This window comes from Spermophilus citellus (assembly GCF_964194105.1).
Source record: "Spermophilus citellus genome assembly, chromosome: 3".
Lineage (NCBI taxonomy): Eukaryota > Metazoa > Chordata > Mammalia > Rodentia > Sciuridae > Spermophilus > Spermophilus citellus.
The window spans coordinates 7,168,267-7,240,355 of NC_138184.1; the positions used below are offsets into that span (position 1 = coordinate 7,168,267).

Consider the following 72,089-nt stretch of genomic DNA (forward strand, 5'->3'; position numbering starts at 1 on the left):
CCCATTGACTGTGGTATGACCTTGGAGGTCAAAAGCATAAAATTCCTTACTTGGAGGTTAAAAGCATAAAATTCCTTAGAGCCACAGGTGGACAAGCCTTTGTTCTTCACTTTCATGGCTCTACAGTGCCATGAAAGAAAGATGAATATCAACTAATGTTTTTCAGCAATTCTTAGTAAAAAAGAAGTTCATCTGTACTATTGATTTCTTTCAATTGTTTCCTTTTTTAACAGGAGCTTCTTAGATCGCTTTCATTATGGTAAATTTAAATTATAAAAACTTGTCACTATTATCATTGTCAAATGAATAGCTTAGTGGCATTAAAAATAGACATAGTTGTAAAACAATCACTATTATTTATCTCCATCATTCTTATCTTACCCAAGTAAAACCTTGTTCCCTTGTTCCCTTCCAAATATAAGATCCAACCATTCTACTATAAAAATTGATGAGAAAATAGCATACAGGGCATAATGACAGGTCCGGGCATCGACTTTTGCTGCATTTGCGGCATGCATTGACACCAGAGACCAAGGTCCTGAGGTCAGAGTGCCCTACTCTGCAGCCTCCTCAGGGCACTTTTAATGTCCCTGTTCCTCAGGCTGTAGGTGAAAGGGTCCAGCATGGGGGTGACCACAGTGAACATCACTGAGGCCATCACATCTTTTGGCGGGAATATGTGATGCAGCTGATGCAAGGTACACTGCAGAGGCTGTTCCTAAAAATAAGCCAACAACTGCCAGGTGAGACTCACAGGTGGAGAAGGCTTTGCACTTCCAACCTGAAGAAAGGATCCTCAGAATGGAGGAAATAATTTTATAGTAAGAGAAAAAGATCCCTGAGAGGAAACAGGCCATAGATGGCTACAAGATAATACTTGGCAATGTTATTAGAGAAGGTGTCAGAACAAGAGATTCAGGAGTTCAGAAGGGTCACAGAAGAAACTAGAAATTTCCACATGCTTGAAACTGGTAATTTGTAAGATCATCAAATTGTGCAGCTGAGAGTCCAAGAGACACAGCAAAATGACCCCAAAACTAAGAAGCCACAGAGGCGAGGGCTCATAATGACCTGATAATGCAGTGGGTGGCAGATGGCCACAAACCAGTCATAGGCCATCACAGTCAGAAGCATATAATCCATATTACCAAGAAGGAGAAAAAGAGACATCTGTGTCAGCCACCCCCATAGGAGATGACTCTTCTGTGAGTTTGGATGTTCACAATCATGTTTGGGACCGTGGTGGAGATGAAACCAATTTCAGTGAGGGACAGGTTGGAGAGGAAGAAGTAATGGGGGTGTGGAGATGGGGATCAGAGCTGACAACCAGGATGATGAGCAGGTTCCCAAGCACTGTGACCAGGTACATGGACAGGAACAGTCCAAAGAGGAGGGGCTGCAGGTCTGGATCCTCTGAGAGTCCCAGGAGATAGAATTTAGAGAGACATGTTAGTTTTTTTTGCTTGTATATTTCTTGGGCACCTTTTGAAACAAACAAAGAAGTTTTGAAACAGAAAAACATAAAACAGGTACCACACATTCTATAAACAATATAATTCAAATATGAATCAGCAAGATAGTCACAGTTTAGGTCCGTACATCTTCAATAATAATGTTTGGCAGTGAAATACCCAGTCTTCACCAAGTCTCCTTTATCATTACTTCCTCCATCATTCACCCTCTTTCTATACTCACCTTGGAGATACTGAACTGAGCAATATTAGAAATCCAGGAGCAAAGGAGAGAATAAGTTCATGATCACAATGAAATTTAGCTTACTGTTTAAGAAAAAATCAGATAATAAGTAATGACTGTTCTATAAGGAAAATTAAGAAGAAGTTTGATATACCTCATTTTGTTCTAAGGCTTTTGGACAAAAACCTTTGAGAATATATTGAATACTGTGTAAGGACTGCTTTTAATGGCCACTAAATTAAAGTTAATGCAGCATAACCGAATGCATTATGTTCCAATTTTCTGCAAGATTTCTCATCATTCTTGATCTTCTCATTTGCTTCTGTTGTGGATTTGTGTTTTCTCCAAAAATAATATAATATGAAATAAGTAGCTTATTTGTTCCCACTGGATAGTTTTCAGCACAGGTCGAGAGGGCTTAATACAAGTACATCTTACAAATATTTCCAGTTTCATGAGTAGGAATGAAAACAACACCTGACCTTAGGTTTGCTTTGAGAGTGAGAGGGCTGTTTTCAAGCATGGAGGAGCATGTGGTGAGCTCCAAGGAGGTCCTGGAGGGGACCCAAAGTATGACCTGTGCTGAATGATTCTGAGCCTCCCCTACTGTGACGTCTCCTGTGACATGTGACCATTGTTCCATGGTGCATGTAACAGGTGCCCCTATTTTTCTGCCCTTATCCCCAGGAATACCACAAGGAAGAACACCGTGGGCAAGGCTCTCTTTCTGCAATGACAGGGAGTGAAATGGCTGATTGGCTTGCCCATGCGACAGCCTGCCAGGATCCTCCTGGGATGCCCTGTATCCATGGTCAGACAGACCAGGCAAACAGGCTGCTCTCTTATCCCATCTCACATAAGTGAATTGCATAAATACAATGTTTTTTTTTGTTTACTGTAAAATACACTAAATTGGGTGTGCATAAGCAGAGCAGGATGCTGCACATGGAATGGAAGACAGGACAAGAACAGGCTGCTCAGCCCTCAGCCTGGACAGCCTCCACCTCAGTTCATGATCTCTGGTTTCTGTCATCACCTCACCATCCCATAACCACAGTCACAGCACTTTCATAGTAATTAGGAAATGATTTTAAGGATTGTTGTATTTTGTGCATTTGTGGTTGTTTCTATGGAAAATGGAACCAGTTGGGGTAAGAATAAATTTTTTAAAAGATATCCGATAACTTCATCTTAAATAAAAACCAAAACTTCATGAATTCATATAGAATTCTGTATGTCCTTCCATCTGGCTACTCAAACAGTGATGTTTGTCGTCAAGGTGAGAAAATGTTACTCCCAGTGATCCTTAGCACAACCCAGAGCCCGTGCTGCAATTATTGGGTTACTTGATTCTCGGCTGGGTCATGAAACAGAAGTGCCCATCCCAAGACCCACCCATACCTGGTGCCCAACAAAGGCTCAGGCTCTGTGCTCAGCATTCCCATGAATATGCTGTCAGCTGGGTGCCTCCTGATGCAGAACCACAACAGGGGACACAGCCACACAGCACACTGGACAAGAACAATCTGGTGAAATGCTACAGGCCCAGGCTGATTGTGGACTAACATAGGACTTTGGAAGCTCAATACACAGAGCTCACAATTAGACTAATTGGTCCATGCAATGCCCATCACTAAGGACTTCCTACTATTAATGAAGGAGGATGAAGAAAAGAAAACAAAGGTCCACTTAAGATTTGGACCCTAGCTATAATTGGGAGGCACCTTATGTTCTGTTTACTTTTTTCTCTTTATTAGTATTTAAAGATACATCTCCTTTTAATGTCTAATTCTTATTAGGTAAAAAATATAAATAACAAAAATCACTATATGAACCATAAGAAGCATACATTTCAGTGACAGGCATTTGGTCATTAAGTGTTTTTAATTAAAGCATTTAATTTTAATTAAGCATTCAGTCATTAAATTAATAGTGTTAATTAAGCATTCAGTCATTAAATTAATAGTGTTAAATTACTTAAGCATTCAGTCATTAAATTAATAATGTTAAATTAACTGCTCAAAGGACTCTGCAGCATTGGAATGATGTGAAACTCTAAAACATGCTTCAGACCACGCTCTAAGGGTCTGCTGTCACTTCCTCTTGTTCATACTCTGCTTTTCCTAGTCTCATGGACATCCCTGCCATTGTTCTTGAGTAATTGGAGGTTGTAAATGCTGTTAAGGAGAAGTCTGGGGCTCCTGTGTTCATGGCATAGACACAGACAAGATCTACTCAATCATGTGTCTGGCTCTGTGGGACATTCCTGCTGTGGAGGAAGGGACAGAGGACAGCACCAGTGTGCTGAAACCCCACTGAGCAAGGCCAGGACCTGAGCAAAGAGCAAGGGCTTAACACATTTTGCCCTATTTCATCTCCTATGTCTAACGTGGTCTATAGGCTCGGAGAAATCAGAAATGAAAGTGAGATGGTCATTTCACCCCAAATATTCAGCATACACCTACATAAGAGGAGTATGAAAATGTAACACTATAGAAATTGAAAACACTAACCTTAGATCCAAAGATATTTCAGTTGAATAGTATGAACATTTGCCTTTCCATTTTAATAATAACTATCTAATTTTTGCCCATATTTTACACCTTCATCACGTATCAACCACACAGAGAGCAAAGTTTTCTATTTAATCTGGATTCAATGACATAGGATGCACTGGAAACCACCATGGATCACATTGCTGTTTCAGAGACCCTAGCAAACAGCCAGGTGTTGGAGGGAAAAAAAATGAGTTCAGCCAACAGCAGCCAAAATTAAATTTTGACTCTCTAGGTTCTGATGAACTAAACTTTTTTGCTGTTTTTTTTTTTTAATATTTATTTTTTAGTTTTCGGCTGACACAACATCTTTGTATGTGATGCTGAGGATCGAACCATGCCAGGCAGTGCACTATTGAGCCACATCCCCAGAATATTTTAAGCTGAATCCAAGGGACTTAGCTGCAGGCACATTTTTCAAATTCCTGAGTAGTAATGCAGTCCAGACCTGCTTTGTCTCCTCTTCAGATGGAGAGGGCTGGCGACCAAATGCAGGAGGATGTGGCAGCTTCAAGGATATCTTGGAGTAGCAGAAAAAGGGAGGTCTGTGCTGGATTATTTGTGCCTACTTGACCTTAAATTATTGTCTCATCTCAGCCATTCGTTCAGAAGTGGATCAAGTGACAAACTAACTGCTCTGAATTAGGATCTACCAGAAATCTCAAAGGGAAGTACACATGAAAAGGAAGCCCATCTTGCAGAGGAAGGAAAGTACAACCCACTGCTGTTTTTGAAGGGGACAACCTGCCAGCACTGGCCTGACTAGATGCCATGTGTCTCAAACCCACACTACATTTCAAATGTGGCTTCAGTTGTTCTATCTGAACACCATCACAATTCATATAAACACCTGTACTCTTTCCTGCTGTCTAAAATAAAATCATGTTAGCCTTATGCTGTGGGAAGACTTTGCACATGAACAATCAACCTACAAATAACACATAGTTTAGCAGTGTCACTCAGTAATCCCCCCCCAAAAGATCATCCTCATCCTCATCATCTCCTTCATAAATCTTTTGAATTGCTTAGCACACATTTAAAGGGACACATTCTCTCCTCTTCTGGATGACAGTGTGTGACAGGAACAGTCCGTGTGGGAATAAGACAAGGATTTCCATGTGCTTTTTGTTGTTCACATCACAACCAAGCCTATGAACTCACAGAATCATCACTCATCATCTGGCCCTTGTTCTCCCATCTGGTAGACAAACTGCATGCTCCTCCTGAGGGTGAAGAAATAATGCTGTGAAATGCCCTTCCTCCACACTTTGCCTCTTACAGCAGTTACTGATTCACACTGGGGCTCTGTGGTAGCTCCAAAGCCCCAAGTTCCTGATGTCCAGTGGCCCCCACTTCAGCCTTCAGGTACCAACACAAGCTCAGCTAAGAGCTTCCTGATGCAGACATCCACAGCAGGAAGAGCAGGTATGGAGCCCACTGGACTGGAGTCCTCAAGCTGAAGGGCTAGAAGAGGCACAGACTGATTGTTGACTACTGTGTGAACTTGGTGGCTCAATGCCTAGGGCATCCAATTTACCAAGTAGTTTTGAAGCATATCAGGAAGAAGAGGAGGAGAAAATAGACATCAATAAATGTTCACAGTTTGTATCAACTACTAACGAGGTTCTTGTCTAATATCAATTTCTTTTTAAAGACTTTTTCATGTTAGTATTATTATGGTAAATTTAAGCTACAAAAAGTTACAATTTCACCTTTCTCAAGTATATAGATGCGCAGCATTAATCACATGTGTATTTTTATGACACTGTCACCGTGATCCAGCTCCAAAATTTTTCATTTTTCCAAAGTGATCATTGGTTCCAAATGTGAAAAATTCCCAAACATGCCTTCAAAGATTAGCTACAGGCATTGAACAAAGAATGTGAGAAACTAATTAGAAAAAATTTTAAAAAGGAAGGAAAGGCTCTGATTCTGTTGGCCTCACACATGTATGCTGAAGAGAGTTCACTCCACAGCCAATCAGAGTCCTGGAAGGGCACAGGCTCAGGAGTTTGGCTGTGGTTGCTTGGCAACGACTGTTTCCAGGAGGACCACTACCAAACCATGAGCTCTGCTGTGGATGGTGCTGTGGGGAGACTTGGCTCAACTCTAAGGGCTAGGTTGGGATTGCAGAGGCAGTTTTAGGCGAGGGGGAGGGAAGATGCCTCTGGGGCCCTGGCCTCTGCCAAGGAGAAGCCTTTTGGCTTGGGAACTCAGGACCAGGGGCCCTCGGGCTCCTCCACTGGCCTGAGGATGACGTGCCTGTGCTTTGGGCAGGGAGGTTTTAATGGATGTAGCTGGCCCAGGTACCAGGTAGGATACAACCAGTGAACAATGTGCAGAAGGCTGTAAGTGTGGGCAGCAGATGAGAAGAACAGGTGATAGGCTGGAACCTAGCAGCAAGAAGCCTGAGGCGCCGGAAGGAGGACATGTGTAAGAAGTAAGCAAAGTCCAGGTTGCGCAGCAGGGGGAAGACCAGGGAGGAAAGATCCCCCTCACTAAGACACCTGGTGGCACTGCCCCTAAGACACCTCAGCCCTGGGACCTGCAAACTTGGAGGGGCCTGATGCCTATTCCACCTTGATGAGTAGCCAAATAAAAACTGGGTTCCCATCCACTAAAAAATAAAAAATAAAAATAAAAAGGATGTGAAAAACTAAAAACTAAAGCTCTGAGTATTACTATAAGTGCAGATTAAAGGACTGAATGTTTGGCTTTGCTGAATTTTCTAACAAACAATGCAACTGGATTCTTCATGTGCTATATGAGACATTTCTACTGTTTCTGCCACCTCCTCAGGACACTTTTAATTTCACTGTTTCTCAGGCCATAGATGAAGGGGTTGAGCATGGGGGTGACCACAGTGTACATCACAGAGGCCACTGCACCCTTCCTGGGAGAATATGATGCAGCTGACCCAAGGTACACTCCAAAAGCTGTTCCTAAAAATAAGCCAACAACTGCCAGGTGAGACCCACAGGTAGAGAAGGCTTTGTACCTCCCCCCTGAGGATGGAATCCCCAGAATGGTGGAAACAATTTTATAGTAGGAGAAAAGGATCCCTGAGATGGGGAAAAGGCCATACACTGCTCCAAGAAAATACTTGACCAAGTTATTATAGAAGGTGTTGGAACAGGAGAGATTGAGAAGCTCAGAAGGGTCACAGAAGAAACTAGCGATTTCCATGTCCTTGAAGTTGGTGATTTGTAACATCATTAAAATGTGCAGTTGGCATTCCAAAAGGCTGAACAGAAAGGACAAAAAAGTTAAGAAGCCACAGAGGCGAGGGTTCATTATGACCAGATAATGCAGGGGATGACAAATGGCCACAAAACGATCATAGGCCATCACAGACAGGAGCATATAATCCATACATGCAAAGATGGTAAAAAGAGACATCTGAGTCAGGCAGCCCACATAGGAGATGGCTCTGCTGTGAGTTTGGATGTCCACAATCATCTTAGGGACTGTGGTGGAGATGAAGCAGATGTCAGCCAAGGACAGGTTGGAGAGGAAGAAGTACATGGGGGTGTGGAGGTGGGAGTCAGAGCTGATGGCCAGGATGATGAGCAGGTTCCCAAGCACTGTGACCAGGTACATGGACAGGAACAGTCCAAAGAGGAAGGGCTGCAGGTCTGGGTCCTCTGAGAGGCTCAGGAGTTGGAATTCAGAGACATCTGTTAGATTTTGTGCATCTATATAACTGAGACATCTTTTGATAAAAAGAGTAAGGGAAAAGAATCATATCAGCAATCACTCCTCACTCTGTGTACATTGGAATTCAAGTATTCACAAGGGTTGTTCTCACACTGGAGATCCACATGCCTTCAATGTAATTCTCAAAAGTGTACACCCTGTCTTGCATTCTCTTTACTCTCCGTCATTCACCCCTCTTTCCACACCCTATTTTCAGACATTGAACTGAGAAATATTAGAAGCCCAGGAGCAGAGGACAGAAGAAGTTCAGGATCACAATAAAATATAGCCTACTGTTTGAAGGAAATTTCAGGAAATAGTACTAACCTTCCTATTAAGCAAAAAATAATCTTCAAAGTTAATTAAGCACCAGTCCATTTTAACTTATTTTTTGCTAACAAGTTGAGACAAATTTCTTTGACTTATTCCACTTAAGACACCACCTAAACTCCTGACAGTAGGTGTGTAAGGTATCTTCAAAGGGTTTCATCATTCGTTGATTTCCTCATTTCCTTCCTCTGGGTTTTAAGCTTGCTGTTCAAAACATTTATATTATAAAACAAATATTCCTGTCTTTAGAGAACTTCAGATTTCAATTGACACGATTGAGTTGAATGCACATAATCAACAGTAACACAACCAATGTGATAAAAGTAGATGATATTGAAATCATAAATGAAGAGAAACATTTTGAATAGTTTAATTTTATAAAACCATATTTGTATCAACCCATACAATATCAGGAAATTATCTGCTGTACAAATAATTCTTTTGTTCTTTTTTTCCCCATCTGACCTGTTAAAACTGCTTCATGGTTTGTAATCTCAACCCATCAAGTTTGCAGTTGAAGATTTTAGCACCATTGAAAGCCCCAGACTCAGATCTCTTTTCTAACCATCCTATGGCCACATCATGGATGTCTGACCATTCCTGAGACATGCACTGCAGTTCTCTTCCCAAAGCCATATACGGTAACTTAAGTTTGTTATTTGCCAGTTCCCACTGTGACTGAATCGGAAAATAGCACAAAAAATTATAGGAAATAAAGCAAACACTTCTGGGTAATTTCCAAATTCTAAATATGGGGAAATAATCATGAGCTTAGTATGGTCAACATATGAAATTATGTTTTAAATCTTTCCAATTGCATACTAATGCTTGTGTCTCGTTATTATGTACACCTGTGGGTACTTTAGGATGTACTTTAAGACATTAGACCCACACCAATTTAATCAGCATATGTACATGTGAAGTCCTTTCTTACAACAGAAAAGAAAACCACAGTCTAACAATATCCTGGCACTTAGAACATGCTCTGAACTATTAGCTATTATTATAGTTAATAATACCTATGACCTATATTAAAACATACAATTTTGATGACACCTGACTCAGGAATAACATTAGAAAAATATTTGAACAATTATCTAAGAAATTTGTATTTCTGCATGATTCCATTTTCCTGAAAACCTGTCTCCCAAACACACCTACTGTCAGGAAGCGGGGTAACTTTCTGTTGTTATTCCTTTGTCAACATTATCTACCCAGACAGCTTTCTTATTAAATATTGCCTTAAAAGTAATTAGATCTCATCTAACTAGTGGGCAACACAATAGTAATTGCCCATAAATGTACTGCTTTACACTGACTTGTGGTGTGAAGTCTCCCTGTGAAGCACATTTATCTACTTTAAAGGCTTTATCAGATGCAAAGTATTGGAGAAAGGACCTCCTTAAATTAGAAAATTAATATGGCAATCATTTCAAAGCCCTTCTGCCTCCCTCCAAGTCACACAAATAAGAATGTCTGGATAACATGTTGGCAGGGGATAGTGGTTTGATTTCCAATGAAAAAGGCATGTCCAAATTTACTATAAATGACCTGCATTTCTGTCCCTACAAGAACAGTCAAAATCGCCTTCATCTTCTAAATTCCTTATATGTATCAGGAAAAAGCAGCTCCATGCCCAAGTAGTAATGTGCTGTCCTTGAAGACTCCTGAGGAAATTTCAACTTGTGCAGGGAATACTGTTTCCCTCTGGCAGCAGCAGAAGAGCTGGTGCCCTGGGCTGGAGTCGGGAAGGCTGCATTTCAGACCCACATCCCACCTGCCAGTGTGTGCACAGTGTGCAAATCTCTCCTCCTCTCCCTGCTTAACGGAAACACAGAAAATAACACCATCTCCACAACATGTGCAGCATCAAAGGGAAATCTGAAACTCAACAAATATTTGGTCACTATGATTTCAATAAACAAATTCCATGATTAGGTAACTATTTGCACTGTGGAGGAAAGCCATGGTCAAGGGAAGTAGAGGCTGGAATGAGGTGAAACTCTGACCTGGGCCTCGTGGAAGGCTGAGGTGTTAAGTGCCCTTCAGCTTCTGCCTCCTTGCCTTTCTTCAAAACCATGCAAATCTCTGCTATGATTTCTAAAACTCTATCTACTGGGCATGATATTACATAAAATTTAAGCGTTCCAATTTCCAAAACATGGACACAGAAGGACACTGTTTTAGCATGTCTCTGTTCCCGTGGGCACTGCTGGAAGGAAGGAAAGTTCAGCCAGGAGGCCACAGTCTGTTCATCCAAATTGATTGTGACCAATTTAGGAAAGGAAAGGTGGGTAGGTTCAACAGACTTGCTCTAGGTGACCCCCTGTGTGAAGCAGGGCACAGGCCTCAGGGGGTCAGAAATAGAAAAAGTGACACATTCTTCTGAATACACAGCACATCTGTAAGGTCAAAAATAAAACATGCCATCTAGAAATTGGAAAATTGTCACTACTGACCACTTAACAAACTAGTTGAGTGCCATTAAGCTTTACCTAGGTATGACTAACAATAATGATAATATTCAGGTTTTATTTGACCAGATTTTATTCACATATCTCATATTCTGTCATCACTCAGTGCAGTTGCATCACTGGAAATCAACTCAGGTGAATGGCTGAATCTAGACACCAGTGAATCTAGTGACTGCTTCACAGACATAGTGATTGGGACTGACAGACTGCAAAACGGATCCACAAAATATTTTTATTCTTTCCCACCTGACAGTTTTCAGCATAAATCCCCAGATCTTAACCACTGGTAAATCTCAGGCACATTTAAAAAATCTTTCCATTTGTATAAGTAATAATGAAATTAAATCTTACCTAAGCTTTACTTTGAGATTCAGCAGGCTGTTTTCAAGCATGGAGGAGCATGTGGGGAGCCCCAGGAAGGTTCTGGAGGGGCCCAAGAGCGTGATCTATGCTGAATGATCATGAGCCTCCCCTACTGACCTCTCCTGTGACCTGTGGCTGTTCTTACATGGTGCATGCAATAGGCGCCCACACTGCTCTGCCCTGGGATCCCCAGGAATCTCACAAGGAAGAGCCCATGGGCAAGGCTTTCTTTCTGAAGGACAGGCAAGAGGAATGGCTGTTTGGCCTGCTGATGGGACAGCCTGCCAGGGTTCTGCTGTGATGCCCTGTGTCCATGGTCAGGCAGCCCAGTGCAAACAGGCTGCACTCTTTCCCACCTAACAAAGGAGTACAAGTTACATTTTTTCTACAAAATAATATGTGGACACATATAACTGAAGTGAGATGGTGCACATGAAATGACATAGAACACGTTGCTCACCCCTGAGCCTGGGAAGCCCTGCACCTCAGTTCATGGTGCTCTGGCTTCTGTCCTCCTCCTCACCATCCTTTTCACCACCACCACAGTCCTTTCATAGAGCTTTGGAAACACTTTTGAAGGACCCATTGCGCTGTGGAACGTCGATTTTTGTAGTAAATAGAACCAGTGTGTAAACTGCGTGATTGTGGCATGCTTGGTGGCTAGGAAGTTTCTGTGCAAAGGTACAGAATGCCTGGCTGCTGGGAAACTTCCATGTGAAAGACTTGGGATGCCTGGCTGCTGTAGCAATGTTGCTCACGAGGAAGCTCTGTGTTCAGAGTTTTATCAGTTTCGACCTTGATCTTAGTCACGTTAGCTCCTGGAAATAAAGGAACTTGCTTGCTAGATAACAATAACTTTTCATCAAGCAGTGGTTCTCCTATCTGCCCTCTTAAGAGTAACTTTAGACAAGGGACTTTCTTGAGAGCTGCACAGAGCTCCTGACATTGCATATTGAAATGTAACTGCAGAATAAGCAACATTATTGATACTCTAAACAATACGTAGTTATGGCACTAATGACCTAATGTAACCTATCGATATAAATAAATGTGGCCGCTTGGACAAGGGGCCACTTCTTTTCCTGCCTCTACATCTTGTCTCTGTGTCTCCGTTATTATTATTCCTTATACCAGTGTGAGTGGAAAGCACATTATAAATAAGGTATATGATATCCCAGCAAAAATAAAAACAAAAATTCACAAACATCATACATGAAACTTATCATCTTAAGATCTTCCCATGTGGATACTCAAACTGGGGATTTGTACTTGTGATATAAAAACAATACTTTGGATCTTGTTTTCAGGATCCCAAGGCTCCAATGGCACTTACAAGGTTATGCTGCTTTTCTGCTGGCTCATGACAAAGAAGTGCACATGCCAAGACACACCCATACCTGGTGCCCCTTGAAGGCTCAGACCCTTTGCCCAGCATTCCCATGAATATGCTGGGAGCTTTCTGATAGGGAACCACAGCAGGAGACACAGGCATGCAACTCTCTAGCAAGAACCATCCACTGAAGGGCTGCAGGCACAGACTGATTGTAGTCTAATATATGACCTTGGAAGCTCAATGCACAGAGCTCACAATTAGACTAATTGTTCCATGTAGTACCCATCTCTAAGGACTTCCCAACGTTAATTCAGGAAGATGAAGAAAAGAAAATGAAGATCCACTTAAGATTTGGACACTAGCTATAATTAGGAGGAACCTTATGTTCTCAATTTACTTCTTTCAGTTCTATGATTTTTTAGAGCTTCATAAGCTTTTAGGTCCATTTTTATTAGGGTAAAATATAAAGAACAAAAATTAATATGTGATCTATAACATTTATATACTTCAGTGACCTTTATTTGGTCATTAAGCTTTTTTATTAATTAAGAATTCATTAATTAAAGAAACAGTGGGAGTACTGCTCAGAATGATTGTCAAAGCACCATTGCAGCACTGGAATGATGTGGAACTCTGAAACATGTCTCAGACCAACCTGCAAGGGTCTCCGGTCACTTCTCTTCATTCCTGCTTTCTTCTCCTAGGATCATGGATATCACTGTCATTGTTCTTGGTAATTGAAGGTTGTAGATGCTGTTAAGAAAATATGGCATTATGTAAAAATGTGGATGTGTAACCAATGTGATTCTGCAATTTGTATTTGGGGTAAAAATTGGAGTTCATAACCCACTTGAATCAATGTATGAAAGATGATATGTCATGAGCTTTGCAATGTTTTGAACAACAAATTAAAAAAATAAGAGAGATAAGTATGGGGCTCAGGTATCCTTGACACAGACACAAACAAGAAATGTTCTATCTTGTCTCTGGTTCTGTGGGACGTTCCTAAGTAGGAGGAAGGTACTGACAGGAGAGTACCAGAGTGTTGGAACCTCACTGAGCAAGAAAAGAGCAGGATCTGCACACAGACCAATGGTCTATTCAATATTTATCATCCCTTTACCCTTTTTATTACCTCTGTGCCTACCATGGTAGAGTTTCTGAGTAATCACAAATGAAAGGTAGATGGCCATTTAACCCCAAATATGCAGCATATACCTACATAAGAGAACTATTAAAATGTAACATATGGAAACTTTAAAACTGTAATTTCAGCTCAAAAAGATATTTCAGTAAATAGGAAAAACAGCACAATGAATGGAACATAACTTTTCTATGTTCATATGTGAATATACCACCAGTGAAACTCAACATCATGCACAACCACAAGAATAGGATCCTAATTAGAATAACTTATACTCCATTTATATATAATGTCAAAATACAACTCTGCTGTCATGAATCTCTAAAAAGAACAGATGAAAAATTCACTGAAAAAATGATATCTCAGTTGAATAGTATGAAGATTAGCCTTTCCATTATTAATAACTATCTAACATTTTCCCACATTTTACACCTTTATCACATATCAGTTGCACAGGGAACAAACATTTTCTGCTTAATCTGGATTCACTGACATTGTATTAAATTAATTATCACCTTGGATGACATTGCTGTTTCAGAGACACAAGAAGTCTGCCCTGAGTTTCAGGGGAAAATGAATACAGCCAACAACAGTAAAAATTAAATTGTGAATCTCTGGCTCTGATGCATTAATATTTTTCGCTGTTTTCCAACCATCAGAATATTTTAAGCTGAATCCAGGGGTCTTGTCTGCAGGCACATCTCTGATACATCTTCAACCTTCCCAGATTCCTGAGTAGTAATGAAACCCAGACCTGCTTTGTCTCCTCTTCAGATGGAGAGGGCTAATTACCAGAATGGAGGGGGATTGGCAGCTGCAGAGGTATCCTGCAGAGGGGGACACAGGGAGGTCTGTGCTGGATTACTTGTGCTCACTGGATAGGAGATCTTAATCTTGTTTCAGCCATATTGGTGAAACTGATGCCACTGACTACTCTGTCCTGGGATCTACCAGAAATCTCAAACATAGAAGAAGAAGGGTCCCATCCTGGAAGAACACAGACATGAAACACAGGGGTACTTATGAAGGGGTCAACCTGCAGCACTGGCCATGTGCCTCAAATCCACAGTGCATTTCACACATGGCTTCAGCTAAGAAGAAGTACATGGGGGTGCGGAGGTGGGAGTCAGACCTGGCAGCCAGGATGAGGAACAGGGTCCTAAGCACTGTGACCAGGTACATGCACAGGAACAGTCCAAAGAGGAGGGGCTGCAGGACTGGGTCCTCTGGGAGGCTCATAAGTTGAAATCAGAGACACGTGTTAGATTTTGTACTTGTATACTGCTTGGACAATTTTGACAAGGAAAGAGGGTGTTTAAAAAGAAACACATAAAACAGGCACCCCTCATCCTGGAAACGTTTGAATTCAAGTATGCACAAGCAAGGTGCTCACGCTTTAGGTCCATCCACTCTCAACAATAATTCTCAATAGTAAAAAGCCCAGTCTCTACATACTCTTTGAATCTACTTTCTCCATCATTCACCCCTCTTTCCATACTGACTTTAAAGACATTGAACTGAGCAGTGTTAGAAATCTAGGAGCAGAGAAGAGAGAAGGAAGTTGATGATCACTATTAAATATAGCTTACTCTTTTGGAAAAAGTAAGGGATATGTAATGACCTTCCTTTCAGGGAAACCTTATTTTATTTTAAGGCTTTTGGACAAAGTCTTTTGATATGATATGTAACTCTGTGTGAGGACTGCTTTCCAGTCCTCACAACTAAATCAAGGGTGGTGGATCATAACCAGAAAGCAGCATGTGCCCCTTTTCTGCAAGGGGTTTCATCATTCTTTGATCTTCTCATTTGCTTCCTGTGTGGATTTGTGTTTTTTTTCTTTAAAAAATATGGAGTATAAGGACTGGGGATATAGCCCAGTTGGTAGAGTGCTTGCCTCACATACACTAGGCCATGGGTTCAATCTCCAGCACCACACACACAAAAAAAATCACTTTCAAATGTTTGGGGGCTGGGGTTGTGGCTCAGCAGTAGAGTGCTCACTTAGCATGTGTAAGGCCCTGGGTTCAATCCTCAGTACCACATAAAAATAAATAAATAAAATAAAGGTATAAAAATTAAAAAAAAATATGGAGTATAAAATAAGTATCCTTGTCTTTGGTTAACTTCAAATATTGTTAAATATGAATGAGTCAGCACAATATCGATTGTAAAACTGACCATAAATGTCACATTAGTGTGCAATGTACCCAGCAGTGATTTTAAAATCATAAATTGTAGGATGTTTCAGTCATGCTCACCACCATGGATAACATACACATGCCTCGACTCTCAGTCCCCATGACTGACACTGTGCAGCACTCTCTCCTCTGGGCAGCCACACTGCATGTTGGTCCTTCCTCCATCCTCACCTCCCTCAGCAGTTACCTATTTACACTGGCTCAGGTGGTCGTGACTAAGGAGAGTGGATTCCACATGGCTGGTACCCAGGGGCCTCCCACCTCATCTTCAGGGCTGACATCTGTGTACACTCAGGTAGGGACTTCCTAAGACACAACCATTGTGAGAAGAAACACAGGATGGGGCCCACTGAACTGGAGCCATCAAGCAGAAAGGCTGGAGGCACAGGTTTGACCTTGGAGGCTCAAAGCATAGAACAGACTGGCAAAATAGGTGAGCCTCTCACAAACTCTAAGATTGTCCTACCAATGATAGTAGAATAAAAAGTTTGGAAAATGAACACCAAATAATGCTTTTCAGTAATTTTTAGTAAAAAAGAAGCTTTAAAGAAGAGTGAAATTATGGCATTTGTCAGTAAATGGATGGAGTTGGAGAATATCATGCTACGTGAAATAAGCCAATCTCACAAAACCAAAGGCTGAATGTTTTCTCTAATATGTGGATGCTAATTCACAATAAGGTGAGGGGGTGGGAGAGAAGAATAGTGTTACCTTAGATTAGGTAGAGGGAAGTGATGGGAGGGAAAGAGAGAGGATGTGGGGATAGGAAAGATAGTAGGATGAAACAGACATTATTACTATATGTATGTATGTGCCTGCATGACCAATGTGATTCTGCAACATGTACGCTCAGAAAAATGAGAAATTATATCCCATCTATGTATGATCTATCAAAGTGCATAAATGCTTTCTACTATCATGTATAATTAATTACAACAAAAAATAATTTTAAAAAGTTTGTCAGTAATTAAAACAAATTTTAAAAAAGAAGATTATTTATTTCATTGATTTCCTCTATTTATTCTTAGAAAATACTACCATCTTAAAGCCACATTCATTATGGTCAATTTAAATTACAAAAAAAGAAAAAAAAACTTGCCATTATTACCATTGTCAAATGCAAAGCTCAGTGGCATTAAATATAGGTATAGTTGCCAAAATATCACTATCATCTATCTCCACCATTCCTTATCTTACAAAAGTGAAACTTTCTTTCCAATGTAAAAAAGTTCCAAACATTCTTTGCCAACAGGAGTTCCAACCATTCTACTGTAAAATTTGGTGAGAAATTAGCATAAGGCACATCTGAACAGGACCAGGTATGTAACTTTGCTGCATTTTCCAACACACATTGCAACCAGTACCACGGAAGCTGGGATTAGATTGCCCTGCTGTGAAGCTTCCAAAGAGCACTTTTGATACCCTTGTTCCTCAGGCTGTAGATAAAGGGGTTCAGCATGGGGGTGACCACAGTGTACATTACTGAGGACACCACATTCTCTCTGGGAGAAGGTGATACAGCCGATCCAAAGTACACTGCAGTACCTGTTCCTAAAAATAGGCAAAAAACTGCCAGGTGAGAGCCACAGGTGGAGAAGGCTTTGTACTTCCCACCTGAGGATGGGATCCTCAGAATGGAGGAAATTATTTTATAGTAAGAGAAAAGGATCCCTGAGATGGGGAAAAAGCTATATAGGGCAAAAAGAACATACTTGCCAGTATTAATAGAGTAGGCGTCAGAACAGGAAAGATTCAGAAGTTGAGAAGGGTCACAGAAGAAACTAGAAATTTCCACATCCTTAAAGCTGGTAATTTGTAAGATCATCAAATTGTGCAGCTGAGAGTCCAAGACACTCAGCAAAAATGATACCAAAATTGAGAAGCCACAGAGGCGAGGGTTCATAATGACTATATAATGCAAGGGGTGACAGATGGCCACAAACCTGTCATAGGCCATCACAGTGAGAAGCATATAACCCATACAAATAAAAATGGCATAAAAGGACATCTGTGTCAGACAGCCCATGTAGGAGATGACATCATTGTGAGTTTGAATGTTTACAATCATGTTTGGGACTGTGGTGGAGATGAAGCCGATGTCAGCCAAGGACAGGTTGGAGAGGAAGAAGTACATGGGGGTGTGGAGGTGGGGGTCAGAGCTGACAGCCAGAATGATGAGCAGGTTCCCAAGCACTGTGACCAGGTACATGGACAGGAACAGTCCGGAGAGAAGGGGCTGCAGATCTGGGTCCTCTGAGAGTTTCATGAGATGGAATTCAGAGACATGGGTTAGATTTTGTTCTTGTAGGTATGTTGGACACCTTTTGAAAAAAAGCAAAAAAGGTGTTAAAAAAGAAATACGAAAAACAGGCTCTCCTCATTCTGGAAATATTTGAATTAAAATATGCACAAGGAAGGAGCTCACACTTTAGGTCCATACACCTTCAACAATAGCTGTCAGTAGTGAAGAACCCAGTCTCTACATTTTCTTTCATTATCACCTTCTCCATCATTCACCCCTCTTCCTATACTCACCTAAGAAGCATTGAGCTGAGAAGTGTTAAAAGTCCAGGAGCAGAGAAGAAGTCCATGATCAACCCATATAATTTAAGCCAAATATCTGTTATATAAATTACCCTACTTTTTTTTTTCTTTTTCTTGATCCTGTACTCTATCTGGCCTGCCAAACGTGCTTCATAGTTTTTTTTTTTTTTTTTTATCTGAAACCATCAAGTACATTGTTTATGATCTAGCACCAAGGAAAGCCCCCAAACTCAAGTCTTATTTCCATTCTCAGTCCTTCTTCATGGGTTCTCTGGTCAGCCATTCCTGACACATTGATTTCAATTCTCCTGTTTAGGCTATGTGAAGTACACTTGGGATCATTATTTATCATTTCTCTATGTGAAATTGTGAACGTCTAGAGCATTCGGGTCCCTGGGTAAGGGTCATGAAATAACCGGGACACAGGGGATGCAGAGCCAAGGCAGCAATTGCAACTGCATGCTGAGGTTTATTTGTAAGTTCCTTTTATATTCTTCTTCTAACAAAGCAAGCAATTAACACTTTACCCACATTGCCCAAATGTCATGCCTCAGCGGGTACACAGAGCTAAATTCAGATCGTTCCTGTTCATTTGATAAGTACCCTTCCAAAGTTCTTTGTAGACATTATCTAATCCCCGAATGTACTGTTCCCAGGTCCAGTATGCAAGAAGCTTCTTCCTCTTGGCCAAACCTTGCAGAACTTGTGACTTGCGATAAGGGGAAGAGAACTTTTCCTCCTCCTAACTGAGGTTTGCCTCAGCTGACCTAAATCACAGCCACAGCTCTTGCAAAAAGTCAAACCCCAACATGAAATAATTGGATACAGTACAAAACAGAGTATAACAAGTAAAAATGTAACAACTTCTTGGAAACATCCTCATTTGTAAATTGTAGGTAGTAATTACCTACCTTGTATGATTGTCATGAGGAAATTAAAAAAAAAACTTTCAAGTGGCATAACTCGTAGTTCTCTCCCATTATTAAATATATCTGTTTATATTTTAGAATATCCATACACAGTGATGTCAGACTAATACCAATTATATCAGCATATCCACATGTGAAGTTCTCAGTGGTCCTTTCTTACACCAGATCTGAAATCCTATGTCTAACAATATCCTGCCATGTAGAACACTCTTCATGAATAATACCTACTCTTATTGTCCATAATTCCCATCACCTATATTGAAACATAAAAATCTGATAATAATTGTGCTAGGACTAACATTGGATAGACATCTGAAACATTACCTAAGAAATTTGAGTCTTAATATCTCTACCTGATTCCATTTTCCTGCAAACCTGTTTCAGAAACATACTTATTGTTATGAAACACAGAGGTGTAATTATCTGCTTGTGTTTTCATGTCAGAATCATCTATCAAACACTTTTATTTCACACATTTACCTAAAACATAGGTAAAAAAAAATCATCTAAGTAATTTGCAAAACAATACCCATTGGCCATGAAATCTACAAGTTTACATTAACCTGAGCTTTTAATTTCTCAATGAAGTACATTTCTCTTCTGCAAAGTCTTTTCTGGTGCAAAGTGATAGAAAGGACATCATGGTTTAATTCAGTAGTATACTAGTATGACAATCATTTCAAAGCAGTCTCCCTGTCACTTAAATCCCTGTCTGGATAATACGTTGTCAGGACATGATTGGTTGATTTCCAGTGCAAAAGCTGTGTCCAAATTTACTCTTAATGACCTACATTTAGGTACCTACAAGAACAGTCACTATCACCTACATATTCTCAATCCTAATATGTATCATGGAAATGCAATTGCACCCTGACTAGGAATATTCTTCCTTGATGACTCCTGAAGAAGTTTGGTCTTGTGCAGGGAATACTCTTTACTGTGGCTCGAACAGAAGAGCCAAGGCCTGGACTGGAGTCAGGCAGTCAACATTTCAGACCTGCATCACCTGCCAGTTTGTGCACAGTGTGTGAATCTCTCCTCCTCTCCTTGCTCACTGCTTAAGGGAAACACAGATTATAACACCATCTCCACAACATGTGCAACATTGGGAACCCAATGAATATTTGGAAATTGTTATTTTAGTAAAAAAATCATAATTATGTTAAGTATTAACATTATGGAGGAAAGCCATGGTCAAGGGCACTGGAGGCCAGAATGAAGTGAAACCCTGCCGTAGGTCTCAGTAGAAGGCTCAGTGTTAGGTTCCCCTTCAGCTTCTGCCTTGTTGCTTTTCTTCAAATCCATGAAAATCTCTGCCATGATTTCTGAACACTTGCCTACTGTGGATGAAACTAAATAAAAGTAAATTGTCCCTATGACCAAAACATGGACATAAAGGACACTGTTTGAACTTGTCTATTCCCATGGACACTGCTGGAAGGAATGAGAGGACAGTCAGGAGGCCACAGTCTGTTCATCCAAATTCGTTTTGTTCAATATAGGGAAAAGGGTGGGGTGCTTCAATTCTCAACAGACTTGCTCAAGACGTCGCCCTGGCCAAGTAGAACTCAGGCTCCAGGGTGTAAGAAATAGAAGAAAGGAAGCCGTTCCTCCCAGATGCACAGCACATGCATCTGTAAGGGCAAACATAAAGTGTCCCATCCAGAAACAGGAAAACAGTCACTTCAGGTCACTGGATATATTAGTTGAGTGGAATGAAGATTAACCTATCAGGACTAACAGTACCAATAATATCCAGATTTATTATGCCCTCATTTTATTCCCATATCCCATATTATTCACATAAAATAACCAAGTATCTACTTATCCTTACTCACTGTAGTCACATCAATGGGAAATGAATTCAGATGACAGGGCTGAGTCTAGACACCCGTGAAACCAGGGACTGCTTAACAGACACAGTGACTGGGCTGACAGACTCTGGAAAGGATTGATTTAATTATTTTATTCTTTCCCACCTGACAGTGTTCAGTATGGGCCCAGACATTTTCTCTGTAGTAAATATGAGGTACATTTTTAAAATATTTCCAGTATTGGGGGGGAAATAAAATCAAACCTGACCTTAGTTTTGCTTTGGGATTGAGAGGGCTGTTTTCAAGCATGGAGGAGCATGGAGGGAGCTCCACAGAGGTTCTGGAGGGGCCCCAAGATTGTGATCTAATCTGAATGACCATCAGCTTCCCCCACTGTGACCTCTCCTGTGACATGTGGATGTCCTTCCATTGTGCATGCACCAGGAACCCCCCTGCTCTGCCCTGTGATCCCCAGGAATACCAAGAGGAAGAGCACCATGGGCAAGGCTCTCTTTCTGCAGGACAGGGACTAGGAATGGCTGGTTGGCCTGCTGATGGGACAGCCTGCCAGGATTCTCCTGTGATGCCCTGTGTCCATGGCCAGACAGCCCAGTACAAACATGGCTGCACTCTTTCCCACCTAACAAAGGAGTACAAGTTACAAAAGTATAACACACTGCTTCATTTTCTATAAAATAATAATAATGTGGACACATATAACTAAAGTAGGATGTTGTTTATGAAAAGGAAAAAAAAAGGTAGTTGGTTAGCACCTGAGCCTGGGAAGCACTGCACTTTCTGTCATCCTCCTCATCATCTTATCACCACCATCACAGTCCTTACTTGGAAGTTAAGAAACACTTCTGAAGGATTCATTTTGTGCTGTTGTGGGTAATATTTATGTGAGAATCAGAACCAGTGTGGGTGGAGAGCACAGTTTGCATAAGATTTCTCATCTCCCCCCTGAAACAAAAGCTTGAGCCCCACAATCCCAAGTTGAAGCTGTATGCTGGTGTCCTCCCATCTGGCTACTCTGTGGTGTTTGTCCCTGTGCTGAGGTAACACTACTTCCCCACTCCTTCCCACTTCCATGGCCCACTCTGTACTTACTGGGTCATGCTGCCTCCCTGCAGGGTCATGACCAAGAAGTGCTGATCCTAAGGCCCTACCAAGTGTGGAGCCCAGGGAAGGAGCAACTGTGTCCACAGGAAGAGATTGTGTCATCAGGAGCTTCCTGATGCAGAAAATCCCAGGAGGAGACACAGCCATGCAGCTCACTGCACAAGAACCATCCACAAAGGGCAGCAGGCACAGGCTAATTGTGCACTAATATAGGACCTTAGAAGATCAATACACAGAGCTTGCAATTAGACTAATTGGTCCATGAAATCCCCATCTCTAAGGATTCTCCGTCATTAATGGGGAAGACAAATGAAATTGAATGTCCACATAAGTTTCTGGCCCTAACTCTAATTAGTAAAAAGTTTACATATTCTATTTATTTTCTTTCATTTCTGTGTTCCTTAAAGATACATCTGTGATTAATGTTCATTTTATTGGGATAAAATATCAATGCAAACAAATATCACTTGAACCACATTAAGTACACTCTTTAATGACAAAATTGCAATCACATTTTTGTGCCATAATCACCATCATCCAAATCCAGATATTTTCTTTTTTTTTTTTTGTGATTTTCTTTTTTTTTTTTTATTGGATGTTCACAACATTACAAAGCTCATGACAAATCATATTTCATAGATTAGAATCAATTGGGTTATGAACTCCCATTTTTACCCCAAATACAGATTGCAGAATCACATCGGCTACACATCACATTTTTACATACTGCCATATTAGTGACTGTTGTATTCTGCTACCTTTACTATCCTCTAATATCCCCCCTCCCCTTCCCTCCCATCTTCTCTCTCTACCCCATCTATTGAAATTCATTTCCCTCCATGTTTGTTATCCCATTCCCCTCGTATACTCTTATATATAATTTTGTATAACAATGAGGGTCTCCCTCCATTTCCATGTGATTTCCCTTTTTTTTTTCTCCCTTTCCCTCCCGCCTCATGTCTCTGTTTAATGCTAGTCTTTTCTTCCTGCTCGGCCTCACTGTTCTGCTCTTAGTTGTTCTCATTATATCAAAGAAGACATTTGGTATTTGTTTTTTAGGGATTGGCTAGCTTCACTAAGCATAATCTGCTCTAGTGCCATCCATTTCCCTGCAAATTCCGTGCAAATCCAGATATTTTCTATCTTCTGAAATTTAAACTTTGCATCCAGGTGAAAAAAATTCACAATTTCTCCCACGCCAACCCAGCAACAACCACTCTATTGTGAAGCATGTTGAGGAGAGAGTCATCCAAATAAATCATGCTCAGGGAGGAGGCATTTCCACAACTAGATTTAATTCTGTTCTATTTTCCAGCCTGCATTGCCCTCAGGTGCCTTGGGCCCTGAGAACGACCTGTTCTGCTGGCAGCCTCCTTGATGGTGGTGTAAGGACTCTGTTTCTCTGTTTCAACTGAATTATTCATAGTACAAAAGCCCACTGCACAACCACAGAGGCCACTTCACCTTCTAGGTAAATGCAACACACTTGAACCAAGATACAATCCAAAAGTAAATAAAACACCTCTTTGTTATTGAAACTGTATGAGAAAAGGCAAGATTAAGGAGAAAATGTTCTCAGAAGAAATCAGAATTTTCAATATTCTTATAATGAGTATTAGGAAGGCAATCAACTATTGCAGTTGGCATCCAACACTAACCAAAGATGACATCCAAATTACAACCAAGCGCTGAGGGATCAGGAGGACTGAACAATGCAAGGAGATGCAGAGGACCTTAGTCCAATCATATACCATCACAGCCAGAAGCTCAGGAAATATTCTTACTAATAACTGACTATTTTATTTCTTTTTAAAAAATTTTTATTATTTGCTCAAAACATTACAATGATCTTGACGTATCATACATTTGATTCAAATGGGGTACGTAATCTTAATCTTATTTTTCCACGTGTACAGATTGCAGGATCACATTGGTTATACAGCCACATTTATACATAGGGCCATACTAGTGTCTATTGTATTGTGCTGCTCTTCCTATCCCCCTTCCCCTCCCCTCCCTGCTTTCTACCCAATCTACTGTGACACATTTCTCTCTCTCTCTCTTTTCTTCCCCCTCACACCTTCTTATATGTAATTTTGCATAACAATGAGGGTCTCCTACCATCTTCTGTGCAATTCCCCTTCTCTCTCCCATTCCCATGTCCCTATTTAATGGTAATCTTCTTCTCATGCTCTTCCTCCCTGCTCTGTTTTGAGTCACCCCCCTTATATCAAAGAAGACATTCTGCATTTGTTTTTTAGGGATTGGCTAGCTTCACTTAGCATAATCTGCTCTAATGTCATCCATTTCCCTGCTAATGCCATGATTTGTTGTTTTTTAGTGCTGAGTAATATTCCATTGTGTATAAATGCCACATTTTTTTTATCCATTCATCTATTGAAGGGCATCTGGGTTGGTTCCACAGTCTAGCTATTGTGAATTGTGCTGCTATGAACATTGATGTAGCTGTGTCCCTGTTGTATGCTCTTTTTAGGTCTTTTGGGTATAATCCGAGAAGGGGAATAGCTGGGTCAAATGGTGGTTCCATTCCTGGTTTTGTGGGGGAATTTCCATACTGCTTTCTAGAGTAGTTGCACTAATTTTTAGTCCAAACAGCAGCATATGAGTGTACCCTTTTCCCCACATCCTTGACGATATTTATTAGTATTTGTATTCTTGAATATTGCCATTCTGATGGGAGTGAGATGAAATCCCAATGTAGTTTTAATTTGCATTTCTCTAATTGCTAGAGATGTTGGCCATTTTTTCATCAATTTGCTGACCATTTGTATATATTTTTTGAGAAGTATCCATTTAGTTCCTTATTTTTTCCCTTTGGTTAGGAGAGATTTTTATTTTATTTTTATTCTTTTTAGACATACATGTCAGTAGAGTGCATTTGGACATATTATATCTACATAGAGTATAACTTATTCTAATTAGGATCCCATTCTTGTGATTTTACATGATGCCAGGTTCCACTGGTCATGTATTCACATATGAACATAGGAAAGATGTCCAATTCATTCTGCTGTCTGTCCTATTACTATACTCCTCCCTTCCCTTCATCCCCCCTGGTCTAAACCACTGAATTTGTATGCTTCCCCCACCCCTGTTGTGTGTTAGCATCCACATATCAGACAGAACATTCAACTATGTTTTGTTCCCCCCATTTATTGATTGGGTTATTTGGTTTTGGGGGTGTTAAGTTTGTTGAATTCTTTGTATATACTTTGAATATATTTTGAATTCATTGTATATAGTAATGTTCTATAGGAGCAGGTGGTAAAGATTTTCTCCTGTACTGTTGTCTCTTCCTTCTCTTATTTCCTTTCCTGTGAAGAAGTTTTTAATTTGATGCCATCCAACTTACTGATTTTTTATTTTATTTCTTGTGTTTACAAGTCTAGCTATGGAAGTTGGTTCCTATGGTAACACATTGGAGTGTTGGGTCTACCTTTTTTTCTAGCAGTTTCAGGGTTTCTGGTCTAATTCCTAGGTCTTTGATCCATGTTGAGTTGGCTTTCATGCAGAGTGAGAAATATGGGTTAAATTTAATTATTCTACATATGTATTTCCAGGTTTCCCAGACTATTTATTGAAGAGGCTATCTTTTCTCCAATGTATATTTCTGGCAGCCATCTGTTTAGTGTCTGACAATTGTTTTGTGTTGTTGTTGTTTTGTTTTTGGTTGGTTTGGCTCTGTGTCTTCTGTTCTTTTCCATTGGTCATCATGCCTGTTGTGATGCCAGTACCATACTGTTTTTGTTACTTTAGCTCTATAGCATAATGAGTTCTGGTACTGTGATGCCTCTTTCTTTGCTTTTCTTACTAATAATTGCTTTGACTATTCAGGGTCTCTTATTTTTCCAAATGTACTTCATAACTGTTCTTTTTTAGTTCTGTGAAGAATATCATTAGAATTTTGAATCTGTATAGTGCTTTTGGTGGTACAGCCATTTTGCCTATATTAATTCTGCCTATCCAAGAACATGGTAGGTCTTTTCATCTTCTCAGGTCTCCCTGAATTTCTTGAGTGTTCTATAGTTTTCACAAGATTATCTCAATATATGCAGAAAAAGCATTTGACAAAGTTCAGGACCCCGTCATGTTTAAAACACTAGAATAACTGGGGATAGAAGGAACTTACCTCAACATGAAGACCATAAATGACAAAATATGACCAACATCATACCAAACAAAGAAAAGCTGAAAGTGTTTCCTCTAAAAACAGAACAAGACAAGGATTCCCACTTTCACAACTCCTGTTTAACACAGTCCTTGAAACTCTTGCCAGAGCAATCAGACATGACAAAAATATTAAAGGGATATGCATGGGCTCTCTCTCATCCAGCAAGGAGGTCCATGGAACAGGGGAGAGGAGAGTATGGATGCATAGTTGCTAATCAAGACCTCTGGAGACCAAGCAGGGAGCAAGTCTGATTTTATTGTGCAGTTACCATGTATATATACTCAGGCAGTAGCTAAGCAGATTACAGGCACCCACCAATGCAATTTCTGCTAACTGTGCTTGCAGCAACCAATCGAGGAGTGGGCCATGGAGCAAGCACAAGGACTGCAACACACAGCCTCATGCCCAGGACTGTGCCTATGGGGTAAGCAGCCTGTCGTTCATCCATCTAGCACAAAGGAAGTGGCCTGCCACTCTGATGCCCTTAATGTATGCCATGTATGCAGTATTCCATGCACTTGTCCCCACAGGGATATAAACAGGAAAAGAAGAGCTCAAATTATCTATTCACTGATGATATGTTCCTATAATTAGAACACCCAAAAACTCCAAAAGAAAGTTTCTAGAGCTCATAAATGAATTCAGCAAGGTAACATGATACAAGAACAACTCTCATAAATCAATCACATTTCTATATTTCAATGACTAATCTTCTGAGAAAGAGATTAGAAAAACTATCCCATTCACAATAGCCTCAAAACAATAAATTGCAAATCAGTAAATTCAAAAGAATTCAAGGACCTTTGCAATGAAAACTATAAAACACTAATATTATTTTTTTAACTAGGGATTGAACACAGGGGCCCTTACCCACTGAGCAACATCCCAGCTCATTTGGTATTTTATTTAGAGACAGGATCTTACTGAGTTGCTTAAGGCCTCGCTAAATTGCTGAGACTGTCTTTGAACTCTCCACCCTCCTGCCTCAGCCTCCTGAGCCTCTGGGATTACAGGCATGCACTACAGTACCCAGCAACATTTAATTTCATTTTTTAAAACTCATTGGCTTCATGAGTACACTTTCAATATGTGGTATGTAAATAAAAAGAAGTTACAAATTTCACCATTGTCAAGAACATAGTGTAGTGGCATTTATTGTTATTTGTTTTCTTGTGAAACTAACTACTATCCATCTCCAAAATTTGTCATCTTAATGCAGTGAAATCTTGATACCTAACATAGGCTGAAACCATTATACTATAAAACATGGTGAGAAACTAAAACTATTTATGTTATGAAGAGGCACATTAGCAGGGCAAAACGTTTAGCTTTGCTGAATTTTCCAAGATATTGCAACTGAACAACACAGTTGCTAAGAGTGGAAAATTCGGCTGTGGAGTCTCCTAAGTGCATTTTTAATGTCCCTGTTCCTCAGGCTGTAGATGAAGGGGTTCAGCATGGGGGTGACAACAGTGTACATCACTGAGGCCACTGCACCCTTTCTGGGAGAATGTGATACAGCTGAACTCAAGTACACTCCAACAACTGTTCCATAAAATAAGCAAACAACTGCCAGGTGAGAGCCACAGGTGGAGAAAACTTTGTACTTCCCACCCGAGGATGGGATCCTCAGAATGGAGGCAATTATCTTATAGTAAGAGAAAAAGATCCCTGAAATAGGGAAAAGGCCATATATGGCAGCAAGAAAATACTTGACAATGTTATCAGAGAAGTTGTCAGAACAGGAAAGATTCAGAAGTTGAGAAGGGTCACAGAAGAAACTGGAAATTTTCACATCCTTGAAGCTGGTAATTTGTAAGATCATCAAATTGTGCAGCTGAGAGTCCAAAAGACTCAGCAAAAATGATACCAAAGTTAAGAAGCCACAGAGACGTGGGTTCATAATGACTGTATAATGCAGGGGGTGACAGATGGCCACAAACCGGTCATAAGCCATCACAGTCAGAAGCATGTCATCCATACATACAAAAATGCCAAAAAGAGACATTTGTGTTAGGCAGCCAACGTAGGAAATGACTCTGTTGTGAGTTAGGATGTTCACGAGCATCTTTGGGACTGTGGTCGAGATGAAACCAATGTCCACAAAAGACAGGTTGGAGAGGAAGAAGTACATGGGGGTGTGGAGGTGAGAGTCAGAGCTAACGGCCAGGATGATAAGCAGGTTCCCAAGCACCGTGATCAGGTACATGGACAGGAACAGTCCAAACAGGGTGGGCTGCAGGTCTGGGTCCTCTGAAAGGCTCATGAGTTGGAATTCTGAGACACGTGTTAGATTTTGTGCTACTATATTGCTTGAACACCTTTTAAAAAAATCAAAGAATGTGAGAATTAAGAAACGTGTACCAAGCACCCCTCTATCTGTACATATTTGCATGGAAGTATTCACAAAATTATTCACACTTGAATACTCTGCATCAATAATGATTCTCAGGCGTGTAACACACAGTCTTTGTACATTCTTCATTCACATTCTTCATTATTTACCCCTATTCCATATCCACTTGAGAGACATTGGTCTGAACAATGTCTAGGAGCAGTGGAAAAACAAGTTCATGATCACAACAAAATATTCCATACTCTTTTATGAAAAAAAAAAATGAAGAATAAGTAATGGCCTTCGTTATTAAGAAAAACACTATTAATGAAACTATTTATTAATAAAAGGAAATTCAGAAGCAGTTTGATATGCCTTGCTTGGTTCTATCAAATTGGGATAAATTCATTTGATTTAAGATATTTAAAGTACTGTGTATCAGGTACTTTAATTTCTCTGACAACTAAATCATGACTGAGAAATCATAATTAGAAAATATAATGGGCAATCATCAAGAAATCTCATTATTCATTTGAATTTTTATTCCCCTACCCTTAAGTTTGTTCTTGAAAATTTATATAAATTAATACATATTCTTCTCTTTGATGAACTTTAAATTTTGGTAAATATTGTTAAGTGCACACAATCAATGGTATCACCACAAATGCAGCATTTATACACATTGTACCTGTCAATAGTTCTAAAATCTTAAGCCCTAAGAAAAACTTTGAATAGATTACATTTTGATACTTATATTCAAATTTAAAAATATTTTATTTCTCTTTGGCATAAATTTGATATTTCTATAAATTTTGATATTTTATATCAACCCATAGAATATCAGTGAAATACCTATTATACAAAACAATTCTTCATTCTTTTTTTAAAATCTTTATTCTATTCTCCAGTTGTATGGAAATTCTTACTTCAGCTTTGTGAAGGAAAGAGATGGTTAGTGTATGTCAGGTTTCACTATTGAATTGGACAATAGAAAACAGAGAAGAACAAGCAGTAACATAATTACTTCTGGAAACTTCCTCATCTGTTAAACAGTAATAATAATGACTGACTTGGTGGAGATGCTGTAAGACTTTTTTAAATTTGGGATTGAGAGTCGGGTGTGGTGGTACCTGCCTGTATTCTTAGTGATTAAGGAGGCTCAATCAGGAGGATCACAAGTTCAAACCCAGCCTCAGCAACTTAGGCCCTAAGCAATTCAGTGAGACCCTGTCTCTAATAAAATATATAAAAGGACTGGGGATGTGGCTTAGTAGTTAAGCACCCTTGGGTTCAATAACCAGTATGCCCCCAAAAAACCTTTTTTGAGATTGAGATTTTGAGGATCCCTCTCTAGGCTCCCTCTCCTCTGCTCAGAAGGCCCACTTGCTCTGTTGTGCAGGTACTAGAAGATCTAGAGGGAGAACACTGGGCACCCTGGAAGCCAGAAAATGAACGTAAGTGCAGTTTTATACCTGGATAAGAGGAAGAATGGAGAATATTATCCAGTTCTTGTTTTTCCTAAAGCTGATTAGTATGAGGTTGGTTCTGAAGTAATTGTAGTAAATGGGGTTTAATGTCTTCTATCAAAGAGGAAATAGCAAGAACTCACATTGAGTGAAAGTATCGATACCTGGACATTTTCCCAATCCAGGGATCTTCAGAAAAAGGAAGTTTACTAAATAATCCCTTCCATAAAAGCATGATCATGAAGTTTACTAAATAATCCCTTCCATGAAGCAGATCAGCAGATGGGTAGACATACAAGCAGTATGAAAAAGCCACCAAAGAAAACACCCAAACAACCCAAAACATGTCAAGACGTTCCCTCTGACAACACAGTGGAGGAAATGTTAGAGAATAAAAATTTAGAAAGTTCACTTTTAAAATATTCAATAAGATAAAAGAAGATGTAGGAATTAACTTAGACAATATAAAAACTGAATGATCATTCCAATAAAGAGATAGAGATTCTGAAACAGAATGAAACAGAAATTGTGAAAATGACTCAATAAATCAAACAAAGAGTTCAATGGAAAGCATCACCAATAGAGTAGACCACTTTAAAGACATCCTCAGGCCTTGAATACATTGTAAAATCTTGAAAATAAACTCCACAATAAAGAAAATGTGTTAAGATATTATGACCAGAATATTCAAGAAATCTGGGATGACATTATAACAAAAAAATCTAAGAATTATTGGTGTGGATGAAGGCTCCAAAATACAAAATAAAGAAATATACAGTCTTATCAATGAAATAATATTAGAAACTTTTCCAGCCTTAGGAATGAGACAGAAATACAAATACAAGGTTCAAATGGAACCCCACACAATAAAGACCAAAGAAGATCTTATAAAAAACACATTATGATGAAAATGCCTAATATATATACAAGAAGGATAGAATTTTAAAGGCCTCAAGAAAAAAAATGGCCCATCACCTTTAGAGATAAGCCAATTCAGAAATCAAATGATTTCTCATCCAAGACCCTAAATGCCAAGAGGCCTTGAAAAAGTATTTATAATATCTGAAAGAAAATGGGCACCAACCAATATTACTATATCCAGCAAAATGATCATCTGGAGTTGAAGCTGAAAGGTAAAACTTCCATGATAAGGAGAAGCTAAAAGAATTTATAACCACTAAGCCAGCACTACAAACCATACTCAATGAAATATATTTCATGGCAAAAAAAAATGAAAAGTAAAATGAAGACAAGTATATGGATGAATCACACTGAAAGAATAGTCAACTTAAGGAGAATCAAGTCTGAATTAAGAATTAGATATAAGCCAAAATGTCAGGAAATAAAAATCATCTCTCATATAATGTTGATATAAATGCTCTAAACTGTTCAATCAAAAGACTGAGATTGGTAGATTGCATCAAATATAAGACCATAAGAAACTTGACTTATAAACTTGCTTTACAGGAAAAGAGATCCAAAGAACCAAGGTGAAAGGATGAAAAAATATCTATCATACAAATGAAAATTGAGGGCAAGCAGGAGTCACTCTTCTATCAAAGTAGACTTCAAGGAAATTAGCTGGAAGAGAAGAAAAAGGTCTCTTCACAGTGACAAAGGAACTCATCTAACAACAACATATAATGAACATAAATCCTCATGCTGGGTACACATATACATAAAACACACCTTCTCAAAATGAAGAATTAAACAGGCCACAGTGCAATAATGGGTGATTTCAACACCCCTCTCTCACTGTCAGATAGGTCATCCAGACATAAGTAAAGACTGATCAGAGCTGAATATCATTACTAATCAAATGGGCTTCAGAGACAGCTACAGAATATTTAATCCATCAAAACCTGAATTCCTATTCTTCTTAGTGGCACATGAAACATTTTCTAAAACATTGGCTTATAGGTAACAAAGCAAATCTTAGTAACTATAAAAAGAGGATACACTTTCTTGAATTTTGTCATATCATAATGGAATTGAGTTAGAAATCAATGATAATATAAAATTAAAAAACATTTTAACACCTGTAGATTAAATAGCACACTTTTTAACTTTAAATGGACCATAAAAGAAATCAGAGGAGAAATAAAATAATTCTTAAAAACAAATGAGAATAGAGATGCAATATATGAAAATCTCTGGGACAGCATGAAGATAATTCTAAGAGGAAAGTTGATAGCACTGAGTTCCTATATGAAAAAAATAGAAAAGTATCAAACAAATAATCCAACATTATGACTCAAGGCCCTAGAAAAAGAACAAATAATTCCAAAATCAGTAAAAGATAGGAAATGATTAAAATCAGAATTGAAATTAATAAAAATGAGAATTTAAAAATATAAAGGATCAGTGCAACTGAGTTGTTTCTTTGGAAAGATAAACTTTTAACCAACTAACTGAAATAAAGAGAAAGATTCAAAGCAACAAAATTAAAGTGAAAAAAAGAAAATATCATCAAAGACACTTTTGAAATCTAGAGGACCATTAGAAACAATTCGGAAATTTATACTCCAGTAACATGGAAAATCATGAGACACTGACAAAATTTTTAGACACATATGACCAAAACAGAAATAGGAGGATATATTAAACTTAAATAAACAAATATCAAGCTGATAATTTAACCAACAATTAAAAGACTTTCAACAAAGAAAAGAGCAAGAACAGAGGTATATTAATCCAAGTTCTACCAGACGTTTAAAGAAGAAATAATGCCAGTCCTCCTCAAATTATTCCATGATATAGAAAAAGAAGGAATATTTTTAAATTTATTCTATAAAGCCAGTATCACCCTTATATCAAAACCAGACAGACATATCACAGAAAGAAAACCTAAGGTCAATAAACCTGATGAACATAGATGCAAAAATTCTTAACAAAAATATTGATTAAAAAAAAAACGGTAAGAAGATAGTATAGCATGATTGAGTGGTTTTCATTCCAGGGATCCAATGTTTCTTCAACAAATGCAAATCAATAAATTTAATACATCACATAAATGGAGTTAAGGACAAGAATCTGTCATTATCTCAATAAGGTGCAGAAAAGGCTTTTGACAAAGTCCAGCACTCTTCGTGTGAAAAACACTGGGGAAACTCTCATACGTGGAAATTAGATCAAAAATAAGGGAAAAAAAAGGGAAAAAAAGGGTTGGAATCTCATGGAAACAGAGATCAACACAGTATAGAAAGGGATTGAGGGTCAGGGAAGGAAGGAGGGATGGGAAATGGGAGGAAAGGTGGAATGAAATTGACCAAATTAGCATATGGAATATGTGAATATTCCACAGTGAATTTCCCCTATGTGTATATCTATAAAATACTAATTTTAAAAAGTGTAAATAAATAGAAGAAAGACCAATAGAAGAAACAAAACAGGAAGAGGGAGGAAGAAAGGAGAAAGTGAAGTGCTAGGGACTGAATCAGAGCAGATTATATGCCATGCTTGTGTCATTATGTCAAAACGAACCCAGTATAGTGTATAACTACAATTCACTAATAAAAACTAAATATAGGGGATTGTACAAAACAGAAAATCACCTGCAGGATACCATAGTGGTTACTAGTGCAGATAGTGGTCACCAATGAATGCAAAACCATGGGTGAAACAAAAGAGAATATTAGATTGCCTGGCTTAATGTAAATCCTTTTAAATATACTGTAATACATTTTTTTTTCAAAACCTGTGATTATTCAGTGAGAAATTTACAACACTGTATTGCAAGGTTTATAATCTGTGGATACAAAATACACAACAGCCATACAAAGATAGAAGAAAACAAAGTCTTATAATGTTTTCTACTTTGTAGTCATTAAAGTCATACAATATTAACTCTAAGTAGATTGTAGTATGTTAAGATGCATATTGAAATTTTCAGAGAAACTAGCAAACTGTCATTAGTATGTAAATACTAGTAAGAAATTAAAATAATTAGAATAGGTGTTTACATATGTCCACAGGCCCTGAAGTCTTATTTGTCCAAAATAAGAAATAACCAAAATGTTTTTTTAAAACACATTGTCCTGAATCCATATAATGCAATATTTCTCAGCAAAACAATGGACAGTACACACCCTGCTTGAATCTCACAAATTTTGTGTGTGGAGACAGCTGATCTAACACCATGTATATTGTATGATTTCAGGCAAAATGAACCTAGGGTTAAAAATTCTCAAAAGTAGCTTCATCTGGGGGAGGAAAAAGTTGCGTGGGAAAGGACACAGATAATTTTCTTGTGATATTGCAATGTTCTACGCTTAAAAGCAGTAAGGTTTTATGGGTGGGTGGGTGTGTGAAAACTCTAGTTAAGATTTATGACATTCAATACATGTACTTCTGAACTCACCAAAAATGGAATAAGTGGGGTTGATTTGGGACAGGTGAGAAGCACAAAAGAAATTAAATATAACTAGCAAATGTTCCATCTGAGTAATGAGTTACTATTCAGTTCATTTTACATATACTTAAAAAGTTATGTAATAAAATGCTTATATAAAGAGAAAATGTTCAAATTGCGTATCTAGTAGTTTGTCTCATTATTACATCCACCTGTTGTCAGACCAACACCACTGTAGTCAGCATGTGTACATGTGAAGTGTGTGGTGGTTCTTTCCTACACCAGAATTGAAACCCACTGTCTAACAATATCCAGGCTCCATGAATACTAGCTATTAATATAGTCAATAATAGGCACTTCCTATTTTTAATTAAGTGAATTGGATAATACTTGTCTCAGGACTAACCTTAGATAGAGATCTGAACAATTCCCTAAGAAATTTGAGTTCTTAGTATCTCTGCATAATTCCATTCTCCTGCAAACCTGTTTCCCAGACACACCTACTCTTATGAACTGGAGAAGTGCAATTTTCTGTTGGAGTTTCTGCATCAGTATTTATTAACGTACCCATAAACACTTGTCCCTAAAAGAAACTTACCTGAGTACTTAAATCTCATCTAAGCAGTCTGCAACACAATTCCTACTGACCCTGAAATGAGTCCCTGTGAAGTATATTCTTCTACTTCATTCAGTCTGGATCTGATGTAAAACATTAACTGTAGAGAGGGCATCATTTAACCAGTAAGTTATTAGTATGAGAATCATTTCAAAATTCCTGTGCCTTTCTTCACATCACACACAAAAAAGGCTCTGTATAATAGGTTAGCAGAGGATAATTGATTTCCAACTAAAATGCATGTCCAATCTTGCTATGAATGACCAACATGCATGGCCCTATAAAAAGAAGTCATTAACACCTACATTCACTTAAGCATGACTTTGGTCACCAAAATACAGTGGCACCCTAACTAGGCACCATGAAAACTCACAAAGAAGTTTGGTCTTGTGTAGGGAATAATATTTCCATTTTGTTCCAGGAAAAATAAAAAAGACAGTAGCCTGGGTTGGAGCCAGAAAGCAGCATTTCGATCCTGCATTACTAACCTGACAGTGTGTGCATGTGTGTGGGAGTCTCTCTACTTATCCCTGCTCACATTACTTTGTGGAGCAATAGGCGCATCTCTACAACTTGTGTGGCACCTACGGGAAGTATGGACCTTAATAAACTTTGATCCTTGTGATTTTAGTAAAATATTCCATGATTAGGGAAATACAAATGCTGGAGGAAAGCAATTGTCAAGGGCAATTGATGATGTGAAATGCAGAAGTGTGTCCCAGTTGAAGGCAGAAGCCTGAAGTAACCCCTTCAAGTTCCTGCCTCCATTCCTTTACTCAAGCCCATGAAAGTCTCTGCCATGATCTTTTAAAAATTGACTATTTCAGGTGATATTCATAAATAAAATAAAGGGCTCTATCACCATGAAATGGACACAAACAAGACACTATGCCAACTTGCCTCTATTTCCATGGGACATTCCTAAAAGGGATGAAACTGCAGACAGAAACTCCAAGTGTGTTGAATCAAACTGATTTGGGCCAGTTTTAGGAAAGAATGGTGGGTCGCTTCTATATGCAACAGACATGTTTTTGATTCCTCCCCTGTGCCAAGAAAACCATTCTATGTGAAATCCAAAATGAAAGAGGGATGTAGCCTTCCCAAATACACAGCATATGCATCTAGAGGGTCATACATAAAACATCCCCTACAGAAGAAGGAAAATGGTAACTTCAGATCACTTCATGCATTAGCTGAGTGGCCTGAGGATTAAGTTTGTCATTGGTAATAACAATAATAATAATATCTAAGTTTTATGTTGCCTTAACCTCATAGATGTCACATATTAATCACATACAGAGAAACTATTATCCATTTAACCCTGACTCCCTACAGTTTTATCAAATAGAAATAAATTCAGATGAAAATGCTGAGTCTCAGAGACACAGACAACCCTCCCTACCGCTCAGAGATAATGCGTCTGGTGGCAAGATTCAAATTTGAAATGTGAGACTCTGAGTCTGATCCAGTTAATATTTTTATCATTTACCAGAAAACAGAATGTTTCCAGCAGATGTCTCAATAAGGCTCAGCCACATTTTTAAAGTATTTCCAGCATCATGAGTAGACAAGAAATCAAACCTGATCTTATGTTTGCTTTGAGACCGAGAGGGCTATTTTCAACCATAAGGGACCATGTGGTGAGCTCGAGGAGGTTCTGGAGGGGGCCCAAGAGCATGATCTGTGCTGAATGATCATCAGCCTCCCCTACCGTGACCTCTCCTATGACCTGGGACTGTTCTTCCATAGTGCATGCAGCACACACACACACACACACACACACACACACACACACACTGCTCTGCCCTGTGATCCCCAGGAATCCCACGAGGAAGAGCAGCTTGGGCAAGGCTCTCTTTCTGCAGTGATAGGGAAGAGGAATGGCTGGTGGGCTTGCTGATGGGACGGTCTGCTAGGATTCTCCTGTGATGCCCTGTGTCCATGGTCAGACAGCCCAGTACAAACAAGACTGCACTCTTTCCCACCTAACAAAGGAGTACAAGTTACATTTTCAAGTCACTTTTTCAATTTTTATGAAATAATAATAAAGTGGACATGCATAACTCAAGTCCAATAGTGCTTAAGAAATGAAACAAATAATGTAGAACACATTGCTCAGCACCTGCATCTAGGAAGCCCCCTATACCAGTTCATGAGGCTAAGGCTACTCTCATTTCCCTCATCCTGTCCATACCATCATGGTCCTTCATAGAGCTTAGGAAACACTTCAGAAGGACCCATTTGTGCTGTTTTGAGTGAGATTTTTATGAGAAATAGAACTAGTGGAGGGACATCAAATTTTTAATCACCTTAAACAGAAATGTAAACTTCACAGTCCCCATAGCTGAAACTTTGCATATTGGTATCCGATCATCTGGATCCCCAAAGTGATGTTTGTCCTCTTGATGAGGAACACTACCTCCAACAGCACTTCCCACATCCACTGGCTCCGTCTGCACTTACTGGGTCACACTGCTTCTCTGCTGGGTCATGACCAAGAAATGCACATCCCAAGACCCACTCATAACGGGTGCCCAGTAAAGGCTCTGACTATGTCCACAGCATTCATATGAATACAGTGTCAGCAGCTTCTGATAGGGACAACCACAGGCCGAGACAGACCCATGCAGTCCACTGGACAGGAACCGTCAGTGAAAAGGCTGGAGTCACAGGCTGATGACTTGCTCTTAAAGGACCATGGAAGCTCAATGCACACAGCTCCTAATTAGTCAAATAGGTCCACATTACCCCATCTCTAAGGACCTCTGAACATTCATGGAGGAAGCAAAGCAAAATAATGTCCACAAACTTTTTGGATCCTGACTAATTAGGGGGAAGCTTGTGTGTGCTACTTGCTTCTTTCACTTTTTTAAAAAAGTCATATCTTCTTCAAATGTCCATTTTTATTGGGTGAAGATGTAAATAAAAAATATAACATTGTGACCATACCAAATGCAAACTTCACTCACATTAATGACATTCACTTGTTCTGCAGAAATCACCATCAACCGTGTCCAGAAATTTTTGATTTTCCAAAACTGAAACTTTTACCCTTGTCTAAAACTCTCCATTAGTCCCACACCACAGCCCAGACAACCACCATTCCTCTGTGAAACATAAAGAGGAAACAGTCACCCACCCCTTAAATACCTAATAAGGAAGAAAGAACTGTTTTTTTGTTTTGTTTTTGATCATTTATACTGACCTATTACAGTGCTTCACTGTTTGTCTGATCATAAATCATCTCATTTATAGCACCAAGGACACCCCGGAACCCCATTTTTCATAATATACTATGATATCTACAATGTTAAATACCAAAAACAGCAGGAATGGTGGGGTCAGCAATTTCTAATCAAAATCAATGAGTAGCCATGAACTATATCTGGCATTAAAGCAAACAGCAGGTGTCAACTATGTCATCTGCAGCAGTAATACTGGCACGTGGATGGATCTAGTCTGTGAAGGACACACTTCTATAATAAATGCTTTAACCATAACATGGCACTAAATTCCAGGAATGAACATCATTCAGTTTGTCACTTTATTATTGCAACAATCTTTTGAACATTCTTTGGCATGTATATTGACTGGCTCCAGAGGCAGAGTAATGTCAGTCTGTCCATCTCTCTGTGCTCATACATCTTAATGGAATAATAATATTATCCATCGCCACATGAAATATGACAGATAAGTTAAGCATGAAACCTAATAAATATTTGGTCATTATGTTTTTTCAAAATAGTAAGAACTCAATCATTAAGGAGTGAGTCTACTATTGCAGTCAGCTTTTTTTGCTGCTGTGATCAAAAGATCTGATGAGAACAACTTAAATGAGGAAAAGTTCATTTGGCCCATGGTTTCAGAGGTTCAGGCCAGGTTTAGTGCAATCCATAACTCTGGGCCCGAGGTGAGGCAGAACACCATGGCAGGAGGGCATGGAGGAGGGACACAGCTCAAAACGTGGCAAATGGGAAGCAGAGAGAAAGAGAGCGCTCCACTCACCAGGAGCCAAATAGAAACCCAAAGACATGCCCCTAGTGACCTGCCTCCTCCAGCCACCCTCTACCCGCCTTCTGTTACCACCCAGTTAATCCTGGTCAGTGGACTAATTCGCTGATTAGGTTACAGCTCCTGTGATCTAATCATTCACTATGAACCTCCTTGTGTTGCCTCACACCGAAACCATAACAATCTACTGTGAAATGCAATTGTCAAAGCACACTGCAGCAAGGGAATGATGGGAGACTCTAAAGCGTGTCTCTAAGGGTTTCCTGTCACTTCCCACCACTTTATTTTCCCTAGGCTCATGAAAGTCTCTACCACTGTTTTTGAATGTTGAAGATACTGTTAAGGGCTGGGCATACAGCTCAGTTAGTAGAGTGCTCGCCTCGCATGCACAAGGACCTGGGTTCAATCCCCAGCACCAAAAAAAAAAAAAAAATGCTGTTAAGTGGAAGAATAGGGCTCTTGTGTCCATGACACAGACACAAAAGACAGCTATTCCATCTCATCTATGACACGTTCCTAAGAATGATGTAAGTACAGAAAGGAAAGAATCCAGTGCCCTGAAGCCATACTGATTATGCCCAAGATCTGTGAACAGAGAAAAGGTCTAGTCAATGGTAAACACAACTTTTTTTTATCTCCTCTCTGCCAAAAATGGTATAGGCTTTGGGGAACCAGAGATTAAAAGATTTAGTCATTCCTATCTGAATACACAGCATATACCTACAGAAGGATGACATTAAAATGCGACAGTAAAAAAATAGGAAAAAAGTAATGTAAGATCAGGACATGTTTTAATTGAAGGGTATGGACAATGATCTTGCCATATGAATAAAGACTATCCAACATGTATTTGCCCCTATTTTACATATTCAATGCATGGAAATAGAGAACAAACCTTTTCTGTTTAATTTGTATTCAATGCAACTGTATAAAATAGAATTCACCTCAGATGACAATCCTGGTTCTCAGTGACACTAACAACCATTTCTATGTTCAGGAAATAATAAGTGGAGCAAACAGCAGTGAAATTAAATTGTGAGTCTCTAGGACTGTTGTTTCCTAATATTAGCAACATTCTAAGCAGAGCTCCAGAGGCCTTAACTGCAGGCACATCTCAGGTACACTCCGACCACTCTCCAGTTTCCTGAATCATAATAAAATCAAGGCATGACTCTGGGTCTCCTTTTCACATTGAGTGGGCTCATTGTAAGAACGCAGAGGATGTGGGCAGCTCCGGGGATACCCTGTGGGTGTACCCAGTGTGTCCAGCTATTGTTGCCTACTTTTTCTTTGTTTTTCTCCCCTCTCCTCTGAGCCATTCTTCCTTAATTGGTGCAACAGAGGCCAGGCATTGTGGTGTCCTGTGATCTACCGGATATGCTAGGACTAAAGTTCACAGGGAAGAAGGGGCCCCATCCTGGAGTGAGAGGAAAGTGAAAGCACAGGTTGGTTGTGAAGGGGACAACCTGCCCATGTGCCCTGAGTCTCAAATCCACAGTGCAATTCTAACATGGCTACAGTTATTCAACCTAAAAACCTAGGTTGAGTTACCCAAAAACCCGAGCCCCATTTCTGTAAAATAAAATAAAGTGCCTGGAAAATTTTGCAGATGAAGTCAAATAATCCATGTGGAACCCTGGTCAGCACCTGGCACTCAGGAATTTCCCATTAGCAATTCGTGATGTTATTTATGGTTGCTCTCCTTATCCTCATCACCTTCATTCACCCTTTTTAATGCTTAGGACAAGGGTAACTAGGGTGTATTTACTCCCTTTTTGGATAAAACTCTATGAGAAATAGAGTCATTGTGGCAGAAAAAGAAAATCTTTGCATGAGATTTTGGTTACCATCACCACTAACAGTCCCCCTGTGGCTACCCAAATATCATATTCCTCCTGAGGAAAAAAAGGAGGCAATGCATAGGACATTCCCTCTTCCAATCTTTACCTCCCTCAGAAGTTACTGTTTTTACTGTGTATCTGGTAGGTCATTACCCAGGAGAGCAGCCCCAACACACCTCCCTCGCAGGACTAACCTGGCCCCATTCAAGATGAATGTCCATGCAGTTTTGGATAGCAGGTTCCTGGTGCAAACAATCATGGAAGAAAGAGACAGATATGGAGCCCACTAAACTGGGAACCATTAAGCAGAAGGGCTAGAAGCAGAAGCTGAATGTGACCCCAGAGGCTCATGTCTCAGAGCTCATATTTAGTCATATTTGTCCAGGTAAAAACAAAACCTAAGAACTTCATATTAATGATGGAAGAAGGGGAGAAAATAAATGTCAAAAATGTTATTTGGCTCTTCTGATACTGACAACGAAGTACATGTGTCCTATTCATTTCTTTAATTTCTTTTTTATATTTTATTTGCTTTTTATTTCCATTTCTATTATGGCAAATTCAAAATTTCACTAAAATGGATAACTTTCACCAGTGTCAAGGGCACAGTTCAGGGGCATTTGATATATTGATTTTATTGTGAAGATATCATCATCATCCACCTACAGATTTTTTTTATTTATGCAACATGAACCTATTTTCCCTAACACTGGCCACCATCATTCACTATGAAATAGCAAAACCATGAAGCTGCAAAAAACAGTATTACTATGAAGGATAAATTGACAGGACTAGATGTAAAGGATAAATTGACAGGACTAGCTTTGCTGTATTTTCCAACAAATATTGCAACTGGACACCACAGGTGCTGAGATTATACTGTTCTCCTGTGCAATCTCTTCAGGGCACTCTTAATATCTCTGTTTCTCAGGCTGTAGATGAAGGGGTTCAACATGGGAGTGATCACAGTGTACATCACAGAGGCCACCACACCCTTTCTGGGAGAATGTGACACAGCTGATCCAAGGTACACTCCAAAGGCTGTTCCATAAAATAGACAAACAACTGCCAGGTGAGATCCACAGGTGGAGAAGGCTTTGTACTTCCCCCCTGATGACTGGATTCTCAGAATGGAAGAAACAATTTTATAGTATGAATAAATAATTCCTGAGATGGGGAGTAAACCATAAAAGGCACCAATAACATACTTGATAATGTTATTAGAAAAAGTCCCAGAACAGCTAAGATTAAGGAGTTGGGAAGGGTCACAGAAGAAATTAGAAATTTTTGAATCCTTGAAATATGTAAATTGTAAGACAATTAAATTGTGTAGCTGGGAGTCAAAAAGGCTAACCAAAAATGACACCAAAACTAAGAAGCCACAGAGGCGAGGGCTCATAATGACTGAGTAATGCAGGGGGTGACAGATGGCCACAAAGCGGTCATAGGCCATCACAGTCAATAGAAAATCATCCATACATGCAAAAATGATAAAAAGAGACATCTGTGTCAGGCAGCTCACATAGGAGATGACTCTGCTCTGAGTTAGGATGTCCACAGTCATCTTTGGAACTATGGTGGAGGAGAAACAAATGTCAACCAAGGACAGGTTGGAGAGGAAGAAGTACATGGGGGTATGGAGGTGGGAGTCTAAGGTGACTGCCAGGATGATGAGCAGGTTCCCAAGCACTGTGACCAGGTACATGGACAGGAACAGTCCAAAGAGGATGGGATGTAGGTCTGGATCCTCTGAGAGTCCCAAGAGATGGAATTCTGAGACACCCGTCAGATTTTGTAGTTCCGTATTTGTTGGACACCTTGGGAAGGGTAGGGAGAGATGTTGGGGGAAAGGAAGTACATAAACAGGAACCCATCACTCTGTATTATTTTGAATTCATTTGAATTCATGGATTCACAAGTATTCAAACTTGAAGTCAATACTCTTTGAACAAAACATTTATGGAAAATCCAAACTCTTTAGATACTTTCATTATTGGTTTTTGTGTTATTCATGTCCTTCCATTTACACCTAAATAAAAACACTCAAATGAACAATATTAGAATACCAGGAGCATTAGAGAAAATAAGTCCATAATCACAAGAAAATGCAGCCTACTCTTCAGAAAAGAAAATAAATAATGGGTAATAGGCCTCCTCATATTTAGAAAAAAATCATTCTAATGAAAGGAAATTAAGAAGTTACCCAATATATCTTTCTTCATTCTAAGTCCTTAGGGACAAAATCTTTGAATTACAATATTAAAAACATTAAGTTCTGTATTCTCTTACAATTAAATCAAGGTTGATTATTTACAGTCAGAAACCATTTTATGTGCAGTTTTTCTTCTAGAGATTTTATTTTTCTGATTCCCCTCCTCTTTAAATGTATACTTTAAAATTTATGCAGTAATAAATAATTATTCTTTGCTTTTGTGGACTTAAAATTTTTTATGGTTTTGTAATAATTGTACCTAATAGTGTGATTCACTGTGACATATTTGTGCACAATATGATTTGGACAGTTTAATTTTTAATTATTTCCTATTCTCTCCTCCTGCACCCCATTTTAATAAACATGGTTAAGTTCACATAATCAATAGTACCACTGATATAAAATGTGACATTATTGTACATTGAAACTGTCAATAATTTATCAATAATAAAAGATAAGAACCTTCTTTGAATATTTTATTTTTATACAGGCTTATTTGGGATAATTCATGAAATATAAGATATATAAAAATGTTCTTTTTTATTCTTTTGTGATATTTCTATACTGGACTTGATTGGGGCCTTGAATACTTCATGGAATTTCAGAACATAACCTATCAAATTTACAGATTAAGACCTTAGTACCAAATAAAGGCCCAAGCATAGGTTTATGTCCCAACATTATTTCTATGTAATAGATTTTCACATGAATAGTCCCTGATGCAAGGATTGCAATTACTTACTTCACATACTTGAAGGAAAATAGGTTCGTTATTAGGATTTAATTAAGAAAATATGCCAAAGAGAAAAATAAAAGAATATAAGCAGCCAGGATATTTGCATCATCTATAAAATGGCAGCGATAATTACCTCCTGTTTCTGTTGTAAGAGAGTATTTTTTAAATCTTTTAAATGTTAATGGTTTGGGGGCTCATTAGTTAATATGTTCACCTGTGGAGATTTTTACTATTAGTGCACCATAGTTACACATACAATTGGGATTATTTTGACACAGCCAATGGATATACTCACCTCTACTTCAGTCCTCAATACTTCCTCTTTCCACTCTCTCCTACCTCTCCTGTGGAGATTTTAATATACCCAGATACCTTGGTCTCAAACAAAAATCACTTTAATCAGAATGTGCATTTGAAGTTCTTGAGTGAGTAACAGGGTTAAGAACTCCAACTTTAGAATATTTTCTGGCATTTAGAAAATTCTGCTTGGATATTAACTTTGCTACTCTCCATTAATACACACTATCCATATTAAAATAAAAACATCTGATAATATTTGCATCAAAACCCACATTTGATAGAGGTCTGAATAATTACCTATGAAAACTGAGTTCTTTGTATCTCTGTAAGAGACCATTCTCCTGCAGACCTGTCCCCAAACACAGCTACAGTCATGAATCGGGTGGGGGTGAAGTTCGCTGTTGATGTTTCCACATTAGTATCGATGTATGTGTCCATAAACAGTTTTCCTTAAAACTTACCTGAAAAGTACCTAATGCTCATCTAAGTGGCTTACAAGAACCCCTATAACCCTTGAAATGTGCTAGTTTGCATCCACATGTGGATTAAAGTCACTCATGAAATACACACATCTACGCAAAGGCTTTATGTGATGTGCACTATTACCCAAAGGAGGAACATCAGTTACCTTATAAGTTCATTATTATGCAAATCCTTTCAAAATTCTTCTGCCTTTCACAATTTCACAAAAGTGAAAATTACTATATAATAGTGGAGAGAGGGTATATTTTGAATTTTCCATAATCGATGAATGTTCAGTATAATAACTGATCACCTGCATACACTATCCCAATTAAAAAAAAACAGTCATTGTCATATGTGAAATTCACTTTTTCATAAGATTTATCAACAAAAATATCACTGAGGTCCTTCTAGTAATAATCCTTCCAAGATAACTGATCAAGGTGATTCATATGTATATTGTATTGGAAATTCTATTTCCATGTAACTCCAAAAGGAGAAACATCGCCCTGCAATGGAAGTTAGCAAATCCAGGTTTTCATGCTATATATTGACCTGAATCACATGCAGAACATGTGTAAACTTTCCACCTCCCAAAAGCATGTACTACTTAATGAAATTAGGGAGCATAATGCCTGTCACCACCCAATGTGTAATATAAGTGATGTTTAGAACCTAACAAATATTTTGATATTATATCTTTTAAAAAGAATTCAATGGTTAAGAAAATAGTGAGTCAATTCATATACATAATTGTCATAGATAATAGTCTAAAATGTGTCTCCGCCCAAGCATTAAGACATTCCTGTCCCTTCTCTTTGTACCTCTATTGTTCTTTTGATACCTGTGAAAACCTCTGCCTTTGCCTTCAAATGCCTGACTGTTGTCGATGCTGTGGGAGAGAAGTATAGTTCTCAGGTGCCCATGACACAGACACCAGCAAGAACTGTTCAATCTTGTCTCTAAGGGATATTCCTGAAATGGTGAAAGTACAGATGGGAAAAAAAAAACAAGTATGTTGAAGCCACACTCAGTACAGCCAGGATTTGTGAACAAGGAAGGGTCTGTTCAAAGTTTAACATTCTTTTAATTTTGATGCTTCCTCTATGCCAAAAACCATCTTGTCTCTGGGGATTCAGAAAAGAAAGATGGCCATTCCTATCAAATTACATAGCACAGACTTTACATAGGATGAAATCAAAATGCAACAACACAGAAATAGGAATATGGCAATTTTGGGTCACAATTATATTTTACTTAAATGGATGAAAATTAGCATTATCATTAGAAATTGCTACCTACTATTTGACGGTATTTTATTCATTCTTCACATGTTAATCACATAAAGAACACACATCATCTCCTTAATTCTAACTTCATAAAGTTACACCAACTATAATTCAACTTGGACGGCATTGCTGAATCTCAGAGACACTAACAACCCGCTTTAAGTTTAGGAAACCCTGAGCAGAGCTGAAAGCCCTCAGACTAAACTGTCAATCACCTGGTGAGATTCACTGCTCCTGTTTGTTGTTTCCCAACCAGGAGAGCATTGAAAGCAGAGGTCCAGAACTCTCAAGTGAATCTGCCAAGTACATTTTTACCTCTTTCCAACTTCCTAAGTAATAATAAAATCAAGACTTGAATGTGAGTCTCTTTCAGAGATTGAGTGGGCTGGTTACAAGAAGGCAGGAGGATGTGAAGAGCCACAGGTATGCCCTGGGGTAGAGAAAGAGCTCTCTGCTGAAAGAGTGTAGACCTCCCTTTCTGTGCTTTATTCCTGTATGTCAGGTACTCTTCCTAAATCGTTGCTGTAAAGACCACCCACTATGAAAACTGATCTACCAGAATCCAACAAAGTTCAGTGCAGAGAAGAACTGGGTCTCATCTTGGAGTGAGGGGGCTGGGGGAAAGTGACGACCTGCCAGGGTCCTCGTAGCCAGAGACCCTGCACCTCTAATCAGGCTGCTCAATTCAAACATGACTTCAGAGTTTTTGACCTAAACACCTCACACAGGTTGTACAAAATGTCCATGTTCCTTTCTCTTCTGTAAAAAAAATTAATGTGGCACTCATTCTCTGTGGTAAACTAGGGAGATGACTTCAAACAACCAGTATAGAACTCATGCCTCATTGCCTGGCACTGAGGAACCTCTCAATAATTGTTCATGATGTTCTGGTTATTGTCTTCCTCATCCCCATCTTCTGCATCACCTTCACAAAGCTTTTGGGGTAGCTAGGAAATAATCTTAAGGGATGCATTTGCTGCTATAATGGATGAGAGTTTATGGGAGTAAACAACTGTGGGAGGAAAGCAAAATTTAAAATGAGATCCCAGGGACTCTCACCTAACCATGTGTACAAAGTCAGTCTTCACAGTTGAAACTTAGCACATTGGTATCCTCCCATGTGGCCACCCAAACTGTCATGTTTGTCCTGATGAGGGAAAAACTGGCTTTCTAATGGGGCTTTATCCACCCAGAATCTTGTTAGCACTTACTGGTTTATGCTGTGTGCCTGCTGAGCCATGACCAGATCTCCCCTGCCTCATGCTAAGTGAACACCTGGTTCTGTCCCCAGTATTTATTTCAATGCATTCTCAGGAGCTTCCTGATGCAGACAGCCATGGGAAGAGGAGACACAAGTATGGAGCCCACTGGATGGCAGACTTCGATGAAGAACTAGAGGAACAGCGGATTGCTGACAATTGTATAACCTTGGAGGCTCAAAGCACAGAACTCATAATTAGCCAAATTGGTCCATGTTATTCCAATCCCTAAGGACTTCCTATATTAATGGAGAAAGAAGTAGAGAAGAAAATGAATGTCTACCAACTCTTTCTGGCTCTTCCTCTATGGGAAAGAAAGTTCATGTTCACTCTTTATTTATTTCCTTTCTTAGCAAGATGTATTTGATTTTTATATCCCTTTAATTGTAATTAAATTTTAATTTTAAAAAAATTACATCTCTCACCAATTTTAAGTGCACAGCTCATTGGGATTAATTACTTTCTTGTTATCATGCATTTCATCTACAGAAAATTTCCATCTTACCAAACTGAGACTTTGAACACATTTTTACAATTTTTATATGTTTATTAGTGCATTACAGTTATACACTATATTGGGTTTCATTTTGATGTAATCATACCAGCATGGAATGTAATTTGTCCACTTCAATCCCCAGGCAGTACCCCCCCCTTCTCTTCCCTCATCCCTCCTCCTTTTCCCCTTCCTCCTTCCCACTTGTCTTCCTTCCATCTAGTATAATTTTTTAATCAGTGCTTTATGGATACATGTAAAAGTGAAATTCACTGTGGTATATTTATGGATGCACATAGCATAATTTGGTCAACTCCATTCCACCATCCTGTTTTCCAGTTCTTCCTTCCCTCCCCCTTGATTTACTTCCTCTACTCCACTGATCTCCCTCTTATTTTTATGGGACTCCCCCACCCCATATTTTTTCTATTTTTGTCTAGCCTCCATGACCAGAGAGACTTCAAAATGGGAAAAAAATCTTTGCCAACTTCTCCTCCAACAAATGATTAATATACACAATATATGGAAAACTCAAAAACTTAATACCAAAAAACAAATAACTTAATTAATATATGGACAAAAGAGCTAAACATACAGTTCTCAAAAGAAAAAATACAAATGGCCAGCATACATATGAAAAAATGTTTAACAACCCAAGAAATCAGGAATATGCAAATAAAAACTTCATTGATATTTCATCTAGCTTCAGTGACAATGGCCATTATGAAAAAAAAATAATAATAAATGCTGGTAAAGATGTGGGGAAAAGGTACTCTCATACATTGTTGGTGGGGCTGAAAATCAGCACAAGTATTCTGAAAATCAGTATAGAGATTCCTCACAAGACTAGGAATGGAGCAGCTCTCCCATTCCTGGTATTTATCTTAAAGAATTAAAATCAGCATACTATAGTGATACAGCCACGCGAGTGTCTATAATAGGGCAATTCACTACAGTTTTTCCAAGTTATGGAAAAGCCAAGGTGACTGTCAACAGATGAATGTATAAGAAAAAATAGGTGATGTACACAGTGGAGTTCTTCGTAGCCATAAAAAATAAATTCATTGTATTTTCTGGTAGATGGATGGAACTAGAGAACATCAAATTAAGTGAAATAAGCCAGACTCAAAGTCAAGGATCAAATGTTTTTCTCTCATATGTGGAAGCTGCACCCATTTTTAGAACTCCACATTCCTCTTCACCATAACACTAGTTACTACCATTCTATTATTAAATGTGTTGAGAAATTAAATCTACAAACTTACAGGACTACATGTAAAAACTCTTTCTGGAAGATTGTGACACACCTGAACCAAAGCACACCACGGCTTTTCCCATAAAAATATTCAGACCCACAGGAGGAGAAGGCTGTATACTTCACACATGATGATGAGACTCTTAGAATGGAGGAAATAATTTTATGATAAGCGAAAAGGATCTCTGAGATGGAAAAAAAAACAAACACCAACAAAATTCTTGACTGTGTCATTAGATGAAGCATCAGGACAGGTAAGATTAAGGAGTGGAGAAGGTTCCCAGAAGAAGTTAGAAAGCTCCACAACCTTGAAGTAGATAAAATGTAAGACTATTAAATTGTGTAGCTGGGAGTCTATAAGGCTAACAAAACTGACAACAAAACTAAGAAGTCACAGAGGCAGGCATTCCTCATGCCTGGATAATGCCAGGGGTGACAAATGGCCACAAATCAGGAGCCATCGCCATCAGAAGCAGAACATCCATACATGCAGAAATGATAAAAATTAGACTTCTGTGTCAGGCAGCCACATGACTGATGACTGTGCTATGGGTTTGCATATCCACACATTAATTTAATGTGTGAGCACACATTAAAGATCGAGAAGTAAAAAGGGGTTTAGAGGTGGAAGTCGAGGCTGACAGCCAGGATGATGAGTAGGTTCCCAAGCACTGTGACCACGTACCTGGACAGGAACAGTCCAAAGAAGTTGGGTTGCTGGTCTGGGTCCCCTGAGACTTGACAGTTGAAATTCAGAGACACCTATTAGATTTTGTATTTCATATTCCTTAGACACTTTGGGAGAGGAGAAATACACAATCAGGCACTGAGCACTCTGTTTACATTTAAATTCCATATTTGCAAATAAAGAATCCATGTTTTATGGGGGCAGGAAAGATGGTGGAATGAGATGGACATCATAACCCTAGATATATGTAGGACTGCACATACGGGACGACACTACATCATACACAATCAGAGAAATAAAAACTTGGCTGCAATTGTGTAAAATGAATCAAAATGCATTCTGCTGTCATATCTACCTAATTAAAATTAATTAATTAATTAATTTTTAAAAAGTTGAAGTTTGGACCAGGCAAGGTAGTACAACCCTGGAATCCCAGAGACTCAGGAATCTGAGATCACAAGTTGAGGGCCAGCCTGGGCAGTTTAGTGAAAACCTCTTTCAAAATAAAGAAGAAAAATGGCTGGGGGTGAGGATGGATGGTAGAGTGGTCCTGGGTTTAATCCCAGTATTTAAAAAAAATTTTGAAGTGACAAAAAAAGAATCCATATTTTAACTCATTCACCATCAACAATACTTCTCAGTTATGGAAAACACAATTTCGTTGACTCTTCATTATTTTCTGTATTATCTGCCTTATAGGCAAAACTGCCTCAGACACATTCAACTGAACAATGTTAAAAGACCCAGAGAATTAGGGCTGGGGTTGTGGCTCAGCGGTAGAGCACTCGTCTCCCATGCGAGGAACCCTGGGTTTGATCCTCAGCACCATATAAAAAAAATAAATAAATGAGTGAAATAAAGGTATTGTGTCCAACTATAAAATAAATATTTTTTAAAAAGACCCAGAGAATTAGAGAAAACAACCAAATGATCACAATGAAATATTGACCAAACATTTCTGAAAAACAATGAAGAATAAGTTATAGCATTCCTCATTATGAAAAATATCATTCTGATAACAAGAAATAAACAAGCAGTTGAATATACCACATTATATTCTGATACCTTGGGATGAAATATTTTTCTGTTTTTATTAGTACATCATAGTTATACATCATATTGGGGTTCATTTTGACATAGATATATAATTATGGTTAGAATATAATTTGCTCTCTCTCCCCCACCCTTTCCCTTACTCCACTGTCTCCCATCTATTTTTATGGGATTCCTCTCTCCCTTTTATTTTGGCCTCTTTTATCGTTTTCATCCTCATTACAATCTCAGCTTTCTTCTTTCAAAAACTGAATCTTGTAGATGGTGTTCAAATAAAATTAATGTGCTGTGAGTCCATGATATGCCCACAAAAAAGGAGCTATTTTAACTTGTCTCTAGTTCTAGGGGGACAAGAGGAATGACAGTGCAGACTGAAAATACCAAGTGTATTTTTCAAATGTATATAGGGCCAGTTTAGTGACCTAAGGAAAGAGTGATTCAAACTTTAATAGATTTTTGATGCCTCTTCTGTGGCAAGCAAAGGTTATCTCTTGAGAATTAGTAAAGAAAGAAAAAAAAAACAGTCTTCCCCAACTACATAGCACAGACATCTACAGCAACAAAATTAAAATGTCCTGCTGGGTGATCCCAGCAGCTCAGAGGCTTAGACAGAAGGATGGAAAGTCAACACCAGCCTCACCAATTTAGCGAGGCCATAAGCAACTCAGCAAGACCATGTCTCAAAATAAAAAATAAAAAACAAAATGGCTGGTAATGTGGCTCAGCTGTTGAGTGCCCCTGTGTTCAATCCCTGGTACAAAAAAAAATTAAAAAGAAAAAAGAAAGAAAACTCCCATTGAAATAGAAAAATGGTAACTTCAGGTCACAGGATATTAAATGTTGACTCATAGATTATATTGAAATAAAATTAAGGGTTTTTATGTTTAACCCCTTTATCAGTAAATACTATGAAGATTAACCTCATCACTATAAATAATAATAACACTATCTAAATTTTGCCCCTTTTTAATACCTACCTCATAAATTAATCCCATAGGAAGCTTCTATTATCTATTGAATCCATATTCAATGCACTTGTCTAGACTAGAAATCCATTCATATTTCAGTGTCCACTGAGTCTCAGGGACACTAAAAACTTGTCCTATGCCAAAGTAGAAGTAAGTGACATAGACAGGATTCAAATTTAAGTTGTCTATTTTTTGAGTTCAATCCATTGACGTTTTTAATGTCTCCCAGCCAATAGGAAGTATTAAGCAGAGGACCTGCTGTCTTCACCAAGTACATATTTAAATTCTTTCTTGTTTCCTGTGCCAAATCAAGGAATCAAATCAAGACTGGACTCTGTGAGTCCTTTAAAAGCTGATGGGGTGATTTTAAGAATGGAGGAGACAGTGATCAGCTACAAGGGGTCCTGCAAGGGGGCCAAGACAGAGATCTGTGCAGAACTGGGACACAGCTACACTTTTTGGCAAATTTGCCCTTGATTCCTGGATACTCTTTCTATTATGGATACAAGTGGCTCCTCCCACTATTCTGTCCTGTGACCCACCAGGAACCCACAAAAGGCAGAAGACAATGAACAAGAGGTCTCCTCCTGGAGTGACAAGACGTGAAATGACTGTTGGGGTTGTCAAGGGGACAATATGCCAGGATTCTCCTGGTATGAAGCCCTGTGTCCATAACCAGAGAGACCAATTCAAACATGGCTTCATTTTTTCCTAATAACTAGTACAATTTTATTTACATAAATATAATGTGGCCTTTCATTTTCTGTAAAATAATACTAATGTGTGTGTGTGTGTGTGTGTGTATATATATATATATATATATATATATATATATATGTGAAATAAGATGATATGCATAAAAATTAATGAGTGATAATGAGTGACTCAGAGCACTCAGTGGTGGTGGGCAGGAAGCCCTCTCTATCAGTCCATGATGTGAGGGTTACTCTTGGCCTTGATCTCATCCTCAGATCACCTTCCTAATCTTTTTGTAACTGTTTAGAAAGACCCACTTTTTGCTATTATGGGTGAGACTTTTATGAAAGGTAGATACAGTGTGGGGTAAAAAGCAAATTTTGAATAAGGTTTCTGGTATCTGTACCATAAACAAGAACATAAATGGTCTCAATTCTCATAGTTGAAACTTTGCATATTAGGATGCACATGGGTCAGGTTACCTAAACTATCATGTTTGTTCTCATGATAAGGAAAGAATACTTCCACGAATCCTCACCTAATGCATGGGATCCCTTTGCACTTACTGGTTGATGTGTCTCTGTTCATGAACAAGTGCAGAAATAAAGACCTCCCCATGCCTGATGCCCAGTGAAAGCTCAGACTGTGTCTTCAGGATTCATCGGAGTACTGCATTATTATAGAGCTGCCTCCTGGTGAAGAGTGTCACAGGGAGATTAAGCTACAGAGATCACTGGACATGAACCACTCACAGAAGGTTGGCTGGCACAGCCTGATTACTGAATATTATATTGTCTGGTAGCTTAATGCAGAGCTCCTAATTAGCCAAATTGGTTCACGTTATGCCAGGTTCAAAGAACTTCCTAATGTAAACAGATGAGAAGAGGAGGAAGAGGAAGAAGAGGAGATGGGGAGGGGAAGCAGAGGGAGAAATGAATGTCCACAAAACATGTGGATGCTCCCTCTGCTTAGAAGGAATCTCATACACACGCTTCACTTCTTCCACTTACAAATTTTGCAGAGATTCATCTGATTTTATGTTTATTTTATTAGAAGAAAATATAAACAACAAAAATTACCATGTTAACCATGTCAAGTCCGTGCTTGGGTGGCCTTAGTTACATTCACATCTTTGTGCAACTATTACCATCAAACATCTCCAGAAATTTTTCATCCACTCAAACCAAACTTGGGAATCCATTTTAAAAATGCCACAACCTTGGTGACCACCATTTGCTTATGAAATATAAGGAATTAAACCCATCAACATACAAAAACAACATGCTCTAGGAAGCTGGATTTATAGGAAATATGTTAATCTTGCTGCATTTTCTGACATTACATCCCAGCTGGATGCTCAGGTCCTGAGATTAGACAGTTCTGCCGCAGAGCTTCCAGAGGGGACATTAATGTTGAGTTCCTCAGGCTGCACAGGAGGGATGTAGCATAGAGGTGCCCGTGGGATACATCGCTTAGTCCACCAGAAAGGCCACATCACTAGAAGAATGTGACACAGTTGCAACACAAGACACTTCCATGCTAGAGCCAAAAAACTAACAAATAAATGACAGGAGAGTCCCACACAAAAAATGCTTCATCCTTCTCACCTGTGGATGGGATTGTTCCAATGCAGGAAATGACTTCATAGTGAGATGAAAGGATTACTTGTCGTGAAGTAGGAGGCAGAGGTTTATGGTTGAGGGAACTGTGCACAGGGAGGGAAGAAGTGACAGACAAGAAAGGGCTTAGGAGTATCACTGACCAAGTATGTCACCTGCATGTATCCATACACTACAGTAAGACCACTATCCTGTAGGATTAATATTCTTCAGTGAATTTTTTAAATGTAACATGAAGGGAAAATAGGTGTCCATCATTGAATAAATGGATAAAGAAAGGTGGTGAATATACAGAATGGGGTTTTATTCAGCCATAAGGAAAAATGAAATTATGTCATTTGCAGAAAAATGGGTGGAACATGAGAACATTACATTAAGTGGAGTAAGTCAAACTCAGAAGGTCAAGGATCACATGTTTTCTTTCATTTGTGGAAGCTATAGAGGAGAAAGGGAAAGAAAGGCAGGGGTTATTGCATGAAAAAGGGAGGTCAGGAGAGTAGAGGAAATGAACAGGGAGAGGAAGGGAAGAAGGGATGGAGGGGGAGTGCTGGGGAGTTATACTGACCTAATTCTGTTGTTATATTGTGTGCATGTACAAATATGTAACAATAGATCCCAACACTGCACACAACTAAAATGCACCGATAAAAATGTCAAGGAAAAACTGCAGAAATCCACTTCATCATCAAAAAAACTATAATCACTGTTTTTGACAACTAAATCTTGTAGGAGTTTTAATGAAATCCTATAAAATTTCAGGTCTTGGCATCTCTGTATGATACTATCCTCTTGCATATTTCTGCCCCAGAGGCAATTACTGTCAGAAATTTTGAGGGTAGATTTGCCTGGCACTGGTTTCATTTCTGCATTTATTTTTGTATACATAAACAGTTTTCTTAAACACATGCCTAAAAGAGTACATAATCTCACCTACGTAGTATGCAACAAAACACCTATTGCCCTGCAATGTGCTGATTTGTTTCAACATGTAGTTTAAAGTTTCTCTAAAGAGTACATACATTTATTTTGAAGGCTTTAAACTGCTATGTGGCATTACCCCAGAGACAAACATCATTCTTTTTTTTTTTTAGTTTCTGATTGCAATGAAACTTTCAAAATTCGTGTCCTTCTCCATACCATATAAGTGAGCCTTAATATAATATTTGGATGCACCCGAGTTGTTTGGTTTCTGTGTTAGTCACCTTTCTGTTACTGTGAAAAAATACCTGAGGAAAATCACTTAAAGGAGGGAAAACTTGTATTGGCTCATACCTTCAGAGGGTTTAGTCCATTATCATCTGGCTCCATTGCTTGGAGCTGGAGGAGACCCAGAACATCACAGAAGAACAGCATGATAGGGGAAAGCTGCTTACCTCATGTCTGGCAGGAAGAAGAAAGAAAGAAAGGAAAGAAGGAAAAAGGGAAAGAGGGAAAAGAGGAGGGGGGAATCAATCCACAGATAAGGTTAGAGGTCTCATGGAACATCCACTTTTCACCCAACATTTGAACACTGCTGTTATTAGGACAAAGACTTCAACCTGCAAGTCTTTGAGGGGCATTCCAGATTCAAACAGACCAATTTCTAACAGCTGTTCACATTCAAGGTCCAGACACCTACAGAACTATTTCTTAATTTTTCCCAGCATGAATTCCAACCATTCTACTATAAAACTTGGTGAGAAATTGGCATGTGGGGCACATGGACAGGACCAGGTATTTGGCCTTGTTTCGTTTCCAAACATGCATCGCAACTAGACCCCACAGGGGCTAGGATTAGACTGTCCTCATCTGCACCCTCCTCAGGGCACTTTTAATGTCCCTGTTCCTCAGGCTGTAGATGAAGGGGTTCAGCATGGGGGTGACCACAGTGTACATCACAGAGGCCACTGCACCCTTCCTGGGAGAATGTGATACAGCTGATGCAAAGTACACTGCAGTGCCTGTTCCTAAAAATAAACAAAAAACTGCCAGGTGAGAGCCACAGGTAGAGAAGGCTTTGTACTTCCCACTTGAGGATGGGATCCTCAGAATGGAAGAAATAATTTTATAATAAGAGAAAAGGATCCCTGAGATGGGGAAAAGGCCATAGATGGCAATAAGAACATACTTGGCAAAGTCATCAGAGAAGTTGTGAGAACAGGAAAGATTCAGAAGTTCAGAAGGGTCACAGTAGAAATTGGAAATTTCTACATCCTTGAAGCTGGTAACTTTTAAGATCATCAAATTGTGCAGCTGGGAGTCCAAAAGACTCAGCAAAAATGACACCAAAATTAAGAAGCCACAGAGGCGAGGGTTCATAATGACTGGATAATGCAAGGGATGACAGATGGCCACAAACCGGTCATAGGCCATCACAGTCAGAAGCATATAATCCATACAGACAAGAATGGTAAAAAGAGACATCTGTGTCAGGCATCCCTCATAGGAGATGATATCATTGTGAGTTTGAATGTTTACAATCATGTTTGGAACTGTGGTAGAAATGAAACCGATGTCAGCCAAGGACAGGTTGGAGAGGAAGAAGTACATGGGGGTGTGGAGGTGGGAGTCAGAGCAGACAGCCAGGATGATGAGCAGGTTTCCCAGGATGGTGACCAGGTACATGCACAGGAATAGTACAAAGAGGATGGGCTGCAGGTCTGGATCCTCTGAGAAGCTCATGAGTAGGAATTCAGAGACACGGGTTAAATTTTGTGCTTGTATGTTTCTTGGACACCTTTTGAAAAGCAAAGAAAGTGTTTAAAAATACATAAAACAGGCACCCCTAATTCTGGAAACATTGAAATCAAGTTTGCACAGGAAATTAATAATCTACATTTATGCCCTTCAAGGACAGCCAGAATTACCCATATCTTCTCAATCCTAATATGTATCAGGAAAATGAAGTGTCATCCTCAAGTTTTAGGTCCACACACCTTCAACAATAATTCTCAATACTGAAAAACCACATCTCCATCATCCACCCCTCTTTCCATACTCACTTGAGAGACATTGAACTGAGCAATGTTAGAAGTCCAGAAGCAAAGGAGGGAATAAATTCATGATCACAATGAAATATTGCTTATCTTTAAGAAAAAAAATAGGGAATAAGTAATGATCTTCCTCTAAAGGAAATTAAGAAGCAGTTTGATATACCTCCTTTGGTTCTAAGGCCTTTCAACAAAGTCCTTTGACAAGATATTTGAGACTGCATAAGGACTGCTTTTCCTGACAACTAGATTAAGGTTGATGGATCATAACAAGAAAGCAGTATGGACACATTTTCTGCAAAGGGGTCTCATCATTCTCATTTGCCTCCTTTGTTCATTAAAGTTTTCTAATTAAAAATTAAATAACATAAATAAAAATCCTATCCTTGGTAAACTTCAAATTTTGATAAACATGATTACAAGAATAAAATTGCTGACCACAATGTGGCATTAGTGTGCACTGTATCTGTCAATGATTTTAAAATCCTAGACTGTAAGAATCTCCTTTGAATAGTTTTATTTTATGCAGGTTTATTTTATCAACCCATATAATATCAGCAAAATATCTGTTATATAAAATATCCCTTGATTGTTTTCATTTTCTTGATTCTATACTCCATCTGGCTTGATAAAACTGGATCATAGTTTTTTGATCTTAAACCCTTAAGTACATTGTTGATGATCTAAACACTAAGTAAAGACTCAAAATTCCAAGTTTTATTTCCAATCTACTTATTTCTTCTTCATAGATTTTCTTGTCAGTCATTCCTGACACATTGATTTCAATTCTCCTATTTAGGCTACATGAAGTACACTTAGGTTCATTATTTATCATTTCTCACTGTGACTGAATTAGATACAGTATAAAATAGAGTATAACAAAAAAATAATGTAACACCTTCTTAGAAACCCCCTCATTTGTAAAAAGGGGGTAGTAATTACCCACTTTGTGTGGCTATCATCAGAAAAATTTTTTAACAAATCTTTCAAGTAGCATAACTTGTAGTTCTACCTGTGCATATTTTAGGATATCTAACATAATGATGTCATTACAACACTAATTGTATCAGCATATCCACATCTGAAGTTCTGAGTGGTCTTTTTTTTATACCACAGCTGAAATCGACTATCTAACAATATCCTAGTGTGTAGAACATGCTCCGTGAATATTGCTTATTCTTATCATCCATAAAATCATCACCTATATTAAAACATATGAATCTGATAATACTTGTTCCAGGACTAACATTGGCTAGAGATCTGAATTATTACATAGGAAATTTGAGTCTTAGTATCTCTGCCTTTTTCCATTCTCCTGCAAACCTGTCTCCCAGACACAGATATTGTCTTGAAGTGGGGATATGTAATTTTCTCTTGGTGTTTTCATGTCAGAATCATCTACCATGCAGTTTTCCTTTATAATGTTGCCTTAAAAGTACTTAAAATACTTAATTCAAGTATTCTGCAAAACAATACCTATTGCCCATGAAATATGCAAGTTTACATTAACCTGAGAATGTACTCTGTGAAGTACATTCACCTTCTGAAAAGTCTTTATCTGATGCAAAGTGTTAACTGTTGAAAGGACACAATCTTTTAATTGGATAGTTTATTAATTTGATAATCATTTCAAAATCCTCTGCCAATCTCCATGTCACTCAAATAAGAATATCCAACTCCAATAAATATGTTGGGTGGGTCTAGGCGATCGATTTCCAATAGAAAAATGCATGTTCAAATTTGCTATTAATAACCTACATTTATGCCCTTCAAGGACAGCCAGAATTACACATATCTTCTCAATCTTAATATGTATCAGGAAAATGAAGCATCACCCCAAGTGGTAATAATCTCTCCTTGATGAATCCTTAAGAAAATTTGTCAAATTCAGGAAATATTCTTTCCCTTGGATCCAGCAGAAGAGATCATGCTGGAGTCAGGAAGGAAGCATTTCAGACCCACATCCCACCTACCAGTGTGTGCACAGTGTGCAAATCTCTCCTCCTCTCCCTGATCACTGCTTAATGGAAACACAAAAAATAACACCATCTTCAAAGGGATATTTGAAACTCACCAAATATTTGGTCATTGTGATTTAATAAAAAAAATCCATGATTTGGTAACTATCCACATTATGGAGGAAAGCCATGGTCAAGGGCACTGGAGGCTGGAATGAAGTGAAACTCTGACCTGTGCCTCAGTGGAAGGCTGCAGTGTTAAGTGCCCTTCAGCTTCTGCCTCCTTGCCTTTCTTCAAACCCATGAAAATCTCTGCCATGATTTCTGAAACTTTTTCTGCTGTGGATGATATTAAATGAAAATAAAGAGTCTCTACATCCAAAACATGGACACAGAGAGACAGTTTTAACTTGGGTCTATACCCATGGACACTGCTGAAAAGAAAGAAAGTACAGACAGGAGGCCACAATTTGCTAATCCAAATTCATTATGGTCAATTTAGAAAAGAAATGGTTCTGGGGGTTCAATGCTGAACAGACTTATTCTGGATGCCTCCCTGTGCCAAGCAGGGCATAGGCCTCAGGGAGTCAGAAATAGAAAAAAAGGAGACGTTCTACCCAAATACCCAGCACACATATCTGTAAGGTCAAAATTAAAATGCCCATCCAGAGATAGGAAAATGGTCATTTTGGGTCACTGGACGTATTAATTGAGTGGCATAAAGATTAACCTAGTCAGGACTAACAGTAACAACAATATTCAGATTTTATTTTGCCTGGATTTTATTCATATATCCCATATTATTCAAATAGAAGAACAAAGTATTTATCCTTACTCTGCAGTTGCATCAGTGGGAAATCAACTCAGATGACAAGGCTGAATCTAGACACAGAGTTAGGGATTGGGACTGAGAGATTCTGAAACAGATGGATTGCTTTTATTTTTATTCTTTCCCACTTGACATTTTTCAGTATAGGTCCAAAGATCTTAACCACTGGTAAATCTCTGGCATTTTTAGCATCTTTACAGTTTTATGAATGGGAATGAAATCAAAACCTAACATTATGTTTGCCTTGAGATTGACAGGTCTGTTTTCCAGCATGGAGGACCATGTGGTGAGATCGAGGAGGTTCTGGAGGGGGCCCAAGAGTGTGATCTGTGCTGAATGATCATCAGCCTCCCCTACTGTGACGTCTCCTGTGAACTGTGGCTGTTCTTCCATGGTGCATGCAACAGGCGACCTCACTGCTCTGCCTGTGAACACCAGGAATCACAAGAGGAAGAACAGAGTAAGCAAGAGAAATGGCTGGTGAGCTTGCCGATGGGACAGCCTGCCAGGATTCTCCTGTGATGTCCTGTGTCCATGGTCAGACAGCCCAGTGCAAACAAAACTGCACTTTTTCTGGTCTAACAAAAAAGAACAAGTTCCATAATTATAATGTTCTTCTTTGATTATTGTAAAGTATAATAAATTGGGCGTGCATAACTACAGCATGCTGATATACATGAAATGAAACAAAGACATAGACCATGTTGCTCAGCACTAACCCTGGGAAGCCCTGCATATCAGTTTATTATGCTCTGGCTTCAGTCATCCTCCTCCTCATCTTTTCACCACCATAGTCCTTTCATAGAGGTAAGAAAACACTTTTAAAGGACCAACCCATTTTGTGCAGTTTTGGGTGAGATTTCTATGGAAAACAGAAACCAGTCCGGTAGAGATAAAATTTTTAAAATGATATCCAATACTCTCACCTTAAACAAAAAACAAAACTTCACCAACCCATACAAAAACTGCATGTTGGTGTTCTTCCCTCTGGCTACTCAAACAGTGAAATTTGTCCTCAAGATGAGGAAATGTTGCTCCCTGTATTCATTAGCACATCCAAAAGCTCACTCTGTACTTACAGGATTACAATGATTCTCTCCTGGATCATGACTAAGAAGTGCACATGCCAAGACCCACCCATACCTGGTGCCCAACAAAGGCTCAGACTCTGTGCCCAGCATTCCTATGAATATGCTGTCAGCTGGGTGCTTCCTGATGCATAACCACAGGAAGAGACACAGCCATGTAGCTCACTGGTCAGGAACCATACACTGAAGGGCTGCAGGCACAGGCTCACTGTGGACTAATATAGGATCTTGGAAGCTCAATACACAGAGCTCACAATTAGACTAATTGGTCCATGCAATGCCCATCTCTAAGGACTTCCCAATATTAATGCAAGAAGATGAAGAAGATAAAATGAAGGTCCACTTAAGATTTGGACCCTAGCTGTAATTCGGAGGAAAATTGCATACTTAATTTTCTTCTTTCACTTCTGTGTTTTTCAAAGATACATCAGCTTTTAAGGCCCATTCTTATTAGGATAAAAAATATATATAACAAAAAAATTACTATATGAATCATAATAAATATATACCTCAGTGACATACATTTGGTCATAAGTTATTTTTTAACTAAGCATTCAGTAATTAAAGAAATAGTGTATCTACTTCTTTTTTTATATTTAATTTGCCTTTATTTTTTTTTAATTGGATGTTCACAACATTACAAAGCTCATGACAAATCATATTTCATAGATTAGAATCAATTGGGTTATGAACTCCCATTTTTACCCCAAATACAGATTGCAGAATCACATCGGTTACACATCACATTTTTACATACTGCCATATTAGTGACTGTTGTATTCTGCTACCTTTCCTATCCTCTAATATCCCCCCTCCCCTTCCCTCCCATCTTCTCTCTCTACCCCATCTACTGAAATTCATTTCCCTCCATGTTTGTTATCCCATTCCCCTCGTAAACTCTTATATGTAATTTTGTATAACAATGAGGGTCTCCCTCCATTTCCATGTGATTTCCCTTTTTTTCTCCCTTTCCCTCCCGCCTCATGTCTCTGTTTAATGCTAATCTTTTCTTCCTGCAAAATGATGGTCAAAGGACTCTACAGCATTAAAATGATGTGAAATTCAAAACCTTGTCTCAGGCCAGGCTCTAAGGGTCTACTGTCACTTCCCTTTGTTCCTACTTTGCTTTTCAAAAGCTAATGGACATCTCTGCCATTGTTTGGGGGTAATTCTATCTAATTTGTTTTTGCCCATATTTTATTCTACCATCACATATTAACCACATAGGTAGGACAGATTTTCTGTTTAATCTGGATTCATTGTCATTGTATCAACAAGAAATCACCTTGGATGACATTATTGAGTATCGGAGATGCTAACAACCTGCCCATTGTTGCAGAAAGAATGAATCTAGGCAACAGCAGCAAAAATTAAATTTTAAATCTGTGGTTGTGTTGCATTAAACTTTTTGACTTTTTTCCAAAATCAGAATATTTTAACCTGGATCCAGGGGTCTTAGCTTGAGGTACATATCCGGTACATTCTTAACCCTTTTCAAATTCCTGAGTAGTAATGCCGTCTAGACCTGTTTTGCTCTCCATCTGATGGAGATGGATTATTAGCAGAATGCAGGAGGATGTGGCAGCTGCAAGGGTATCCTGGAGTGGGGGGCACAGGGAGATCTTTGCTGGATTATTTGTGCCCACTTGACCTTAGATCTTTCTGCTCATCTCAGCCATTCTTCCTGAATTGGTGCTGATACAGCCACAAAGAGATCCCTCACCATAATTATAACATATAAGCTTCTTCAGGACCAACATCATAATTAAGCTTTTTGACAGCAAGATTTTGTAAAGAGTGTCAACAGGATTTCACAGGAGTTCTTCAGAGAGCATATTCTGATTTGAAGCTTCCTCTTTCTAAATGCAAGGTTTGCTGACAAAGGCTGTAATACACTCTGTCTCAAAAGACATTTGTATAAAAGGGAATATTTTGTTTTCCTTGGTAAAACTTGTGAAACCTCTGTCAAGACTAAGACTATGGGACAAAGAGTACCTGCCATGTAACCAACCACTATTATGAAACTCTGTCCCCAACTGTGTATAAATCACAAGTAATTTTCAGATCCAGAGTCCAGAGATTTTTACTCATTAGGCTCTTGGGACCACTGCAAAGCAATCATGAAATTCATATGGAAAAATAAAAGACCCAGAATAGCAAAAGCAATTCTAAGCAGGAAGTGTGAATCAGGCGGTATAGCAATACCAGATTTCAAACTATATTACAGAGCAATAGTGACAAAAACAGCATGGTACTTGTACCAAAACAGGCGGGTGGACCAATGGTATAGAATAGAGGACACAGAGACTAATCCACAAAATTACAACTATCTTATATTTGATAAAGGGCTATAAGCATGCAATGGAGGAAGGATAGCATCTTCAACAAATGGTGTTGGGAAAACTGGAAATCCATATGCAACAAAATGAAACTGAATCCCTTTCTCTCGCCATGCACAAAAGTTAACTCAAAATGGATCAAGGAGCTTGATATCAAATCAGAGACACAGCGTCTGATAGAAGAAAAAGTTGGGTACGATCTACATACTGTGGGGTCGGGCCCCAAATTCCTCAATAGGACACCCATAGCACAAGAGTTAATAACTAGAATCAACAAATGGGACTTACTCAAACTAAAAAGTTTTTTCTCAGCAAAAGTAACAATAAGAGAGGTAAATAGGGAGCCTACATCCTGGGAACAAATCTTTACCCCTCACACTTCAGATAGAGCCCTAATATCCAGAGTATACAAAGAACTCAAAAAATTAGACAATAAGATAACAAATAACCCAATCAACAGATGGGCCAAGGACCTGAACAGACAATTCTCAGAGGAGGACATACTATCAATCAACAAGCACATGAAAAAATGCTCACCATCGCTAGCAGTCAGAGAAATGCAAATCAAAACCACCCTAAGATACCATCTCACTCCAGTAAGATTGGCAGCCACTATGAAGTCAAACAACAAGTGCTGGCGAGGATGTGGAGAAAAGGGTACACTTGTACATTGCTGGTGGGACTGCAAATTGGTGCGGCCAATTTGGAAAGCAGTATGGAGATTCCTGGGAAAGCTGGGAATGGAACCACCATTTGACCCTGCTATTGCCCTTCTCGGACTATTCCCTGAAGACCTTAAAAGAGCATGCTACAGGGATACTGCCACATCGATGTTCATAGCAGCACAATTCACAATAGCTAGACTGTGGAACCAACCCAGATGCCCTTCAATAGATGAATGGATAAAAAAAAAATGTGGCATCTACACACAATGGAGTACTATGCAGCACTAAAAGTTGACAAAATCATGGAATTTGCAGGGAAATGGATGGCACTAGAGCAGATTATGCTTAGTGAAGCTAGCCAATCCCTAAAAAACAAATACCAAATGTCTTCTTTGATATAATGAGAGCAACTATGAACAGAGCAGGGAGGAAGAGCAGGAAGAAAAGATTAACATTAAACAGAGACATGAGATGGGAGGGAAAGGGAGAGAAAAGGGAAATTGCATGTAAATGAAGGGAGACCCTCATTGCTATACAAAATTACATATAAGAGGTTGTGAGGGGAATGGGAAAATAAACAAGGAGAGAAATGAATTACATTAGATGTGGTAGAGAGAGAAGATGGGAGGGGAGGGGAGGGGGGGATAGTAGGGGATAGGAAAGGTAGCAGAATACAACAATTACTAATAGGGCATTATGTAAAATTGTGGATGTGTAACTGACGTGATTCTGCAATCTGCATTTGGGGTAAAATTGGGGGTTCATAACCCACTTCAATCTAATGTATGATATATGATATGTCAAGAGCTTTGTAATGTTGTGAACAACCAATAAAAATAAATAAATAAACAAACCTGCTTCCTAAAAATACCTTGGGTGTCCAACTGATCTGTCCTAAATCAGTTCAACTAATGCCACAGACTGCTCTGTCCTGGTATCCACCAGAAATCCCAAAGGGAAGTGCACAGGAAAGGGATTGCATCCTACACAGACAGCAAGGTGAAACACAGGGTTGCTTGTCGAGGGAACAACCTGTCAGCACTGTCCTGCCAAGATGCCATATGCCTCAAAGCCACAGTGCACTTCACACATGGTTTCAGCTATTTGACCTGAACACCCCGCACAAGTTACTAAAATCTCTGATCTTTTCCAATATGTCAAATATAATAATGTGGCAATTATACCTTGATAAAAATTAGGCAGACAAATGTAAACACCCTACACATACCACACACTTCAGCACCTGCCACCCAGCACTCTCTCAATAAAGGATCATATGTTTGGAAGCTGTCTTCATCCAGGTCCACCTCCTCCTCCTCACCCTCATAGACATCTCTCAGTGCTGAGGACAGTGTGAAGAGCACATTCTCTCCATGTGGATGACAGTGTGTGGTAAGAAGGACCAGTGTGGGAGGAAAGGAAAACTGTACTGAGATTGCCACCATGCTCACCACCACCGTGGATGTCACACACATGCCTTGATGCTCAGCTCCCATGACTGACACTGTGCAGCGCTCTCCCCTCTGGGCAGCCACACTGCATGTTGGTCCTTCCTCCATCCTCACCTCCCTCAGCAGTTACCTATTTACACAGGCTCAGGTGCTCATGACTAAGGAGAGTGGATTCCACATGGCTGGTACCCAGGGGCCTCCCACCTCATCTTTAGGGCTGACACCTGTGCACGCTCAGGTAGGGACTTCCTAAGACACAACCAGGTGAGAAGAAACACAGGATGCAGCCCACCTTACTGGAGCCATCAAACTGAAAGCCTGGAGGCAGAGGTTGCTCGTTGACTAAGGTGTGACCTTGGAGGCTCAATGCATAGTCCTGACTGGCCAATAGGTGAGCATATTACAGACTCTACAAACTTGCTAATATTAATGGTGGAAGAAAACTGTTAGAAAATTAACATTAATTAAGGTTTTGCACCAACTTTTAGCCAAAAGGAAGTTTATCTATACTATTGATTTTTAATTGTTTTTTTTAAATAATACTTTCTTAAGTCCACTTTCATTATAGTAGCTTTAAATTACAAAAAAAATGACATTTTTACCATTGTCAATTGCATAGCTTAGTGGCATTAAATGTAGACATAGTTGTTCAACAATCACTATCATGTACTCTAATATTCTTTACCTAACCGAAGTGAAACCATGTCCCCAATGTGAAAAGAACCAAACATCCATTCTCAGCATGAGTTCCAACCACTTTACTATAAAACTTAGTGACATATTAGCATAAGGGGCATATTGACAGGACCATGTATTTAGCTTTGCTACATTTTCAAACATGCATTGCAACCAGTCACCATAAGTGCTGAGATTTGCTGTGCAGCCTCCTCAGGGCACTCTTAATATCCCTGTTCCTCAGGCTGTAGATGAAGGATTCAGCATGGGAGTGACCACAGTGTACATCAGAGAGGCCACTGCACCGTTTCTAGGACAATGTGATACATATGATCCAAAGTACACTCCAAAGGCTGTTCCTAAAAATAAGCAAACAACTGCCAGGTGAGACCCACGGGTGGAGAAGGCTTTGTACTTCCCACCTGAGGATGGGATCTTCAGAATGGAGGAAATAATTTTGTAATAAGAGAAAAAGATCCCTGTAATGGGGAAAAGGCCATAGATGACAATAAGAATGTATTTGACAATGATATTAGAGTAGGTGTCTGAACAGGAAAGATTCAGAAGTTGAGAAGGATCACAAAAGAAACTAGAAATTTCCATATTCTTGAAGCTGGAAATTTTTAAGATCATCAAATTGTGCAACTGGAAGTCCAAAAGACTCAGCAAAAATGACACCAAAACTAAGAAGCCACAGAGGCAAGGATTCATAATGACTGGATAATGTAGGGGGTGACAGATGGCAACAAACCGGTCATAGGCCATCACAGTCAGAAGCATTTAATCCATACAGACAAAAATGGCAAAAAAGGACATCTGTGTCAGGCAGCCCGCATAGGAGATGACATCATTGTGAGTCTGAATATTTACAATCATGTTTGGGACCGTGGTAGAGGTGAAACCAATGTCAGCCAAGGACAGGTTGGAGAGGAAGAAGTACATGGGGGTGTGGACGTGGGGGTCAGAGCTGACCACGAGGATGATGAGCAGGTTCCCAAGCACTGTGACCAGGTACATGGACAGGAACAGTCCAAAGAGGATGTTTTGCAGGTCTGGATCCTCTGAGAAGCTCATGAGTAGGAATTCAGAGACACAGGTTAAATTTTGTGCTTGTATGTTGTTTGGACATCTTTTGGAAAGCAAAGAGGGTGTTAAAAAAAGAAAAAGAAATACAATAAACAGGCACCCCACATCTGGAAACATTTGAATTCAACTATGCACAAGGAAGATGCTCACACATGAGGCCCACATACCTTCAACAATAATTCTCAATAGTGAATCACCTGGTCTCTACATACACTTTCATTATTACTTTCTCCATCATTCACCCATCTTTCCATACACACTTTTGAGACATTAAACTGAGCAATGTTAGAAGTCCAAGACAACAGGGGAGAAGGAGTTTATGATCACAATAAAATACAGCTTACTCTTTATAGAAAAATTAGGGAATAAATAATGACCTTCCTATAAAGGAAATTAAGAGGCTGTTTGATACACCTCATTTTTCTCTCAGGATTTTAGTCAAAGTCTGTTGACAAGATATTTAAGACTGTGTAAGAACAGCATGTCCCGACAACTAGATCAATGATGATGGATCAAAACCAGAAAGCTGTATGTGCCCATTTTCTGTAAGGGTTCTCATCATTCTTTGATCTTTTCATTTGCCACCTGTATGGATTTAAGTTTTTTCTTCAAAAATTATGTAACATAAAATAAAAATCCTTGTTTTGGTGAACTTCAAATTTTGATAAATATGATTGAGTCAGTGCACAAAATCAATCACAGCATTGACCACAAATGTGGCATTAGTGTATACTGTACCCGTCAATGTTTTTTTTAAATCATAGACCTTTAAAAATCTCCTTTGAATCACTTTATGATGTTCAAATTTAATGCATCAACCCATATAATAAAAGCTAAATGTCTGTTATAGGAAACAGCCCTTAACTCTTTCTTTTTCTTGATTCTGAATGCCATCTGGCCTGATAAAACTGCTTCATGGTTTTGGGATCTCAACCCATCAAGTTCATTTTTTATGATCTAAGCACTAAGGAAAGTCCTGAAGCTCTGGCTTAATTTCCATACTTTTTCTTCTTCATGGATTTTCTGGTCAGTCATTGGTAACACATTCATTTCAATTATATTATTTATATAATAATTTGCACATGTGTTCATTATTTATCATTTCTCTTTGTGATTGAACTGCATAAAGTACAAAATACAGCATAATAAGAAATAATGTAACAACTTCTTGGAAATTTTATCATTTGTAAAATGAGGTAATAATTACCTACCTTTATGGTTATCATCAGGGTTTTTTAAACAAACTTTTTGCATTTCATAACTTGTACTTCTCTCCCATTATTCTCCCATTGTCAGGGGCATGGGAGGCTGGAATGAAGTGAAACTCTGACCTGTGCATCAGTGGAAAGCTGCAGCATTAAGTGCCCTTCAGCTTCTGCCTCATTGCCATTCTTCAAAACCATGCAAATTTCTGCCCCGATCTCTGAAAATTTGTCTACTGTGAATGAAATGAAATAAAACTGAAGGGTTCCTATGTCCAAATCATGGACCCCAAAGGACCCTGCTTTAACTTATGTCTATTCCCATGGACACTGCTAAAAGGAACGAAAGTAGACAGGAGGCCACAATCTGTCAATCCAAATTGATTTGGGCCAATTTAGAAAAGAAGGATGGGTTGGTTCAATGCTCAAAAGACTTGTTCTAATTTCTTCCCTGTGCCAAGCAGAACATGGGCCACAAAGAGAAAGAAACAGAAAAGGATACATTATTTCCAAATACACAGCACATATATCTCTAAGGGCAAAAATAAGTGTGTCATCCCCAAAAAAATGTAAAATGATAATTCAGGTCACTGAATATATTAGTTGAGTGGCAAGAAGATTAACCTAGTCATGACTAACAGTAAAAATAATATCCACATTTTATTTTTCCTCAATTTTATTTATATATCCCTTATTATTCAAATAAGAGAACACAGTATTTATCTTTACCCACTGCAATTGTATCAACTAGAAATCATCTCAGATGACAAGGCTGAATCTAGATAACAATGAAACAGCTTAACAGAGATAGTAATTGGAACTGAGAGATTCTAAAACAGATCAATTAAATATTTTTATTCTTTTGTATCTTTCATCATAGGTCCAGAGATTGTAACCACTGGTAAATCTCAGGTACATTTTAATAATCTTTCCTGTTTCATGAATGGAAATGAAATCAAACCCAAACTTATGTCTGCTTTGAGATTGAGAAGGCTGTTTTCAAGCATGGGGGATCATGTGGTGAGCTCAAGGAGGTTCTGGAGGAGGGCCAAGAGCATGATCTGTGCTGAATGATCATCAGCCTCCCCTACTGTGACCTCTCTTGTGACCTGTGGCTGTTCTTCCATAGTGCATGCAATAGGCTCTCCCACTGATCTGCCCTGTGATCAACGGAATCCCATGAGAAAGAAAGAGCACAGTGGGCAAGGCTCTCTTTCAGCAGTGACAGGTAAGAGGAATGGCTGGGTGGCTTGCTGATGGGTCTGCCTGCCAGGATAATGTGATACCCTGTGTCCATGATCAGAGAACCCAATGCAAACAAGGCTTCACTGCTATCTAACAAATGAGTAGAAGTTTCATAATTGTAATGCACTTTTTCATTTTATATATTATACTAATAATGTGGACATATATAACAAAGGTGAGATGGTGCACATGAAATGACACAGAGCACATTGCTCAGCACCTGAGCCTAGGAAGCTCTGCACATCAGTTCATGGTGTTCTGGCTTCTGTCATCCTCATCATCATCCTTATCATCATCAACTTTAGTCCTTTTCTAAACCTCAGAAAACACTCTTGAAGGACCCATTTTGTACTGTTGTGAGATTTCTGTGTGAATTAGAACCAGTGTGGGTGGAGAGCACATTTTGAATTTCTGATTCCCCCCCCCCGATACAAAAGCATGAACCCCACAACCCCAAGGTTGAAGCTGCATGCTGGTGTCCTCCTATATGGCTACTCTGTGGTCTTTGCCCCTGTGCTGAAGTAACACTACTTCCTCAGTCCTTCCCACATCCAAGGCCCCCTCTGCACTTACTGGGCCATGCTGCTTCTCTGCAGGGTCATGACCAAGAAGTGCTGATCCTGAGACTCTACCTAAAGTGTGGAGCCCAGAGAAGGAGCAACTATGTCTACAGGAACAGATCATGTGTTCAGGAGATTCCTGATGCAGACACCCCAGGAGGAGAGAGAGCTAAACAGGTCACTGGAAGATGTCATCAACAGAAGGACTACAAGCACAGGCTGAGTGAGGACTATTATATGACCTTGGAAGATCAATACACAGAAATTATAATTAGAATAATTAGTTTATGAAATCCCCATCTCCAGGGATTTTTGATCATTAATGAGGAAGACAAAGGAAAATGAATGCTCATATAAGTTTCTGGCCCTAACATGAATTAGGAAGAAGTTTATATATTCTATTTTCTTTTATTTCTTTGCTTTTTAAGATATATCTGTGATTAATGTCCATTTTATTGGGGTACAATATAAATACAAAAAATGACCATTTGAACCACATTAAGTACATATTTTGGTGACATTAATTGCATTCGCATTGCTGTGCCATGATCATTATCATTCAAATCCAGAAATTTTCCATCTTCTAGAATTTAGCTGTGTACCCAGGTGAAAAAAAACATCACCATTCCTCCCACCCCAAGCCAGTGACCACCACTCTTCTGTGAAGCATGATGAGAAGAGAGTCATTCAAACAACAAGCAAATCCTCAGGGAAGGGGCATTTCCATGACTGGATTTAATTATGTTGTATTTTCCAGCCTGCATTACCATCGGGTGCCTCAGATCCTGAGAATGCTAGCAGCCTCCTCAATGGTGGAGTAATGACTCTGTTCCTCTGGCTTAACTGAAGTATTCTGCATACAGGTGCCTACTGCACAACCATGGAGACCAGCACATCTTTTCTACACTCCAAAGGTGCTTGAATTTGCCCTATTTTATACTTCCAAGTCATGGTAATGAGGAACAAACATTTTCTGTTTAATTTGTATTCAATGCAACTGTATGAGTAGAATCCATCTCAGTTGCTGGTTCTCAGTGACACTAACAACTTGCTCTGTGTTCAAGAAATGATAGGTAGATCTAGCAGCACTGATGCTAAATTGTGAATCTCTGGGCCTGGTGCATGAAACTTTTTAATGGTTTCCTAATATTAGAAACATTCTAAGCAGAGCTCCAGAGGCCTCAACTGCAGACACATCTCAGGTACACTTTGACCACTCGTCAGTTTCCTGAATCATAATACAATCCAAGTGTGACTCTGAGTCTTCTTTTCATGTTGAGTGGGCTCATTGTAAGAATGCAGTGGCTGTGGGCAGCTCCAGGGATACCCTTGGGGGAGGTCTGTGTCCAGCTATTCTTACCTACTTTTTCACTGATTTTTTTCCTCTTTGAGCCATTTGCCCATGTGCCCTGTGTCTCAACTCCACAGTGCAATTCAAATGTGGCTGCAGTAATTCAACCTAAAAATCTAGTGTGAGTTTTGAAAGAATGATCAAGGCTTCAGAGAGTCCACTGTGACCATGAAGGTTGTGATGGGGTGCGTTCTCTCCTCCAGATTTGGCATCAGAGGTTTGCTGGACAATCACGGTCAAAGCCCCTGTGTATAGCCCATCTGAAGTTGGATACCCGATAAGGGAACTCACCTACTGAAGAGCCCGTGTTGTGTGAGTAGTAGCAGCACTCAAAAGAGTGGACAATGAGGCAAGCCTTGAGAGAGGGGGCCCTCCAGCAGTGAGGCATTCCCCCTCCCGGGTATTGGCATTAAAGAAAGAATGATCAAGGCTTCAGAGTGTCCACTGTGACCATGAAGGTCATGGTGGGGTGCGTTCTCTCTTCCAGATTGGGCGTCTCAGACCTTCTGTCGAATGGTGAGCCCTGCTGGCTCACCTGATCCTTACCCACCAATCATCAAGCACCCCATGCCAACTGTCAAACCACTCCCGGCTCTATAAATATGCAGAGCTCTTCTTCAAAAAACGGGCAT

General features: G+C 39.1%; 4 protein-coding genes and 1 pseudogene across 6 annotated transcripts; all 5 read right to left on the minus strand.

Moving 5' to 3' along the window:
• Positions 1–7,025: 7,025 nt before the first annotated feature.
• On the minus strand, positions 7,026–7,961 carry LOC308645805 (olfactory receptor 7E24-like; the record flags this gene model as incomplete). Its single annotated transcript, XM_081288209.1, has 1 exon — positions 7,026–7,961. Exon 1 carries the CDS (start codon positions 7,848–7,850, stop codon positions 7,026–7,028), a length of 825 nt encoding a protein of 274 aa, XP_081144335.1. The 5' UTR covers positions 7,851–7,961.
• Positions 7,962–17,166: 9,205 nt separating this feature from the next.
• On the minus strand, positions 17,167–18,084 carry LOC308645965 (olfactory receptor 7E24-like; the record flags this gene model as incomplete). The annotated part of the gene is made up of 1 exon (XM_081288413.1): positions 17,167–18,084. The coding sequence occupies exon 1, from the start codon at positions 18,052–18,054 to the stop codon at positions 17,167–17,169; it is 888 nt and encodes a 295-aa protein (XP_081144539.1). The 5' UTR covers positions 18,055–18,084.
• A 9,677-nt stretch (positions 18,085–27,761) lies between these two features.
• Positions 27,762–42,822, minus strand: LOC308645948 (olfactory receptor 7E24-like; the record flags this gene model as incomplete). 2 transcript variants are annotated; one of them, XM_081288400.1, is made up of 2 exons in its annotated part: positions 42,742–42,822; positions 27,762–28,625 (listed from the first exon to the last, which is right to left on the minus strand). In XM_081288400.1, exon 2 carries the CDS (start codon positions 28,596–28,598, stop codon positions 27,762–27,764), a length of 837 nt encoding a protein of 278 aa, XP_081144526.1. In that variant the 5' UTR covers positions 28,599–28,625; positions 42,742–42,822. The 2 variants fall into 2 exon arrangements, with proteins under 2 accessions (XP_081144526.1, XP_081144525.1); XM_081288399.1 differs by lacking the exon at positions 42,742–42,822 and having other exon boundaries at positions 27,762–28,715.
• LOC308645806 (olfactory receptor 7E24-like) lies at positions 41,884–56,700 on the minus strand (the record flags this gene model as incomplete). Its single annotated transcript, XM_081288210.1, has 4 exons — positions 41,884–42,826; positions 49,701–49,777; positions 55,312–55,356; positions 55,834–56,700. 4 exons carry the CDS (start codon positions 56,698–56,700, stop codon positions 41,884–41,886), a joined length of 1,932 nt encoding a protein of 643 aa, XP_081144336.1.
• Positions 56,701–66,191: 9,491 nt separating this feature from the next.
• Positions 66,192–67,087, minus strand: LOC308645807 (olfactory receptor 7E24-like; annotated as a pseudogene). The gene has a single exon. The product of its transcript is annotated as an olfactory receptor 7E24-like (transcript).
• Between the last annotated feature and the right edge of the window lie 5,002 nt (positions 67,088–72,089).